Raw genomic sequence first — 72,089 nt, 5'->3', positions numbered from 1 at the left:
TTTGCTGTGAAAAAGCACAGGTTCTAAGAAGCATTTACTTAGCACAGCTACTAAACACTTTAAAATAAATTGTTAGGAAAGAAAACACACACAGCAGTTTTAATCAAATTGTCAAGAACAAAATACAACAATGTATCAAGCCCACTAGCTTTCCCCCTCCCTTCAGACCAGCATAAGTCTAAATTTCTTATGTAGCATGCTCAAAACACAAATAATAGCCACGTAACCCTCATGTTTTGAAAACTTTGTTATTTCTGTTTGCCCTGAGATGAAATGCATAATTACCAGTTCATTATAAAATGACAGGTAACCAGCTTTAGAAAGGTGCCATCAGGTTATTATGGTTAAATGAAAGACACACACACACACACACACACACACACACACAGTCTTCTCTATTGTATTTAATTAGGGCAATTCCAAATTACTAGCTATGTTTCCCCCCTTAAACAGCAAAAGCTATTTTAATAATACAAGGAAACAAAGGGAGGGGGAAATATTCCATCAACATTTCTCTAAAAAATGCAACACCACCCAGGTGTGATTTAGGATTAGGAAATTAAGACCTGAAATTTCTGTAACTAGCGGGGGTTACCAGGGAAATCATCAACTGCAAAATTAGGGGATCAGAGAGGTTGATTCCCTTTCTAAAACACACACACAATTTAACGATGGATTCAATTCCATTTGATGACACCTCATGCCTCATGTCTCCGTAAGCAGGTGGGTGGCTGGGGCAGAGTGACAAAACAAAGCCAAGAAAGCAGTTTTAGCTGTAAAGAACATAATAAGTTATCTGATACTGAATCAAAACATTAGTTTATCTACCTCAATATTGTCTGCACTGACCGGCAGTGGCTTTCCAGGGTTTTAGACAAGGAGACTCACATAGATGAGATGCCAGGAATTGAACCCGAGACCTTCTGCATGCAAAGGAGGTGGTCTATCACTGAGCTATGGCCCACCCCCTGTGGCAAACCGTGATTGGTGCATTCTGAGATTCACAAGCCAATGCCAAACCGTGATTTCATATTGTGGTTTGTTGGCCACAAACAAACCACAGATAGTTGTCCAGGGCAGGTTCTGATGTGTAAACAAACCATGGTATAGATTTACATCTAAATGTGACCAATATAAGACAGCTTCAACTGTTCACACTAGACCATGCCCTCCGTGAGGTCCCTGAAAGATCCTACAGCAACACAGTTACATCAGTTGATTAAACTTTTATTTCTGGAGATGGCTCCACGCTGTCTCCACACTTCCCTCCCCATTTTCTTCTCTTGGTGCAGGGTGCCAGCCAGACCCGCCTCCCTCTCGCAGTTAATGCATTCATTAGTTATAATTGCTTCTGCCAAGTCCCCACCAATCTTAGCCGTCTCCTTACTTAATGGTTTTGATTGGGCGTTCAACACTTTTATCTGGACTAATTTACTATTCATAGTACAGTGATGGAGTATTCATTTTGCTACCCAGATTACAGCTGTAAATGGATTTATACATCATCAAAGACAGCACCACAACCAGATCATTTAGCATACAAATACCTTCCAGTTATCTGGAAGCTACTATCCCTTTAAAAGAAGAAGAAGAAGAAGAAGAAGAAGAAGAAGAAGAAGAAGAAGAAGAAGAAGAAGAAGAAGAAGAAGAAGAAGAAGAAGAAGAAGAAGAAGAAGAAGAAGGAGGAGGAGGAGGAGGAGGAGGAGGAGGAGGAGGAGGAGGAGGAGGAGGAGGAGGAGGAGGAGGAGGAGGAGGAGGAGGAGGAGGAGGAGGGGCATAGCTGCCAAGTTTTCCCTTTTCTCACGAGGAAGCCTATTCAGCATAAGGGAAAATCCATTAAAAAAGGGATAACTTGGCAGCTATGAGGAGGAGGAGGAGGAGGAGGAGGAGGAAGAGGAGGAGGAGGAGAAGAAGAAGGAGGAGGAGGAGGAGGAGGAGGAGGAGGAGGAGGAGGAGGAGGACCACCCAGTATTCCTCCAGCTGTGGAATGGCTGTTGAAATATACTCAGAGAGAATCCTCAGTTTCATGGAGTTTATTTCAGTTCATAATAAAAACAGTCAATTGGGTGTGTCTGTCAGTAAGCTTGTATGTCTCTGGCCCCTCCCAGATCCTAGGCTATACATGCTTTGTGCACACCCCAGGTCACACCTAATTGGCTGGTTCAAACCTCCCTTCTGGGCTGGATTGGACGGCTCCAATGGCCAATCAGATTACCACATTCTAAAGTCCCACCTGCCTATGATTCTGGGATTAAAGCTCCAGGCATAACATTAAGTACTAAGTGTTTTATCCATTTATGTATTTTATCCATTTCTATGGCACCCTTCAACAAATACTATCTTTGCTGTGAATTGCCATTAAATGCTGGATTATCCCCCCAAAAAAATTGTCAACTATTTAGGGGTGTGTGTGTGTGTGTGTGTGTGTGTGTGTATTATTGTAAGCATTTATTGCCACCCTTCACTTGAAGGTCCTAGAATTAGCAATACAACAGCAGAGCATATTGGGGCTTAAAGCATCTGCGCCCTCAAAATGCTGCTGCTGGTGTGCTCCCCATGAGAGGTTGTGGTGAAGCTGGGGGAACTTCCAAGGCCCCTGCTACTTTGTTCCCCATGATCCACTGTCAACCTAAAACAATAATTATAGAACATTAGTTAAAGCAATGTTTTGCTTTAAGAGTGGCAGTTTTAAGGCAAACTGTTTGAAGGGATGATAAGGCAAATTCTTCAGGGGAGCAAACTCTTACCTGGCAGAATGTTTGGTCTTATTCGTTATTTTAACTGTGCAATGTTAAATTAATTAGAGAGAAGAAATGCCATGCTGCATTTCATCTGCCTTCATCTGCACCCATTGCCACGAAACATGTCTTCTCTCGCATCTGTCTCTACAGCCACAGCAGGAGTTGTAACTCTCCAATGGTTCAACTTCATCCCCCAAAGGCACACTCCTCCACTGTCTCCCGAGACAGAAAGTTGCCAATAAGTATTTTATTCTGTTTCACTTATTTTATATGTTGCAATGGCTTTGGCTACACAAATGAGTAACGCTTGCAATAACTATTTGCAACAATAGTATATTCACTGCTTGCAGCTTAAATGTCCTAAACATTCAAAGCCACAGTTTGCCCAAGGCAGAACAACAGCGTTGTTGCAAAGACTGAGGAGCAACAGTTGAAGAGCACTACTGAGCTCATGTCCTGCACGCTGGCTTCCCACACACATCTGATTGGCTGCTGTGTATGAAACAGGATTCTGGACAAGGCAGGCCTTTGGTCTGATCCAGCAGAGCTCAGAAATATTGGCACAATTTTTTGGCAATATTTTTGCACATCCTTATTTAAAATATTACTATCTAGCTACTTCTGCCCCATAGAAAACCCCCACCGATATTTAAACCAAATGTGGGTCTTTTAAGAACCAAGTTTTAAAAACCAAGTTCAGGGAAATTAAGTTTCCACAACAACCTTTTCCAGTTTCAGAAAGGATTTTGCTAATATCTCACCTACTTCTTTTGGGCTTCAGAGTGAGCAAACTGATTGGCTTAGTATGGTGCGGTTAGTTCCAATCACGTTCAGCCAAGGTACTGTGCTGATTAAATCATCTTAATGTTTGTGGTGGCTACAGGGCAGAAATCCTGGCATGGTTTGTCTGGCTTTGTGAATGCTACAGCAGATATTTTAGATCAATACACTTTCTCTCTCTCTCTCTCTCTCTCTCTCTCTCTCTCTCTCTCTCTCTCTCTCTCTCTCTCTCTCTCTCACACACACACACACACACACACACACACACACACACCCCAATCCTGACAAGGGATACCCACAACTTCTGTTCCACTCTTCAATAGTTCTCACTGTCAGAAAGTTCTTCCATTTGTTTAGCTGGAACCACCTGTCTTGTAACTTGAATTCATTGGTCTGGCTCCTACCCTCTGGAGAAGGAGAAAACAAGCTTATTCCTTCTTCCAGCCCTTCAGATATTTGAAGATGGTTGCCGTATTTCCTCTCAGTTTCCTCTTTTCCAGGCTAAACATACCCAACTCCCTCAATTGTTCCTCATAAGGCTTGGTTTCCAATAAACAAATGCTTTGATGGAGTGCTCTGGGGCATATGGGGAAATGTAAAAATGGTGGCTCATAGTTTTCTTTTGCAGGAGGTACAGGGCAGTATCAGCACTGGTGGGTTTCTTGGAGCCCCTTCCTGAGGATGCCAAATGCTGATTCTGGGCCTGGGATAACAATGCTTTATGAGGAACGGCTTAGGGAGCTGGGTATGTTTAGCCTGGAGAAAAGAATGTTAAGGGGTGATATGATAGCCATGTTCAAATATATAAAATGATGTCATATAGAGGAGGGAGAAAGGTTGTTTTCTGCTGCTCCAGAGAAACGGACACAGAGCAATGGATTCAACCTACAAGAAAGAAGATTCCACCTAAACATTAGGAAGAACTTCCTGACAGTAAGAGCTGTTTGGCAGTGGAATTTGCTGCCAAGGAGTGTGGTGGAGTCTCCTTCTTTGGAGGTCTTTAAGCGGAGGCTTGACAGCCATCTGTCAGGAATGTTTTGATGGTGTTTCCTGCTTGGCAGGGGGTTGAACTGGATGGCCCTTGTGGTCTCTTCCAACTCTGTGCTACTATGATTCTATGACTAATGGGATTCCTTATACAGACATGCTCTTTTCCCTCTTGCTCAGGGCCCTGCAAATTCTTTAAAAAGAAACGGAAACTGGCAGCTGATAAGAAAAGAAAAAATAAACAGCAACATGACGAGCATCGGTTAGCTGTGTATCTCCGCTGGTACTTGTCTAGAATTCCCAGCTGCACGATACCTGATGTAGGACGCAATTTGACTTTCACTTGTGTTTACTACTCAACATATGCCTGGTGGCATTCAGACTTATGAGCTCATGCTTGAGCTGTATAAAAAGAGTCCTACAGATGAATGGAATGTTTTCCCCCTCCTTCCGCTACACAAACAATAATCATGCCTTTTGAATCTTTTGTCTTGCAGTTTATATTCAGCTCCTTTGTGAACCTCTCTAGCATGAGCCCTCACAATCCTTCAGCCCAGAGTTTGTGGCAGGCAATTGCTACGAATTTCAGAAGAGTTATTCACAAGCAAGGCCAAGATAGCCAAAGAACCACACAAGAGCACATTTGTCTATGGGAGAATGAGACCCCTGCAGCCTTCTTGCCTGATGCCCCTTCCCGGTGACAGGCCCGGATCCCTTTGGGTGGCTCAACCTGGGGCAATCCAGGGCTTTCTCATTCAAAACCTGGATCCATCCCTAAATTAGCCAGATTTGGTTCAGGATTTGACCAACCTAGTGCAGAGCAGTTTTATTTATTGCTGCAAGGGTGGGACTATCGGTCCATTTCTAGTCGAAGTCAATTTCACATGTACTCACCCATATGTCCAGTCTGGCCCAATTCCACACTAATTTGAATTGTACGAAATTTCACATTCAAGTACACATTTTATCATAAAGTACACATTTAAATATGCACTTTATCTTATCATACAGTGCATATTTCTAAATGTATCTGAAAATGCACTTTCTCTCTTTTCCCCTTTCTTACACTTTTAGGTTCTTACATTTCATTTATTTTCCTTTTTTTCTGAGCTGAGAACTGTATTGCAAAATTTGAAGATGTGCAAAATTCAAAGGATAATTGCATTCCAATCCACACATTCCAACCGAGAGGTGTGAATTAGGTTGGCTCACTTAAAAATGTGGACCAAAAGAAATTCTCCTTCACCTCTAGTTAGTGTAGGTGTTTTATCTCTTTTCATATGCTTTTCATATATTTCATATATTTTCATATATTCATAAATATATGAAAAGCATATGAAAAGAGATAAAACACCTACACTAACTAGAGGTGAAGGAGAATTTCTTTTTATATTTTATAATATTTATATATTTATATTTATATCTAAATCTAAATAAAAGGGCTATGGCAATATGTTCCAAGATCAAAGTCTTTTCCTTAAAAGTTTTCACTATTTTCTTCACTCATAACTTCCTCCTAATTTTGCCCCCTACCTTTTGCTCCCAGACCCAACATTTTGAGCTAAATGCTGTGTGTGTTCAATAGCAGTTGCAAAAGGCACCCATGGGGGGGATTGTGGGTGGTAAGAGAGGCAGGGCCGTCTTAAGCATGCCTGGCGCCCTGGCGCGAAGAATCCCTCCGGCGCCCCCGCCCTGTTTCCTGGCACGGCGGGCGGACGGGCAGGCGCAGCACACAGCGCGGCTGCCGCCTGGAGGGCCAGCGCCCTGCGCCATCCAGCCTGGCCACCCCCTGTTGCGATGCCCCTGTGCACGGCGGAGGTGGCCTCAGGCCCACGCGCCTCTGGAGAGCGGCCTGAACAGCATCCAGTGCGCCTGGGGCAGCCTCCGCCGTGCCTCTCAGTGGGCGCAGCGGCGCCCCTGGTGGACTGGCGCCACTGGACCCAGGCCTAGAGACGGCCCTAAAGAGAGGGCTCCACACCAACAAACACCCACCTGGCTGCTTTGGCACAAAGAGCAGCTTTTCTTCCAGGACAAATAGGAAGTTCAGATGTGGCAACATTTGACGGGAAGGAAGCATAAGGAGAAAGTTAAATGCCTCTCCATTCACCCTGCAATCCTAATCCAGAAATGGAGGGGGGAGCTGCTCTTTAAACCACACACACATACAGGCACACCCAGAAATCGAAGGCACATTTAATGCTATTTGTAATTCAATTGCTAATCACAAAAGAATCAGGCAAAGCAATAGAGAAAAGGTCTTTCTCTGGTGATAAACTTGTTGTTCTTGTTTAGTCATTTAGTCGTGTCTGATTCCTCATGACCCCATGGACCTGAGCACGCCAGGCACTCCTGTCTTCCACTGCCTCCCACAGTTTGGTCAAACTCATGTTCGTAGCTTCGAGAACACTGTCCAGCCATCTCGTCCTCTGTCGTTCCCTTCTCCTAGTGCCCTCAACCTTTCCCAACATCAGCGTCTTTTCCAGGGAGTCTTCTCTTCTCATGAGGTGGCCAAAGTATTGGAGCATCAGCTTCACGATCTGTCCTTCCAGTGAGCACTCAGGGCTGATTTTCTTCAGAATGGATAGGTTTGATCTTCTTGCAGTCCTGGGGACTCTCAAGAGTCTCCTCCAGCACCATATTTCAAAAGCATCAATTCTTCGGCGATCAGCCTTCTTGATGGTCCAGCTCTCACTTCCATACATCACTACTGGGAAAACCATAGCTTTAACTATACGGACCTTTGTCTACAAGGTGATGTCTCTGCTTTTTAAGATGCTTGTCTGGGTTTGTCATTGCTTTTCTCCCAAGAAGCAGGCGTCTTTTAATTTCGTGACTGCTGTCACCATCTGCAGTGATCATGGAACCCAAGAAAGTAAAATCTCTCACTGCCTCCATTTCTTCCCCTTCTATTTGCCAGGAGGTGATGGGACCATTGCTTTTGTAAATATGCATTAAACATTTCCTATTCTTTTTATATTTAAAATTCTTTTTTATTATCTTGATTTCGAAGTTTTCCAGTTAATTTAGACATTTCAGCATACTCCATTAACTTAATTTGCCCGTCTTCTTTGGTGGGAACTCTAGTCCAATACTCTAACCATTACACCACTCTAACCATTACACCACACTGGCTCTCTCTAGAAGAAGACCTCTGAAAATGAAAACTTTGCAGCCTCCTTATCTTTGAGGCTGTCCTTGTGAGTGTATTCCAATAAAGGCCACAGGTTTTGCTTGAAGCCTGTGTCCTTTTGGAAGTCTGTGCCCTCCTGCCAAATGAATAGCTTTAATTACTTCCCCATCTCTACCCACCTATTTCCCCTTTTACTCAAATATCAAGATGTTTTAACACCACTATTCTGTTGGTCTTGAGAAAAAAAATCCTGCTAGATGGATTCTTGTTTTGTTTTGAGATCCATACCTCTGCCTTGGAGTGGTAGAATTTCCCTGGGAAATTGCCTGATCAAATTTCAGCTCGGATAAGGGTGAATCTTGGGAAGAGTGAATCTTGCACTTGGCAGCTGTATCAAACTGGAGGAAAACAAGATCTGGGTGGGGGGTGGGGAATACCCAGTAGTGTGAGAGAATAAAATAACCTGATGCATTTTCAGCATCCAGGGGTTTTTTTCGAGGGTATATAGTTTTTGCAAGACATAAAGGACTGGTGTTCATTCCTGCCTGGTCTCTCCTGCCTGCTCCATATCTACAGATGAAGCAAAAGCGGCTGAGTTCCCTGCAAAACTCAGAATGTTTCTTGAAAGCTCACTGACTCACCAGCTGCTGTGTGTGTTAAAATGAGCTGTGCAAAAGCAAGGAAGAATACAGCTAAATTAAATTTCAACCAAGCTGCAGAATCACACACAAGTCCAGTTGTCAATGGAGTCCTGGAAAATGAGCTGTTTTACCTCTGGGGCATAATTATTATTGGGAAGATGTATTTCTATTCTATTTTAACTGAACAAATGTTCTGCTCTGTGTGTTTTCCCAGTTTTAATTGAGGGGAAATAACTTACTATCTGAAAGTAATGGTCATTACCAAAAGTCAACAGTCAAACATCCCTTTCTTCCATTAATGATCCTTAGTAGGCTCTGAGCAAGCAGTGCGTTATATGGTCATTACTATACATCATTCCAAAAAGAAAAAGAAAAAGAAAAGTCCATGGAGTGCCGAGTCCAAACTGTCACTTTTCCAGTAATATTTAGGGTGGAAGGAGACTCAGCAGCTCGCTTTCTGGGGGCTGGAAATCTGACATTCCAAAGTGGTAGTGACAGGTGCTAATGAGCTCAATTTTGTTCACCACACTCCCATCTATTTGGACAATTCAAGAACCTCATTTTCAACAGACTTCCTTTAACAGTGTGTTTGCTGTAGATATGCTACATCAAACAGTTAACTTGCACTGCCTACAATAGCAAAGCTGGAAGCAGGGAAGCAGCAGGAATTCAGGCTAGTTTACAATGCATTGAGGACCTACATAATCCATACTTCCTGAGTCAAAAGGCCGCCCTTCAACATTTGCACTTCTCTGAATTTTGAAGTGCAGGCTTCCAGCCAAATAAAGCGTGCAAGAACACATATATCTGGTGCAAGCGTACATAAAAATGCAGATGTTGGCAAATATAACCTTTAAAATGCATTATATTAGGGGAAAGTCACTTGCAAAAATGTGTGCTACTGTGTTTCTCCGAAAATAAGCCATACCCTGAAAAATAAGCCACCGTGTTGTTGTTTTTTGAGGAAAAATAAATATAAGGTGGTGTCTTATTTTTGGAGAAACACGGTAGGTGAAAGGCACATTAAACCGCTGACAAATCTTTGTAAGGACTTTAAAACAAAACAAAACACTACATCAGTTAATGCAGAAACATAAGGGAATGAATTTAAGATTGGAATATGTCATCCATCCTTAGCTGAAGGGATGCTAGTTCACAGTACAGCGTTATTCCAGCCAAGGCATTGTTGTCGGGAAATGGCTCTCGCCATTGGAGCTGCAAAAATAGGACTGTGAACAGGGCCGGATTTAGGTTTGATGAGGCCCTAAGCTACTGAAGGTAATGGGGCCCTTTATATATAGAAATGAGCAAACCGGAGATATTTTAGGGAGCAGGTTGCAGGCGGGGCCCATTATTTACATCATAGGAGCCTATGCAACACAAAACACTGTTGCTGTATGTAGGTTTTATTTTATTTGTTTTTTATCTTATATTTTGGAAATGTACATCCAGTTGTTGTTTTTCTTGAATTTTTTTGGGGGCCCCCCAAGAGAGTGGGCCCTAAGCTATAGCTTGTTTAGCTTATACATTAATCTGGCACTGACTGTGAACATGAGATGACCTCTTTGGCTCAGGCCAGTCGCTTACTGAACCTAACACCACTCCATCATTGTGGTGTACTGGGAGGAGGCTATGAGATCGCTGCACTACAAACTCACCGGTGAAGCCTCTTCCGCTCCCAGAATGCCAGTGATGGTGGTGATGGGAGGTCAGGCAAGCAGCAGCACATCACCCTGCCAATCACTACTGGCTCAGGTATAAGATGTGCATTGTAGGGGGTTGGACTAGATGACTCTTGGTGCCCCTTCCAATTTTACAATTCTATGATCTCATGTAGGTATTAGCTGCCATTGTCTTGTTGATGCAGCCTCGCTATTTGTGCAGCCAAATGTGTATGCAAGAAGCAGCCATGCGCCCATACAGATAAAAGAATCTACATTCGTAAGCATCAATTACTAATCATCGATGACCTTAAGAGGATGAGCACTACTTGATTAAGTAACTGATGAGAAAATAATACAAGAAACTTAACAGCAGCAATGCAACGTGACCTTTAAAGAGTAGCTAACGCCTGCTGAAAAATTCTTCTTTTTTTGAAAACAATATGTAATTTGGATACATTTCCACTCATACTTTATACCCTTTCTCTGTAGGTTTTTGTCTTCCTTCCCAGACGCTTGTGATCACTAGGAAGTATGACATTAGAAAATTCATTTTGGGTGCCTGAAAATCTCCCTTTGGGTTAGATGTAGCACTGGTAGAATCAGACCTGCTGGGACTCAGTTGGAATATGTTTCCTCTATTTTTTCACACCCTTCCCACCATGGAGGGAAAACTGGCAAAGGGAGTTATGATTTGGGTAGGAGGAGGAGGAAATCTTCACAAAATTACATGCCGCTGTTTGGGCTCCGCACTACGTGAAACCTACAGAGCACAATCTCTTGTGCTCTGTGAACATATTACAGTTTCATCTGACTTTTTCTATATATCAAAGGCTTATGTCTGCTGGCATTTCACAGCTGCTTTTCTACACATGTCAATAAATGTAAGTTGGGAGCTATAATGCTCAACGTAACACTAAGCAAAACATCTTCTCAGGCCCAGCAGCTGTAAACTTCAGTTTATGGAGAACGGGGGGAAAGCAATCTATTTCTGCACTGGGTCATTTTGACATGTGCTCACTGTTGGATTTTTTGAATAGTCAAGTTACTTTAGAGCCGGTCTAATGTAAATACTGTCTGTTTAAGAGAAACAGGTGCAGGTGATTTCTGTTAATTGCCCACAGGCGTGGGCTCTGCTCCTTGTATATAAGGCTCTGCCAGAAAGCATTCTGTATCTCTTAGTTAGATCTTTCAGTTTGATTCATCTCTAAGTAGATCACTCTCTCAGTTGTTCTCAGTTTAAGAGATTCCTCAGTTGAATCTTAGTATGAGAGTTGCTTAGTTATAATGCAAGTTTGCTGTTAATTCTCAGGTAGTTTAATGGGAGTTTTGTGGGAGGTTTGGAAAGTGGGTAGATAACATTGCTAAGAGAGAAAGCATTTATCTTTAGTTTAAAGTCTCTTTAGATTCAGTTTGTTTTTCAGTTAAAGAAACCCAACCGTTTGTATTTTCATCTGCATACTTTACAAGTGTGCAGCTAGTAAGGGGTTTCATATAAGGGATATAATTCCCTATGCTCTTGGTGGTGTTTTCTTAGCCAGGTCAACTTCTTACTGTGTATAGTCTGCGTGAAGCGTACTTTAAAGGGCTGCTGTAAAACTGGGATATATTATTTAGGTTAAGCAGGTTTCAATATCCAGTTTTCTCCAATATTATTCTTATCATATATATATTATTTCTCAAGACTCACACATAAATCTGCCTTGTTCTGTTTCCCCATTAATCTGAATAAAAAAAAAAAACCCACGTACATGGATGTTCAGAATTAAATATGGGGGTTATCCTATACTGTCTGCTAACAGAAGGAAACCATCAGCAGAACGGGGAAGGAGATCAATTACAAGCAATTCTCACTCCCTCTTGCAGCTCCCACAAATGATCTGGAGGGTCCCCCAAATGTATGGTGCAGTTTTCGGGGCTTGGGGGACAGAAGAAGGCACTTGGCATATGCGATGTTTTCCTCTCTCCCTTGTTTCACTGATGCATTCCTTCCTTCAGGGAATGGTTTGCACTGCGTACCACCCAAGGTGTTTTTTGTTTGTTTATTAATTCTCTGAAAAAAGTATGTCATTGCCATGGAACATAGGGGAAGAGCCAAAGTCAATGGTGACAGGAGCGAGCCTGCAATAAATCACACCAAGAAAGTTGGAGTTAACTCCTCATTAGCAAAAAAAGATCTGCACAGGAGTGTCAGGACTAATCACAGCAATTCATCTTCCCCCATGAAAGTCTGGCCTCCATGAAGCAGTTGCTGAGACCGAAAGTCCCTGCCTCCCCATAGCTGCCAGGTCTCCTCTTCTCCAGTACTTTTCCCAAACAATCTCACACTGTGCCTGGGTGAAGCTAACTCCCCTCCACCCTCTTCTTGCCTCTATTGGTTCTGGGAGACCAAGCGGGAGGGGAAACACCTGTACCTCTTCAGCAGCGAGACTCATCTCTGTCTCTTGGCCTCCCTCCTGTCCTGCTTCAGCTTCTGACTCGGATTCTGGACTTCTCTCTGCCACAGACTCCCCCAGCTCACTAAGCCCTGTTACCCCTTCAGCTTGCCACACCTCCTCTTCCTAGTCTTCTACCTCTGACCACTCATCACCATCCCACCACCAATCCCCTGGCTCTGAGCCTTCTTCCCTTGGGGGTGTTCTGCAGCTGGTTCCTCCCACCATTCCTCTGCGTCCAACCAGTCCATGGCAAGTGTGTAGCAAAGCTACAGATGAGACATTACTCAACCGGCACAGCATCTGCTTTTCATGGAGGAGATACCAGTTTCATTCCCCGACATCTCCAGGTAGGGCTATGAGAAAACTCTGCATATAACCTTGGAAAGCTACTGCCAGTCAGTGTAGACAATACTGAGCTATAGGGACTTAGTATTAGGCAGCTTCCTATGTTCCTAGATAGGCCAATTCCTATCAGTACCAACAAAGACTGAATTCTTTGTTGGACCCCTACATTCAGTTGTGTTGTTAGTGCTCTTTTTAACAGCAGAGCGCCACTTATGGATGCTACAAATCTAAAACTCCTAGGAAAGATCTCCCCACACTAGGCTGTTCTGAAGACCTTAAGAGAAAACAGAGTCATTAACTTCCCATTTGTGTTCATTTCTTGAAGGAATTCCAAGGATGCGAGTTATGTATGCAGAATTGCTCCTTCGCAGGATGCTATTTTTTTCCCAGAGCTTCCCATTAAGAATGAACTGCTCTTTAACAGTTAATTGACTCCCCCAAGTTAATTACCTCATCTAAAGGGTTTTAATCACATTTTAAACATGATAGATACTGTGCTTCTGAACTTCCCTACATGTCCTGAATACTGATATCTGGCCACTGAATAGCTGGCAAATGTTGAGAAAACTTTTGCAGCACAAAAGTAAGGAGGGGCATTTCCTATGACGGCACACATACAAGTTGCAGGCAGTTTTGCTGATGTTTTCCACATACACAGCTTAGCTTGTTTCTCCTTTCCTCTCCAAAGTATTACTCATTCACAAAAGACAATTCCCCTCCCAATCTCCACTCCCATTTCTCTGAACTGGCACCCGACAGTCAATACTTGTCCATCAGCCTTGCGGAAAACCACCCAAAGCATCAGAAATAATTTAAGAGCTTCCAAAAGTGCAACAGCGGTTGTTTCTGTTTCATCTTCACCCACACATATTCACAGAAAGCCAACTCTCTGAAGACTTGAGCCCATATCAAAAAGCATCTAATAACTCACACTTTTGTCAGGTAAACTATTTGTCTAAGAAGATGAGTTTCGTGAGAGCATTAAGCTTGCCTTTCCAGGGCTGAACTCTGCCTCTTAGGTCTGCTCCCAGGGAGGCCAAATTTGTTGCTGTTTCTTTTCAGGATGTGTGCACGTGGACCAAAGGACCCGACAAGCGCTGTATTTCTGGGACTGTTACTCACTTCTCAGGAAAAGAAAAACCCTTATGTGGCCAGCACAAAGAGAATAGTTTATATTTCTGAGTGTCGAAGCGAAAGAAAAGAATAAACCAAAATAAAGACAAGCCTTCGTGAAGTTTCACTAACTTACGCATTATGACAAACTGTCACATAGCAGATTTCAGGAGGCAAAATATTTAGATATTCACTTTGTGTAATACTTTTAAGTAAAGAAAGAAAGGAAGCAAAGAAAAGAGGGGAATCTTGATAAACTAAGAATGTGCTTGTTCTTTGAAGAATAAAAGAACCTGCATCGAAAGAAGACGTACGCAATAAAAGTTCTTTGAATGTCTCTCCTGGATTTAGGTACTGTACACAAATTAAGTAAGTTGTGGCAAACAGGACTCTAACAGATTGCGTTGGACAACAGGTATAGGTGGGGAAAATGCTCACCAACCTAGAGGTCGCAGGCAACATAAATGCTGTCCCGTGATTTCAGTACACATTGTCATCTGAGACTGAGCTTGAATTGCTCAATTCTAGGTTGGAGCAAACCCCATTTGCTCAAATAAAGAATTAATATTGAGTCAGGACTTTTTATTTCTCTTCTAAACACTCTCTTAATTTTAGATTTGTTTCTTTCAATTCCCATTCCAATTGCCCTTTTCTGTTGTCTGTTTTAGTATACCTGAAGGAGCATCTCCACCCCCATAGTTCAGCCTGGAAACTGAGGTCCACCTCTGAGGGCCTTCTGGTGGTTCCCTCACTGCGAGAAGTGAGGTTACAGGGAACCAGGCAGAGGGCCTTCTCGGTAGTGGCACCAGCCCTGTGGAATGCCCTCCCGTCAAATGTAAAGGAAATAAACAACAATCTGACTTTTAGAAGACATCTGAAGGCAGCCCTGTTTAGGGAAATTTTTAATGTTTGATTTTTTAAATCACTTTTTAATCATTATCATCATTATTATTCTGTTGGGAGCCATCCATGATGGCTGGGGAAACCTAGCCAGATAGGTATCATCATCATCATCATCATCATCATCATCATCATCATCATCATCATTATCTTAAACCTGAGGCTAGAGATGAGAATATTCAGAGACTGGATGATGTCCTGCTGGCTCATGATGTCTTTAATGTCTAAATTCACATTTGTATCCACAACTGTATTCTCTTATGTTTTATGCAATATCTATTTCATGTTGGAAATATTAATTAGGAACATTAATTAGGAACATAGAAAGCTGCCTCATGCTGAGTCAGACTATTAGTTCGTCTACCTCAGTATTGTCCACAGCCACTGTTCAGACTTTTAAACAGGGAATCTTCCTCTGGAGACAATGGGAATTCAATCTGGGAACTTCTGTTGGTGCAAGGAGAAATGGGTATAAAAAGGAGAAACCCCGGATGCCAAGATCCAAGTTCGGGGCAACTACTCTTTGGCAAGAGAACCTCAGCAGAGATTTAAAGTAACAAAATATGCAGCAGAGTAAAGCATTGAAATATAGGCTGTTAGACATTTAAAATATGCCCTTGTGAGTTCCAAAACCTCCCTTACTTACAAAGTGAAGGCCGGGTTCATATGCTTTTCTGTACATTGTTCAGAATAGTTGCACAGGCAGTACAATTTTGTTTAGTTGCAAAGTGGTGAAAGTTCCTAAATTATTTCTATAGGAACACAAGAGAGACTTCCAAGAAGCAATATATAGGATTGCACTGTTTAAAAAATGTCCCCAAATAAGAATAGAGTAAATTTAAGTTTACACCTGCCTGTCCCATGAAACAATGGAAGAGTAAAGTCAATGTTAGAGAGTTACAGCACTGTATTGGCTGTAGAAACCTATACGAGTGAGACATTTTGCAGCTGAGGCAGATGAAGGAATCCGGTTTTGCTGCTGCAAATGCACCATAGTGTTCTTCTCTCTCTGCTCCTCCCAGCAGTCATCAATCCTCTGGTCAATGCTGTGTATTCATGACCTGATTGTCTGTCTCCAGGCACTGCAGTCTTCTGCAACATGGCGAGGTTAATGCTGCAAGCCTTCACTGAAGACATTCTTGTTGGTCCGCCAACAGGCCTGGTACCTCAGGCCAGCTCCCCATAAAGCACATTATTGGGGATTCTGCCATCTCCCATTCTATGTACGTGGCCAAGCCAGTGTAGACGTCACATAGACAGAAGTGCAAACATGCTGGGAATGTGGCCGCATCCTTGTCCGAGACTGTGTCCTGCTATGTGATGCCCTGAACCTTTTTGATGCAGTGCAAATGGAAGCCACACCGCTTTTGCGTCTGCCCTTCCCCACTTTTGCCAGTGGTGTATGGCCCTCAGAAGGTTCCCTGTCCCATAATATGGCTCTCAGGGTGAAAATGTTCCCCCACCCCAGGCATGTTTCCATGTCATCGTCTCTGAAAAGCCTTCTGGGTTTCCTAAACTGCACAACAACCTTGTAGAATGATTGAGAAGAGTATTGAAAATGTGCTAGTGGAAGAAGAAACAAATATGAAAGTGTTCTTTTACCTGTGTTTAATCATAACATACTATTTTATTTTATTTTATTTTATTTTAAAAAAAGAATGCAAATGTCAATCATTTCCCACTATAAAACTATGGCATAAAATAAACACAGTTTGGATATTGCTTAATAAAAGAATAACAAATGATTCCTGACATAATCACCTCTAAGCTTCCCCTGACCTCATATCTTTTAATTATACATAGGAGCCTGCAGAATGCCTGTTCTCCAAGGATCTCCTCATTACCTATAATTCCTATTTTATAACTTTTTTGTTTGATCTGCTCCTCAATTCATTCCAGAGATATTCAACAGCATAAGTTATCATTCTCCTCGACCATCTGACTGCAACTTTGAATATATAATGTATCCCCCCATGTATATTATTTATGAAAGATTGATTATTCTTTCATCTCCATACTCTTTTTTTTTACGCCATGAAGATTGCAGGTTTAACACTTTCCATCTCATTTAATAGGTCATGCGCAGCTTCATGGGCAGCAAAACTAGGGATTGGAAGGACTTGTCAAAACAAAACCAGTTCCGCTATTTTTTCAAGGTACTTTAGTACTCATTTACACCGAATATTCACATGCTGGTTTCAGGCCAGCCAACAACTGTGATTATGTGAAATCTACACACAGGCAAACACCATAGACACTCCTGTGACATACCCACATTTCAAAGGATTGCTGCAGTCTGTTTGCCCATGTAGCTTTCACAAAATGAATAGTTGTTGATTGCGCCAAACAAGGTTATTTTTAGATCCTCTTAGTTGTTCTTGAATGCCTCACTGTTTGTTGCTTTAAATATGTTTTTATTTTTAATGCATACCTGCCAAGTCTCTCACGGAGAAATCCGGGATCGGCAGCCGCGCAACACCGGAAGTTGCGTAGACACAACTTCCTGTGTCGCTTTGCCCATCTATGGGCACCAGAAAATGGCCAGTACTGGTGCCGAAAGTCACGTCTACGCATGTCTGGAAGTGCGTAGACACATGTTTCAGTGTCGGCGCAAGCCATTTTTGGTGCCCATAGATGGGCAAAGTGACACTGAAAGTTGTGTCTACGCACTTCCAGACATGCGTAGACGTGACTTCCAGCATCAGCCATTTTCTGGTGCCCATAGATGGGCAAAGCGGCACCAGAAAAATGGCCGCCGACAGGAACCAAAATAAGGGAAATTAACGGGAGAGGAGCTGGAACGGGAGACCTACGGGAAATGGTAAGGAAAAACGGGGGTTTCCCAGGAAATACGGGGTACTTGGCAGCTATTTTTAATGGCATTGACTCCTTGGGGAGAAAAGATGGGACAGAATATTATTATTATTATTATTATTATTATTATTATTATTATTACATTACTCTGAATTTTTCAGTGCAGTTCTTCAACCAAGTCATGCATACAAAAGTGTTCATGCTAGGTCATGTATGCATGAAGTTGCATATAGCAGTGGAAACAATATTTTAAAATGCATTATATTACAGGAAATTGATTGCAGAAGTGATATGCTGGCTTAAGGGTATTTCACACCCCAGGTGAACTCTAAGTCACTGCCTCCCTGCCTTCACTCATAACACAACAATAGAAGAAATCCCCTTTCTTCAGTTTTCAATCTATTGCTTCAGGCTCTACCCTTTGGAGCTGGAGAAAACAAGCTTGTTCCATCTTCAGTACAGCAGGCCTTCAGATCATATAGAGCGGAAGATGGTTACATATCTCCTCTCAGTCTTTTCTTCTCCAGGCTAAACATAACCAACTCCCTCAACCATTCCCCATCAGGCTTGATTTCCAGACCCTGGATCATTCTCAGCACCCTCCTCTCACAAGTTCAAGCTTGGAGTAGGACAGGAGAATTGAGAGCAAAAAGGCTTTGCTGAAAGCTTGAAGCATCTCCGCAGTGCATATCAGGAGAAATCCATGCTAAAAAAGGTATAAATTATTTTAAAAAGAAAATAATTTACGAACGGATGTGGAAATATGGAGAGCCGAAGACTGGGGGGGGGGGGAAATGGAAACTAACAGAAAATTGAATTCACAAATTTGCTCATTCCAAGCACCTAGGAGTTGAATTTTGTCTTAACTGAAGCTTCTGAACCAGATGCGAGTGTTGCCCCACATACAGTGCATGGAAAGGGACACGTCAGCCCCTCCTGGCTTTTGTTTTCCTGATCAGAAGACTTGTTTCAACTGCCTCCCAGCTTCTTGCCATTCCAGACTCTAGGCAGTGATTTCTGCTCAAAGACCAGAGTGGTGTGTTTGAACGCCATAATCATATACTTATTGGTGTGTGCTTGTGAGCATGTTTTGAGTGTGCAGCAAAAAAGCCTAGCCTAGTGACAAACTGTGTGTGTTTTATGAACATTGCCCAATGGATTGTGTTGCCTGGAACCAGATGGAATGGTGATGGGGAGATCACAATGAATGAGGACCAGACTCATGAAATTCCATGCATTACCCCCCAAAGAAATTTGTAAGAGCAGCCTGAAGTTTTCTGTCATTATTTTTGTGGGAGTTAATTCTCCAATTGTTTTGTTTGTCTGATTGTTTTAAAACATCATCATTTATTATTTGTAACCCACCCATTTGGCTGAGTATCCCCAGCCACTCTGGGTGGCTCCCAATCGAATATTAAAACAATACAGCATTAAATATTAAAAACTTCCCTAAACAGGGCTGCCTTCAGATGTCTTTTAAAAATAGGATAGCTGTGTATTTCCTTGACATCTGTTGGAAGGGCGTTCCACAGGGCGGGTGCCACTACCGAGAAGGCCCTCTGTCTGGTTCCCTGTAACCTCACTTCTCACAATGAGGGAACTGCCAGAAGGCCCTCGGTACTGGATCTCAGTGTCTTGGCTGAATGATGGGGGTGGAGACGCTCCTTCAGGTATACAGGACCAAGACCATCATAAATGAGCCGTCATAAATGAGCAACTTGCACCGAAATGGGTGGGTGATGCCAGAGGTCACCCAACACAAGACCAGTAGCAGTCAGTGGGGTAGAACTGGGTGGCACAGCATTGCTTACCAATGACAAGCTTAACTGAGAGGGTGAGGAGGGAGAGGTAAAGGTAAAGGACCCCTGGATGGTTAAGTCTGGTCAAAGGCAACTATGGGGTTGTGGCACTCATCTCGCTTTCAGGGAGCTGATATTTGTCCACAGACAGCTTTCCGGCTCATGGGGCCAAGCATGACTAAACCGCTTCTGGTGCAATGGAACACCATGACGGAAATCAGAGTGCATGGAAATGCCGTTTACCTTCCTGCTGGAGTGGTACCTATTTATCTACTTGCACTGGTGTGCTTTCGAACTGCTAGGTTGGCAGGAGCCGGGGCAGAGCAGCAGGAGCTCACCCCGTTATGAGGATTCGAACCGCCAACCTTCCGATCAGCAAGCCCAAGAGGCTCAGTGGTTTAAGCCCATAGTGCCAAGCAGTGGAAAGGCTTCTAAAGTATGTATGCAGAAGTTAGGAGTGGTGGATTGCCTCTGCTGCTGCATCTGCACTGCAAGGACCTTTCTGCTCCTCTCCCTCTCAGTTACCAGCAACAACCTCTGCACTGAAAAGCCACTACTGCACAAGACAAAGTTGGAGCCTACTGGAATCCACAAATTGGTATCAAGAGCCATCTGAACTGGATTCCTAGGCCATCTCGATCCCAAAATCCCTTTGCCTTCCCTAATATACTGAGAGCGATGTGGGCTATAAGCTATGACTGCTGTGGTGCAATTAAAGTGCTCTGCATGTTGAGTCCTACGCATTTTTACCCTTTGGTGTTGATGACTTAGCAGATCATGGCAAGAAAGCAAGGGAAGTTTTAAAGAAGAATTTTAAGTAGATGCATATTATTAATAAAGCATAAATCATATCACATAGTTTTCACAAATGCCTTTTTTTCTTGGCATATCAAGAACAGCAAGAAATAAAAAGAAAGTATAGAAAGCCTCAGGAAGGACGTTCCCCCCCTAGGAAAATATATGCTAATGAAATCCTACCCATAATCATAAGGTAAAGTTTGTTGCCTTAACAAGATACATTTGCCCATAATTCCCCCAGGTTTTGCTCTTTTATTTCCTTGTGTTCCAAAACTGTAATGAAAAGAGGAGAAATGGGGAGAAAAGCAAGAGAAGAGTTTTTCAACTGCCTGTCTACTAGAAGTCCTATTGAATGGTTGCCATCCAAAGAGAGATCAAGAACTTGGGAGCACAAGGCTTATTGCAGTAATAAACAATCTTTTGGACCCAAAGTGTATGATTGGCTGATTGTTCTTACTATTAAAAAGCTGCAGGTCCAACCCTACCATTAGACAGAGTGAAGCAGCTACCTCAGGCAGCAAGATGCTAAAGGGAGAAGAATGATGCCAAGGCACTAGAGGATAGCTGTGTGTATCACACCTGCTTGCCCCCCAGAAGCTAGCCTGCTGTTCAAGTGCAGTTGAGGACAGCCCATTGCTAGAGCAGAAATAAGATTCAACAGCTAGTCTGGACAGATTCTGCACAAGGCAAGCTGTAATCTCGTCCTTTACTACAGGCAACAAAATGTCCTGGGCCAGCCCTGAAAAGGAAGCCCCTAGTAGTACAATCAACAAAGGAAAAGGGATGACAGTTTGCACTGTTTTCAAATGAAACAGGATAATACCAAGCAACAATGCCAATACCTCAGAGCTCAGGTGCCTGTTCCAAGCCAAAGCTAATTCTGAGCATGGGAAATTTGTCAAACATTGCATGCATCATTGAAGCATAAGTCCATTCCTTCAGCTTCTCTTAGGCATAAGAGAGAAAGGATGCCTGACATAGTGGTCTCAAGCTGCCAATGGGCCCTTCTCTGAGTGGGCCCATCATCTCACACCTGTCATCATTTCCAATACCTTTGCTTCTCCTTCTAGCCCAAGTTTGTACTACTGCCCAGGGAGTAAGTCACTCAGGTCCTAGTTGTGGGTTTCTCATAAGCATCCGGTTGGCTATTGTGAGAACAGGTTGCTAGACTAGATGGGATTTTCACCTGATTCAGGAGAGCTGTTCTAAGGTTCTTGCATACGTGTTCTACTTCCACTGTCAGAGACCCTATGACTCTGAAAATCAATTCATAATAATAATAATAATAATAATAATAATAATAATAATAATAATTCTGAGGGGTAATACTACTATTTGTTGTTGTTGTTGTTTAGTCGTTTAGTCGTGTCCGACTCTTGACCCCATGGATCAGAGCACGCCAGGCATTCCTGTCTTGCACTGCCTCCCGCAGTTTGGTCAAACTCATGTTCGTAGCTTCGAGAACACTGTCCAACCATCTCATCCTCTGTCGTCCCCTTCTCCTAGTGCCCTCAATCTTTCCCAACATCAGGGTCTTTTCCAGGGAGTCTTCTCTTCTCATGAGGTGGCCAAAGTATTGGAGCCTCAGCTTCAGGATCTGTCCTTCCAGTGAGCACTCAGGGCTGATTTCCTGAAGAATGGATAGGTACTACTATTACTACTACTACTACTAATAATAATAATAATAATAATAATAATTTATTACTTATACCCCACCCCTCTGGTCAGGCCTCCCCAGCCACTCTGGGTGGCTCCCAACAGAATATTAACAAAAAAGCGATAAACATCAAACATTAAAAATTTCCCTAAACAGGGCTGCCTTCAGATGTCTTCTAAAAGTCAGCTAGTTGTTTATTTCCTTGACATCTGATGGGAGGGCGTTCCACAGAACAGGCGCCACTACCAAGACGGCCCTCTGCCTGGTTCCCTGCAACCTCACTTCTCGCAGTGAAGGGAACCATCAGAAGGCCCTCGGAGCTGGACCTCAGTATCCGGGCTGAATGATGGGGGTGGAGACGCTCCTTTAGGTATACTGGGCCAAGGCCGTTTAGGGGCTTTAAAGGTCAGCACCAACACTTTGAATGTAGGTCTTTCAGATCCTTTCAGGGAAGAACCTTTCATGCCCTGCTTGTCAGCTTCCCACATGCATCTGTCTGGCCACTGTGAGAACAGGATGCAGGACCAGATGGGCCTGTGGAACACCTGATCAGCTGCTGTCCTTTGTTGATTCTCAAACACTTGCAGAAGGCAGCAGCATCAGAGTGGAGGAGCCATGGCTCGATGGCTGTTGGGGGTTAGTAGAGGGCACCCAGTTGGGGTGTGGGTCTCAGGAGGCAACTGATGGTGCCGACCCCTAATGCCTGTTACCACCGCAGGACAAAATGTGCACAGCCCCTGCTTCTGCTGCATCTGGTTAGTCTTTAACAACAGTGACAGCAAAAATAAATGCTGTTACCTTTTAAGTTCAGGGTTTACTTTGGCTCTCCATCCTCCTCTCTCCTAAAGAGCATTCTTGTTCTTCTCTTGTGAGCCCTTTTGTATATAAACCCAATCTCTTCGATGCAAGTTCAGTATAAGCCATTCTCTAACCAAATAGTTCTGATTTGCACAAGGTGTGTGTGTGGCCGGGGGGGGGGGGGCAGCTAGGAAGAGAGAAAGGCTTTTATATTGGAATTACAAAGACATTGTTGACATTACCCTTTCTCTCCTTTATGCAAAGATTTGCATGGCACCTAGTTATCTTCACAGCAGGAGGGGTGTCTGGGGCAGGTTCTGCTATATGAAGCCAAATATTTTGTAAGATAATTGGTAAATTGTTTAAGGTGCTCCCAAGCATCTGTTCCCAGAGGGGCAATGTACACGCAGGGTCTTTCTCCCCCTCCCCATCAGACTGTGCAAATATCTCACAGTGGCCCCGCTGCCAAGCACATGTTCTAACACAACTATAGAAAAAGATGGAGATTAGAGAAATGCTGCAACAAAGTAAGGTTAGGGTGCTTTAGGGCAAAATTTCTGGGAGCACAAAAGAGGGCAGACGTGAAGAACATCCCCAGAGTTTGGCCAGGAAGGCTGAGCCCCATGGGACTCACATACCCTCCAACTGGGACACATGGAAAACCAAGATGCACATCTTCTGGGGTTAGTCACATGACCCACATGAGATCGCAGCCCCATTTTTTTGAAAGTGAAAAATGCACCTAAGTGTTTAAAACTCGGGCACTTTAGACTTACTTGCATCTTCTTATTTGCATCCTGTTTTGGCATATATCAAATATGAAAAGTCACGAATTGTCACCTGTCAAATGTCCATTGCGTGTCATCTATCAAATACAGTCAAGTATTAGATGCTGCTGCCATTCAGCTCTCAAAGACTACCAACCATTTACTAAAAATATCACAGTTACAGGTAGGTAGCCATGTTGGTCTGATTCGAAGCAAAATAAAAAAATTCTTTCAGTAGCACCTTCTTTAGAAAGCTCATACATGAAAGCTCATACAAAAATAAAAATTTAGTTGGTCTTTAAGGTGCTACTGAAAGAATTTTTTTATTTTGCTAAAAATATCACAATTCCTCTGTGGGTTTTGATACCAAATAGTCGTCATATATTTGGTTTTTAATGTTGCTTTGGAGGCAACCTGATTCAGCTTGCTTTCCAAAGCCACTTTGGGGGGAAAATAAGTTTCATCCTACACACAGGCAGACAGACAGGCAGACAGACAGACAGACAGACAGACAGACAGACACACACACACACACACACACACACACACACACACACACACTTCACTATTGTGGAGAGAATGTTTTTCTTTGGCAGAAGTCAATGAACTTTCATAATAGCACCTCCAGGGTTTATTGCGTTTGAAAAATTACAGGAAAATAGGTCTAGTGATGTTTGTACCAGTTGTCTTCAAAATATGACTTTTTTAAAAAATAAAGAGCCTGTAACTTTTTTGCAGAACTGGATGGAATTTGGATACACATTTTCTGCTTCTGAGGTCACATATCCTGTCAAATTTCAGAAGGATATCTGTAGGTAGCATTTACAGTTTTGGGATAGTTGAAAAATTAATAACTTAATGTCCCCTGGAGTTTTGTAGGCAATTGATCTGAAAATAGTCAACATGAGAGTATGCCCCACCACAGGTAACCTGTCAAATTTCAGACGCATCAGTATATTCAGACAAATCTCCGCTACTTGTCATTAAAATATTTTCTTTTTCAGTGGGGAGAACATAAAGGGTTTCACTTTCCTTTCCCAAAACACTGGAGAGTCTGGATAAAACCATTTCCTGTAGTTGCAATATTCAACTGTCAGCTCTCTCTCTCCTTCCTCTCACCACCTGGTGTTTGTTCTCCTTCACCTCCAACCCTGGTGTGTTTCTTTATATGATAAGTTTGGAGACAATAGTTCCACCTTTAGCAGATCTTTGTCTGAAGTTTTACATATTTACATCACACAATGCTTCTGTCAGGGACTGGACTGAAGGGGACAGGGACAAGATTAAGGAGGAATGGTGGAGATCACCTCCCTCTTCTCCTGAAGCTTCCAGAGAAGAGGAAGGCAGTATTGAGTTACAGCAGTGGCTTGAGAAAGGTCAGAACTCAGAGACAGGTGAACAGAAGAGTTGGGAGGTGTTAGTAACAATTCTCCTTTGTTTTCTCTGCTTCTTGCTGCCACCGGGGGAGGGATAGAATTCCCTGACGCCTGACAGCTTCAGGGGGTCCTGGTGCAACTTTAGAATTTTTGAACATATCTGACTTCTTCTAAAGCACGTCATTGGGGCTCAGAATTAAGGAATTGTGCAAAGCTGCTGCACAACCTCTCCCCAAAACAGTGTCCCAAAGAAAGAACCTTCCACTGTGTGGACAAATTATGAGATAGGATTTGGTACATCCTGAAGAATGGGAAAGAATTAAGTGATCAAGAAATCTTCAAAAGTCATGGTACAATTGGATAGTTCCTAAGGACAGGGGGACAACCTACCATAGATTACCATTATATATTACATAGAATTGGTGTTTCTTTTCCTTAGTTGTTCATGCAGGTTGTTGAAGGAGAATACAATTGGGACCAAAGGATTTGCAATGTAATTTCCCCCCCAGCAGAAATTACCTGAAAATGATATCTACAGTGTCTTCTGTTGCTATGCTTCGCAACAGGTGTTCTTTTTTTAGTGCTAACAATACCATTGTATCAGATACATCATCAGCAGTTTTATTAGGGAGTGATATCCTGAGCTCAGCTGAGATTCCATATCCTCTTAGGAAGTATGTTAGTTATTTATAACCAAGTCTGCATAGACATATCAGTAAATTCCTGCATGACATCTCACAACAAAGCTCTGCAGAGTAGGTACCTGTCAGCCAAGTTGTGCATGGAGAATATCTTCAAGGAATACTGAGCAGAAAAGAGACTTTCTCCTGCTAAAAATGACTTTTAGGAGCATATTTGTTGCTCCTAAAACTTCTGAGCCGATAAAGCCAAAATGAATTTGCCAAAATGAATTTGCTCTCCAAAATTCACCATGATTAATTTTCCCCACAATAGTGAAGTGTGTGTGTGTGTGTGTGTGTGTTGGGGGGTACAGGAACGGGATGAAACTTATTTTTCCCCTTTGAAAACTAAGCTGGATCAGGTTGCCTCCAAAGCACTTCAAATTGAGGTGGGCAGTTTTCCAAAGCACCCAAATGGTGCTTGAACTAAATGTTGTGGTCAATGCACTTACGGTGTTTCTTCTGTCAATATTTTTTTAGGTTGCAATCTTATGGCCCCTGGGAGATAATAAGTCAAAGGGGAATATAAGACAACAAGTGTTAGCCAATGTAAAAGACAGTTTTACCTAATGTCAATAGGTTAGTATTGTTCACTGAATTTGGCTTTACTGTTATAGCCTTGGGGTTTGGTGTTTTTTTTATATATATAGAAAAATAAATGTTGTCTGCCCTCCACTACCCATTTCTGAAAATAATAATTTAAAAGTGTATCTTTCTGAACCTAAATTGTTAGTTCCTTTTTGATTACTACTTTCATTTAGCTACATTTGGCATCCTACTCCAACCCTCCCTTCACCTTGAAAAAGGGCTGAAGAAAGAATGCACACCCTTTTAACTCTTGGGATTGTTGATTAATACATTTTATAAGCACACTATCACCTACTGCAGCTGCTCAGAATGCTGCAAACCAGACTGTAGCATTTATCACACAGTCAATTCATCCATGACAGGATTCCAACTGAACCTGATTGCAGATGTCTCAATTTTAGGTCTTCTACAGCTTGGCTGTATGAGAATCCGCATTAAGTTTCCAAGATAGGAAAACATTTGCCCCTGGAAGATGTTAATCTAGTAAGTGATCTTCTAGGGCTGATTGTTCCTATTTACTGATGAGCCAAACAAAAAAACAAGAGAAAAATGTGCTCCAAACACTTTCCATGTTATTGTGTTGTACATGTATGTCACAGAGCAGAAAGGTTGTATTCTTAGCATGGTTTGCACACAAAGACATTTCGCCCTAGACCTATTTATGTGTAGCCCACACGTGCTGCTGTTGTTAGAACCATAGAATCATAGAGTTGGAAGAGACCACAAGGGCCATCCAGTCCAACCCCCTGCCGAGCAGGAAACACCATCAAACCATTCTTGACATATGCCTGTTGAGGTCCTGCAGCCATCCTTATTGTCTTAAATAACTTATTGTCTTAAATAACTGCTTCTGCCTGGCAGGTCAGGTTCTAGATTTTTGCTCAGCTAGTTGGCCATTGCAACAACACTTCACATTAATCAGGCCATAGATAGTCAAACATGACCGGACATTCACCAATGTAATTGGTGGTGATTCAAACTACAGTGGTACCTCTACTTACAAATTTAATGCGTTCTGAACACACATTTGTAAGTCGAAAAAAATTGTAAGTCGAATCCCATAGGAATGCATTGGGAGAAAAAATTCGTAAGGAGAAGCAACTCTACCTAAAAATTTGTAAGTAGAAAAAATCCTATCTAAACCGCATCCAAGATGGCGGACGGAACTCCATTCGTAAGTAGAAACATTCATAAGCAGAGTTATTCGTAAGTAGAGGTACCACTGTATAAGCGCAATCACGCAGGAACATTACACTATAACTGCAGACATAACAGTCAGAGCCAACCATGTTAGGGGTGCATCTATATTGGACAGTCACTTTTATCTTCCCAGATGTCATTGGAAAAAAAGTGATTGTCCACTCTAGATGCAACCTCAAAAGCGTTGGCTCTGATAGATGTTGATTTGTTAGGAATATTTACTCTGAATATCTGACGGCTGCTATTTTTGCCAACAGCAAGACCATAAAAGGAGTGGTAAGTTTGCATATGCCCAAACCTTTTTTTATTTTTACTGCGTACATCATAGCAACTATGAACAAACAATCTAAAATAGATGGGAAATTTTCAATTTGATATAAGATTCAATCAGATTAAAGAGTACAATCTCACAAGGGTACAATTGGTTGTACTTCCATACAAACCTACCTGTTGACTGAGATCATATTCATAGAATCATAGAACTGTATCGTTGGGAATGTCCCTATGGGTCATCTAAGCCAATGCCCTGCAATGCAGGGATCACAACTAAAGAATTCCTGACAGATGGTCATCCAAACTCTGCTTAAAAACCTCCAAGGAAGGAGTGTTACTGGGATAAGGATCAATTTTTCTATAATTTAATGTCAGATAATAAGGCAGTCCATTAAATTTCGAGATAGTATAAAAGGAGGAAATCTTAACAGCCTAGACATAGGAGAATTTGATTTGGATTTTCTGTATCATGTAGTCCCATATTATGAGCTCCACTGAGACTAATAATAAACCCTCACTCTCCTGCGGTCACACTTCTCCAACATGGATCTCCAGGATATATATCTGGGTTCCAAATTGGCCATTTCCTCAAAACATAAGCCTGTTAAGTTAGCGCTTTCCATTCTTCTAAACCTAGACCAATGATAAATCAGAAGCTCTTGGATTGTAGGTTTTGAAAAGGTTAAGCTTGTTACAAGTCTTAAAAAGGAGGTTAGAGGAAAAAACAGAACCGCCCAACCCCCAAAAAGTTCTGTATGCTTTTTATTGCAGCTCTGTGTGAGTCTCTCTGGAAATACACCCAGCATGAGGTCCACAGTACCAAGTGGGGGCAGGGGGTGAGTCCCATTGAACTGCATGGGACTTCTTTCTTATTAGGCATGCATAAGATTCCACCATTAATCTCAGATTTCGTCCACAGCATAGGGATATTTCCTTGGCCTTATTTGAAATAAAGCCTTTTCTAATTCTGCATGACAGTATTTTTTTTTATTAAAAAAGTAAGAAATCCAAATGTAAAAGCTCCCCTCCTCCCAAGTATATCACGAAAAATGCACACTAACTTTTAACAAGCCTGCTTTGGTCTTTGAAGGGACATTTGACACTGTACTTTTCAAATGAAAATGAACTGTTTGAAATAGATATTCACCTATTCTGTAAAAGTGCTGTCTGCTATAATGAACAGCCCCCAATCAGTGGCAAAAGGCAACCATTTTTATGGTGGTCCATTTTAAAATGGTGGCCCCATATTTAAAATGAAGGTGGCTTTATGGAGGAAACAAAATGGTAGCTGTTTGCATTAAAATATTTATCGTCTCTCTCTCTCTCTCTCTCTCTCTCCATCTATCTATCATCTATCATCTGTATATACTGTACATTCCTTTTATAGAACAAAATGGTACTCAGAGTGTGATCTGAAGGCACCTTAGACCATGACCTTGCTGAATCTATGCAGATCTGGATCTGGTCAGTGCATGGATAAGTGACAACCCAGCAGGGGCAGTCCTTGTGGTCTCAATTTCAGTGGCGCCCTGGGCAATGCCAAAATTCAGTGCCTCCCGCCTCTTACCTTCCATTCTACTTCATAGCCATGGTGCCCCCTGCACACACACTTGAGGCTACACACCCAGTGCGACAGAACCAATTGCACTCCTCTAAATCCGCCTCTGTACTTAGGAACCACAAGTTATATCTTCTTGTTTTCCATGTTGGAAAAAAGGTAGAAAATAAATGAATGTGTGGGTGGGTGGGTGTGTTTTCCATCACAGTATATGAAGCAAGCCCCATTTTATTCCTGAAGTTATGGTGGTGCAACTATTTAATTAAGCTGCAAATACATAACTATGCATGTTCAGAGTACATAGGTTTTCTTTTAAAAAAGGAGGAAATTGAGGTGGGGGAGAGAAATATATGTTAATTGTGTGCTTCACAACTGAAGTATTGCACATAGTCATATGCCCCGCTTTGGATGGTTATTAACAGGGAGAGAGAGAGTGCTTCTTGCTGGAGGTAGGAAAAGACCTTGATCTTGACCTTTCCTATCATAAGGCAAATAACAGCTAGCTACCTTTTGGAAGCTGTCTATAAATAAAGGCTATAGTTGTGTATTTGCACAAGGTTCTGTTTGAGTCGCATGTGCTGTGCCAATGAGGGAAACCAGTACAAACCTCTTGAAATGTAGCCTCGGAGTTGCCGTTCGCTCATCAGACTTGGGAGTCTATCATTTCATTTTTCTAATGAGATCAGTCCTGCGTCTGCAAACCCAAAAGCCAAATAACAGGTTTTCATTTTCATCACATCTAAATTCCAACACCTGACATTAATACAAGGTCAAATAAACATCACGCAAAAATGGAAATACATCCAAATTTGAAGGCTGAAAGGGCACTCATATTTCTGGAATAGTCTGAATGTCAGTTTTTGATAGGAAGGTAATGCAATAATGGCAAATATATACCTACGCCTGTTGAGGTAGTATTCTGTGTTATGTATCAAAGTTAATTTTGTTTCAATCGGTCGTGTTTCTTGTTCGGCTCAGTATCTTCTGGTATTTATAATGTTCCCTTTAAACTGCCAGAAAAGGAAGGTTTGAAAAGGTCAGACTCTGTTTCCTATTTCAGGAAGAATATGGTAAGTTAATAAGTGTTATTTAATAAAAGGCAAGCAATTTTTCAGGTGAATCTGCAGTGCGAGTGGCCATGTATCACATTTATTCTCACTCTGTTCCTTATGCTTGTGCTCTACCTGATATATATCCTATTGCAAAATACTCAGTTGAGTATCCAGGTAACAAATGGGAATATTTTAAAATCTGCATTGTGTTGTGCAACAAGACGGTCATACTAATCTTAGATGCTGCCAGGTTTACGTGGCATTCGTGGCAATCTCTTGAGTTCTCTGTCAGGGCTGCACTGGACATCTTGTTTTTGATAAACACTTCAAAAGCACACTTGACACAGCCAGACTAATGATTGATTTATTCGGTTTTTAAAAGACAATCTAGCTGAGCAATCCAATTCCCCTTTGTGCCGGGATGGCGGGTGCTGGTAGATTTGACAGAAATGTCTATTCACCGGCTCTGCCACCCTCAGCCAGCCTTTTGCCAGTGGCTGCTTGTGGAGTGACACCAACGCCATTCCACCAGGACATTCTTCCAGCTTCCATCCACCAAACATGTAGGTGGGCAGGAGTGGGATTTCTGAAGGAGCAGAGGAGGCAGGGCTGAGTTGACCTGTGATTGGTTAAATCCCAAACTAGTCCTTCTGCCATCATCACGTGAAGGCATCCGGCCTATTGCGCTATGACAGGCTGCCACAGTTACCTGTCTGACATCTTCTGCCATACCCTGCAGGGCTAAAAATGTGTCATTTGTTGTTGTTGTTTAGTCGTGTCCGAATCTTCGTGACCTCATGGACCAGAGCATGCCAGGCACTCCTGTCTTCCACTGCCTCCCGCAGTTTGGTCAAACTCATGTTGGTAGCTTTGAGAACACTGTCCAACCATCTCGTCCTCTGTCGTCCCCTTCTCCTTATGCCCTCCATCTTTCCCAACATCAGGGTCTTTTCCAGGGAGTCTTCTCGTCTCATGAGGTGGCCAAAGTATTGGAGCCTCAGCTTCACGATCTGTCCTTCCAGTGAGCACTCAGGGCTGATTTCCTTCAGAATGGATAGGTTGGATCTTCTAGCAGTCCATGGGACTCTCAAGAGTCTCCTCCAGAACCATAATTCAAAAGCATCAATTCTTTGGCGATCAGCCCGCTTTATGGTCCAGCTCTCATACATCATCCAGCTTCCATACATCACTACTGGGAAAACCATAGCTTTAACTATGCGGACCTAAAATGCCTAATAAAGGTTTTGATAGTAGTAGATAGTAGTAACTATGCGGGCCTTTGTTGGCAGGGTAATGTCTCCCGCCGACATTTATCCAATGAAAATAGGAACATCCTATGTATCTGAGACCCTATCACTCAATAAAGCTCAAGTCGACTGGTGGGCAGTAGGGAGTTTGCAGCACTTTCTAAGCCACTTTCAGCCAAATAGGTCCCAAAGTGGTATACAATATTAAAAGAGAGAAAAAAGCAAAGCACAACCCATCGTTAAAACACCAAAAACTGAAACATAACAGCTAAAAACCAAATAGCAGACCCAAGACAAATGTGATCTTTTAAAAATTACAGTGGTACCTCTGGATACACACACCTCTGGTTGCGTATCCTTCAGGATGTGAACACAGCATACCTGAAAGTATTTTTCCGGGTTTCACCATGCATGCATGTGCAGAAGCGCTCTACTGTGCTGTGTGCATACACAGAAGCAGACCTCTGGTTGCGAATTCCTCATGAATCCTGTGTGGAACTGGAAGTACCACTGTACTAGGCAAGCAAAACAAACCCAGCACTGAAAAGATTACAACATCAATAACAACTGAGATTCTCCAGGGAAGGTATTTGAAAGTCTGGGTACCACCACAGAAAAGGCCTCCTTTGTGCAAATGACAGCACTTAGAAAAGGGCCTCATTGGAAGATACTGATGCAAAATGGGAGGAGGCACTCCTTCAGTTAACAGATAGGGGGATAATGCATCTGCATTTTCCTTTTGTTCCCTTGGCGATGTCTGATTCTCAGAATCATTCTTCCTCTTTGCCCTCACTGCCTTTAGCTTCATTTGTCTACACCACCAATAAAGCAACAGGCTGTGCTGACCACATGACCACCCCCCACCAATACACTGTCTTTGTATCAGATGTAGTGTTGTGACCTAATTTACAAAACCAAGTGAGTCATTACCGCCGACCAAGTCAAAGGGCAGTGAAGGCAACTGAAGCTGGGAACAGAAAGAGCAAGAAAACCAACAACAGTCAGGCAAGCAAAAGGACACTGAACAGCATCCAAACAAGGGGACTATATTTGCAGTGGCTGTAAAAAAAAATGCTGAAAAAGAAAGGAGCCTTTTGACACTCATAAAAATGAACATGAACCTAGGGAGAAAATTTCCGCTCAGCCCTAAACTACAGGCAATCTCCATCTACCCTTTAACCACCCATGCCTGATCTTGAGGGCTGCTAAGTGCCACCCTGAGCTGAAAACATATTACTTTCAATGCCATCCATTTAAAAGGCTGCTCAGAACAATCTAATATTCCTGAATGACCTGGCCACTTTCTGCAAAGTTGACGGCTTGATGTGGTTAATGGGTGCATCAATCCCTTCTGAGGATTCTTACTAGTCTAACTTAAAACTATTTCAGCATCCCTTGAAATTGTCTATTGTTGTGCTCCAACAGGAACCTCCAAATCTATCCAGAATTTTACTTTAGGCAGAATTGATTGTGGTATAAAACTGTGATTCTCCCAGAAGCGAAGTTGCCTCCTTTCCCCTGGGGTATTTCCTGATCTTTATGTTTTCTCAAAAGCCATCAGGAATCTGTCCATTTGCACAAAACCTAAGGATGCATTTATAAAAGCTATGTTGAGCTAGCCTTTTCATATTCTAGTTTGTTTATGTGCTGCATTTATAGATTTCCTTTCTGACAATGGGCTCAAGGCACTTCTCAGTACAAAATAATAGCTTGCCATTAAATACACGCTGTACAAAAAGAGAAGGTGGGAAGATGAAACAAAGGAAGTTCAGGTACCATACAGTGATGAGATGCTGGGGAAGGGACAAGTGAAAGAACCCAGGGCTGCGGCTATGGAAGAAGAAAGACCATCTTGTGGTGTTAATGATCGCAGGCTGAGGTTCTATGTATGTATAAAGAAACTATATATCATAAAGACATCACAATCTCCACTGTACGTCATTCCGAGGAAGCCAGGAACCCCTGGAATCTCACTTGAAGATTGTGGTGGCATGCAACAATGGTGTCTGAAGTAGAATTTGTGTTTCCTGGAGTAGGACCTGTGAACAAGGTGTGCCGAGATGGAGGAAGGAACAAAAACACTACTTGAGAAGTTCTGGTTGATGCAGCAGCTGCTTAACAAAATGGAGCAGCAACCCAAACTTCTGAAAACTTCCTTGAACCTTGTTGAATGTGGAGTTACTTAACCTCAAGTTATATCTGCCCACCTCTTGTCTTGCTATAGAATATTCAGTGTGAGATCTTGGGATACAAGGAGACACATGCCAGACCAGCCATTATTTTGTTTTTTTTTAAATCTAGGGGTTGTCTAGAGGAGGAATTGTGGATTGCAATTCTAAACCTACTTTTATGTGACTGGTGGGATGTGGTTTTCTTAATTTTCTCCATGTAAAACCCCTTTCCAAAGAACGGCCCATTTTATCTTCTAAGCCCAGTTTCATGGTACTTTGAGTTGGTCTCGGGGAGACACAAAAAGAATATTTTAGGCTGATTAGTAAAGGTACCCTTGTAAGGTGGGGAAAATCCCTCTCTTACTTGGTGGTAGGAAAAGGTCTAAAGAGAATGAGTAGGCAAACAGAGGGGAACACTAAATTTGGACTGGATCTTCCCCACATAGCATAGAATTTAGGGTGCAGCATGGAGCCTCTTCAGAAATGCCCACCAACTTGTAATGTCCACCAACTTGGAAGACAAATAAATGGAATATAAAGCTACCGAGGGCCTCACCACTCTTCCAAATTCCCATCACTGGGGAACAACAGTGGGAGAAAGCTACTGTACTCAGTGCTTTTTTTTCCAGGAGGCACTAAAGGGTACAGAGTACCAGTAAGTGTGGCACTTACTGTAACAACTTCATAGTGAGTACCGGCACCTATTTTTTGAGAAAAAAAGCACTGGCTGTACTGATGTGATTGCATGTTTGCACGCCATTTTCCCCAATATAAACCATGTTTCCATCCCCCCCCCAATCAATATATACATTTTCCTGTGCATTTTTGCTTGAAGAACCATCTAGTTTGCTTACAGAAGAGTGGATTTCAAAGGATAGCTGCATTTCAGTTCATGTATTGGTTTGGGAAGTGCAAGTGAGATACGTTTGCATTAAAATGTAAACCAAATGCATTTCTCGCCCACCCCTAGATCTGAGTGAGCCTCGCCTACTGGTTCTCTATTCCTGGACAGGCAATCATCACATAGCAACATTTCTTATGGTGAAACAAAAGTTACATCTGCTGTGGGGTCAACAATACTTGAATTTAAAAGGGGAGCATGGAAAACGATTGACCACCTACATTATAGGCCACTGTAATCAAACCACCTGTGTTAAAATTCCATGACCATGGCTGAACGCCAAGTATTTCATTCATATGTATGTTTCCAAGGAGTTTCTGAAAGCAAAGGAATGCCAACACACTTCAAGAGATGTTGTATGGATCTAATTACCCCATTGAAAGCTGTTCCATGGAGATTAAGGAGGCTTGTGAAAAGGGATCCCACTTATCCTCACACACATGGAAGCCTTTGTATTGCTGCATTTTTCTTGTACCGAACATTCAGTGCTACAAACGTTCCTTGGTTTTGAAGTAGGTTTTCTAGGTTCTGAAGCAGTCTATGCATTTAAAGTGCAACTATATTGTTGTCCTCCTGAAGTGGGATGCTCTCATGCAATCAGTGCAGAGTTTGGTTTCTTTTGGGGTTCAGCAGTACCAACTCTCAGGCCATGCAACATGCAGAAAATTCCATACAAAATAATCAAGGGGTTGGAACAATGTAGTTCAGGAGAATTTGTTCCAAATCGTTCACTGTCCCCAGCAGCTTTCCCATCCTTAGGGAGTTTGAAATGCCTGTTAGGAGAGGTGTGCACATTTGAAACTCTGTGGGCTGGAAAAGTGACTTTGGGGCTCTTTGAAATGGAGCAGCAGCTTTTTTGCAACTTGAACTCAAGTGGTTTATGATCTCCATGAAATGAGCAAATGACAATGCAAACCAAAAAGGAAGAGCATTGCAGAAGGGTAGCCATGGGGTCACGAAGAGTCGGACACGCCTAAACGACTAAACAACAACAACTGCCACTACCACCCCACTACTCAGATTAAAAGTCACATCACCTTTCTCTAAATGCTTTTGAGAAGAGAAATCTCATCACATCGCTTCATAAGCTGACCAAAGACTAAGCCAAATAAAATTTGGAGCATCAGCACTGGGTTGATTTATGAAATGGTCAAGGGACTGTCCTCAAATTTCAGAAGTATGCCAATCTTATTCATATATTTCAGCTCCTTGAGGCAATATTAGGAGGAACTTTCTGAGAGTAAGAGCTGTTCAACAGAGGAACAGACTGCCTTGGAAGGTAGGGGATTCCTCCTTCACTGGAGCTTTTTAAACAGAGGTTGGTTGGGTGACCATCTGTCAGGGATTCTTTAGCTGAGATTCCTGCATTTTTGTTGTTGTTTCTGTTGTTGTTGTTGTTGTTTAGTCATTTAGTCGTGTCCGACTCTTCGTGACCCCTTGGACCAGAGCACGCCAGCCACTCCTGTCTTCCACTTCCTCCTGCAGTTTGGTCAAACTTCAAGAACACTGTCCGACCATCTCATCCTCTGTCGTCCCCTTCTCCTAGTGTCCTCAATCTTTCCCAACATCAGGGTCTTTTCCAAGGAGTCTTCTCTTCTCATGAGGTAAGAAGAGTCTTCTCTTCTCACGAGGCCTGGAGGCGGTTGGAGGATGAATTGAGGTTGAATCCTGACAAGACAGAAGTACTGGTGTGGAGGGCTCCCTGGTCCTGAATGAGGTAACTGTGCCCCTGAAGGACCAGGTGCGCAGCCTGGGAGTCATTTTGGACTCACACCTGTCCATGGAGGCCCAGGTCAATTCTGTGTCCAGGGCAGCTGTTTATCAACTCCATCTGGTACGCAGGCTGAGACCCTACCTGCCTGCGGACTGTCTCGCCAGAGTGGTGCATGCTCAAGTTATCTCCCGCTTGGACTACTGCAATGCACTCTATGTGGGGCTACCTTTGAAGGTGACCTGGAAACTACAACTAATCCAGAATGCGGCAGCTAGATTGGTGACTGGGAGTGGCCACCGAGACCATATAACACTGGTCCTGAAAGACCTACATTGGCTCCCAGTACGTTTCCGAGCACAATTCAAAGTGTTGGTGCTGACCTTTGAAGCCCTAAATGGCCTCGGCCCAGTATACTTGAAGGAACATCTCCACCCCCATCGTTCTGCCCGGACACTGAGGTCCAACGCTGAGGGCCTTCTGACGTTTTCCTCATTGCGAGAAGCAAAGCTACAGGGAACCAGGCAGAGGGTCTTCTCGGTAGTGGCGCCCACCCTGTGGAATGCCCATCCATCAGATGTCAAAGAAATAAACAACTACCTGACATTTAGAAAACATCTGAAGGCAGCCCTGTTTAGGGAAGTTTTTAATGTGTGATAATTTTGATGTGTTTTAATCTTTGTTGGAAGCCACCCAGAGTGGCTGGGGAATCCCAGCCGGATGGCTAGGGTACAAATAATACATTATTATTATTATTATTATTATTATTAGTAGTAGTAGTAGTAGTAGTAGTATTAGGTAGCCAGGTACTAGAGCCTCAGCTTCAGGATCTGTCCTTCCAGTGAGCACTCAGGGCTGATTTCCTTCAGAATGGATCCTCAATCCACATACCAGATGCTGAAAATGACAAGACTCAACTGCATTCTGAAATTTGCCCTTGCTTTTAAAATTCACTGATTAGCCATTTGTTAGGCTCATGGGTACTGTTTTGACTATTGATTCCGAAAAGCATGATTTGCTGAAGCTATATCCCCAATAGTCACAAGCTACTGCTATAGAGACCCAAATTTGTTTCTATGCCTGCTCTAAGCTTGGAGGACAAAGTTCATTCATATGACTGCTGCAGCATCACCTGTGATTGGATTGATAGAAATTACTTGTGGTGGATTAGGAAAGCTGTTCTGTTTTCCCAATAAACAGTGTTACATTATCACATTTCAATAGCTAATTCTACTACCATGCATTTTCTCTTGAAAATTAACATGATTTTCTGGGGGAAAATAATTATGTGTCATTCATAATCCATTAACTAGATAAAAATAAAATTTAAACTGTTAGGCACTTATTTTCTGTGGGGTGGGAGGAAACCCATCTGGAGTTCCTACAGTTCCCTCATGTGGCACATTAGTGTAAAAGCTTTCCTTAACTACACTGAGTGCTGCTTTGGAAGTTGGTAGCAATCAAAGGCATTTTCAGAAAGAACATGGAATAACAGGACCTCAGCTACATAGGGGTGCAGTCCTATGCTTGATCTCTAGCACATGCTTTGGAACTTGGATCCAATTGATTTCAATCATTTCTAAAACTCGGAAGTTGGACATTTGGCATGGTGATCAAGGAAAAGCTGTAACTTGGTAGGGAGGATTGTAACTCAGTAGTTGACTGTCTGTCTCCTTTTTGTGTACAGAAATTTCCACGTTCAATCCTGTAGATGACATGCAATCCTGCACGTTCATATGATCCTGAAGGAGCATCTCCACCCCCTCGTTCAGCCTGGACACTGAGGTCCACCTTCGAGGGCCTTCTGGGGGTTCCCTCACTGCGAGAAGTGAGGTTACAGGGAACCAGGCAGAGGGCCTTCTTTTCTTGGTAATGGCGCCCGCTCTGTGGAACACCCTCACGTTGATGTCAAGGAAATAAACAGCTATCTGACTTTTAGAAGACATCTGAAGGCAACCCTGTTTAGGGAAGTTTTTACTGTATGATGTTTTATCATGCTTTTAATATTCTGTTGGGAGCCACCCAGAGTGGCTGGGGAAACCTAGCCAGATGGGCGGATTATAAGTAATATTGTTGTTGTTGTTGTTGTTGTTGTTGTTGTTGTTGTTACATGCAGAAATTAAGTGCAGAGAATCCATTTATGGACTCATAAAGGGTTACATTCACAGCTGCGTATTTTGCTGGCACATCCGGGCACACAGACCCAGTTACATCAGACTAGGGAATGATCCAAAGGATTCTGATGCAGTTATTGTTGCTAAGATCAACAGCAAATGATCATGAGTGTAGATGATACATTACATACATGGGAAATTGCTCCCTGCTCCTAAGGAGGACACAATCTAGAGCAGTGAGTGGTAAAACAATAGAGGGAGGGAGGGAGACAAACAGCAAGGAAAGAATATGGAGTCAGGGTAGAGGGTGAGAAGGCTTACAGTAGGTATAAGGCAGGACAGCCAGAGAGGAGAATGTTTCAGAAGTCAAGGCAGGAAATAACCAGAATTTTAGCAGAGAGGTTGGTGAGGAACTGCTTAAGCTAGGCTGGTCTGGCTCTGTGAGGTACCCGAGTCACCTGGAAACCAGAGGTTAATGTCTGGAAGAAGCATGAGATATACCTGCAAATACATAAATAAATGAGTCATGTTTGAGTTTGTTGCTCAGCCAATAGGGCACCGAAACAACAAATAATTGAAAGACGATCAAGCAGAATTGGCAGCTCTAAGTTACAATTAAAATCAAATAATAAAATTACTCACAGTCATTTCTGACAGAATAAGCAACTATGCATCCATCCAAATCCAACCATTTAAGGTTGCATCTTGACTGAGCAGTCACCTTTGCATTCATTAAAATCAGATTAGGTCAATTTGCTACAAATATCTGTCACAACAAATATTTCCTGCAGAGTTAGTTACAAATGGAAAGCTGTTTAGTAGGAAAGTCAAAAGGTAATTGATAGGCTAATTCAAAAGAAACAACCACCACTGGGGGCGGGGGCTTCCAGTCCTGCCTGCCTTAATGGAGGCAGCCCCAACGACAGCGGGGGATCGTTGGCGAATGAAAAACAAAGATGACAGAGGGTAAATCATCCTTGCAAATTTCCCTCAAGGGCGGGGGGAATGAGCTTCACTCACAGTTCATCTAGGTACCTGGCTCTCACTCCAGCATGAAATGTGGGAGGCAGGGAGGCTCTGACTGCAAAAGCACTTCACCTAGCGAAAGCCCTATACATCGCCCTTAAGAAGCAGAGGTTCTCCATTTAATTGGCTTTAAAGTACTGGCACATGATGGGAAAGGGTTGCAACAACTTATTGCGGAATGTATAAGCTACATGGATCAAAGTTTTGAATTGACATAAGATTTGTTTGTTTATTCCAAGCTTCTTTTATATATTTATGATTCGGCAACCCTCTCCGGAATACAAGATAAAAAGATATTTACAAGTGAGGAAGGGACATTGAAGTAATATTAACAAGCAAAAATGGAAACTGCATGTGAAGAAAAATGAAGAAAGGAGGGGGAGGGGAAGGCAAACTGGTGCCCTTGGGTTCGTCGCACTCAGTATGACAGTGTTGGAAAGACAGAGAAATTCCCCTCACCTCCGTTTAAAAACAACAGACAAGGAAAAAGAGACTGAGGTTTGTGTGTGCTACTGACGGAACGTAATCTAAGATAAAGTTTAATTGGGCCATAAATCTCTAGCCGGAAGGAAAAGAATTTGAGGGCTGTGATAAGAACTCTGCAGAGATTCTGGAAGTTGGAAAGGAGTATTAAATCTTTAGCACATTCAAAAACTGCCCACCTTTTCCGAGGTTGAGGGGGAAATGGTGAAGATCTGTGACACGTTTTACTAGTGAGACAGAAGCCTATATAATAAAGTCACTGTGTCTCTGCGTCCAGTCCCTGTGTCCCTATGTCTGCGCTACTGTGCATGTGCCCCACGGACACAGGGATTGGACGCAGAGACTTGGAGTGCAAAGACCGGCCCCTCCTCCGCTTCCTCCCGCTGTCCCGAGTGGCAACAGCCTCCTCCACCTCCCTTCTCCTGAGGAGAAGGAAGAGGCCTCTGCCACCGCCTCCCGCAGTGCACCTCAGGCAAGCGCGCCACCCCTCGCTCTCCCGCCTCGCCGCCCCGCGTCACTCTGCCGCAGCAGGGAGGTGGAGGAGGCCGTCACCACTCGGGACAGCGGGAGGAGGCGGAGGAGGGGCCGGTGGGCCTCAGGCACTCATCGGCGGGTGGGGCGAGAGCGGGAGCTGCGGAGGAGTGACACGGGGGGCAGCGAGGCGGGAGAGCGAGGGGATTATCATTATGATGATGGGAAGAAGGGGGAGGAGGAGAAGACAATGAAGAGGACCATCCTGGCACACGCACCCAGTGGCTTTTGTGTTGATTAATCTCTGTTAATTTTGCAAGGAAATTCCCAGAAGTCATAAGCACAGGAACTCAGCAGCTTTCTTCTGTAATTAAATAATAAATTAACATAACTTGGAGGCCATTTTTTTGGGTTATTAAGCGTATCAGTTGTCTCATTCCCACATCATGGAGAAAGCGTGGCTTCTTACAGTCTCTGAATACCTTTATCTATAAATTAATTCTGTTATGCTGATTTAATTTATGGAGATAATGTGATGCCTGCAATAAAAAAAAGGAAATGTAATTACAGTACACTGTTGTTCAAAAATGAGTAAACAAGAGTGATGCATTTCAAGGAGGTCAACATTTTCGCAAAGAAAAGACCTACTGCCTCATTTTAAATCCCTTTTTATGAGCAAAACAGCAATCTGGATAGGACCCAATGTTTGTTGACATCACTGGAAAAGTTTGGGTAGATTAGATTCTTCCTTAATAACCTCGCAGGAATGGTCTCAGACATTCCTCACATCTCCAGAAGAATTCCAAAATCCAGAACTTAGAAACTTTATTTTTAGAAAGAATTAGTCCTAGTTTAAGTTCAAATTGTCCGGAATGGAACAGCAGGCTGTTTTTATATTCTTAAAGTTTTCCTATGGATGACAGAGATTTGAACCTTACAAAGGGGGGCCTGGGTCATCTCAAAACCTAGAAAGGACAATATGGGCACAGGCATTCTTTCAGTTTAGCCCCATACCTTCAGGCTCCCAGAATTGCTTCTGGCAAACAGCCTCCCATTTTGTTACAATACTTAGATTGAGTGATTATGAATAATTACCTGCCAATTTAATTAATGTTAAACATACCGCCTCTGCATTCGTCAGGCTCCTCATGTTCCCCAGAGTCTCCCAAGCATATGATAAAGATTGGTTCCTTAATGGTACAAAATTTACTTCATTCACTTAAATGAATGTATCTTCCACTGAGGCCTATATTTGTCTACAATTATATAAGTTAAATGTTTTAATTATGAATCATGAGGCTTGATAACTTATAGTTAAGTATTATCTTAATTGGCTCTGATTTAGCATACAGCGCTATGTAAATCATTATTTTTTTCAGACGTATGTCTTTGATAGCACAAGGCATGACACCAGAGCAGACTTTAGAACAGCTGTATGCAGGCTGAGGAACCCAATGCAAGGGACAGAAATAGGATGGAAAGGAGAGGCACAGCTGCAGATATAACTAACCATGGAACAGAAGGCATCATAGAATTGTAGGGTTGGAAGGAACCCCAAGGGACAGCTAGCCCGACCCTCGCAATGCAGAAATCCCTGAGAGATGGCCATCCGATCTCTCTTTAAAAAACCCCAATGAAGGAGAGTCCGTCACCTTCCAAGGTAGTCTGTTCCACTGCTCAACACTGTCAGAAGGTTCTTCCCAACTTTTAGCTAAGATCTCCTTTCTTGGAATTTGAATTCATTGCTTTGGGTCCAACCCTTTAGAGCAGCAGAAAACATGCTTGCTCCATCATCCATGTGACAGCTCTTTAGATACTTTAAGATGGCTATCATGGATAGTTACTTCCTGACAGTAAGAGCTGTTCAGCAGTGGAATTTGCTACCGAGGAGTGTGGTGGAGTCTCCTTCTTTGGAGGTCTTTAAGCAGAGGCTTGACAGGCATATGCCAATAATGCTTTGATGGTGTTTCCTGCTCAGCAGGGGGTTGGACTGGGTGGCCCTTGTGGTCTCTTCCAACTCTATGATTCTATGATTATGTGATTACGTGATTACTCAGTCTTCTCCAGGCTAAACATGCCCAACTCCCTCAACCATTCCCCATAAGTCTTGGTTTCCAGACCCCTGATCATCTTGGTTGCCCTCCTCTGCACACTCTCCAGCATGTCTATATCCTTCTTAAACTGTGGCACCCAGAACTGAACACAATACTCCAGATGTGGTCTGACCAAGGCAGAATAGAGTGGAGCTATTACTTGATCTGGACACTAGACTTCTGTTCATGAAGCCAAGAAGAGCATTAGCATGTGTTTGCTGCTGCATCAGAATATTGACTCATGATAAGCTCATGGTCTACTAAGATCCCTAGATGTTTTTCGCATGTACCGATGTCAAGCCAAGTGTCACCCTGCCTTGAGGTTGAGCAAGAGGTAAAGCAAGACCATCCCCTTTCTCTCCTAACCAGCCCCTACCCCCATTTACTAACCCAAGTGATCCCTCTCCTGACTGTGACATGGGACGGAAGGCCAATGAAAGGGAGAGTTAACCCTTTCCTCCACTGCTGTGGTCATGAGGAAAATCCCTCTCCAGACACTGCTCTTTACTGAGAGAGGACAGGAACCCCCCCCCCCAATGGGATGGCCATCCAACTGCTGCTTTAAAAACTCCAAGGAAAGTGAGTCCACCATCTCCTGAAGAAACTTGTTTCAGCATCTAACACCTCTTAATGTCAAAGAGTTATTCCTGGTGTTTAGTCAGAATCTCCTTTCTTGTAACTTGAATCCATTGGTTTGGGTCCTAACCTCTGAAGCAGGAGAAAAGAAGCTTGCTTCATCTTCCATCTGGCAACCCCCAGCAGATGCTATTGCACTTTTAAAATCATGCACATTGCATGTAAAAAATGTATTTAATGTCACATGTAGCAAATTTACTGGATCCCATAGCAGCAGTACAGTCTCTGAATTTTCCTGGATTTTTATTTTATTCCATTAAGCTCCTACTTTCAGTGAAATCTGGTGGTGATCCAATTTCACAGGCTCTTTCCTCACTTCTTATTCTGCAATATAGTTTTGATGTGTGTGTGTGTGTGCGCGCGCGCCATCAATGGACATGGCACTCTACAGACTATGAGATAACAGGTGTCTGCCCCAAGCGGCTCATAATTTATATATTGATGTAAAGGGAGCAAAGAGAAGGGAGGAGAGGACCTCCCCTCCCCATATGAACTGACCTGGAGGCCCTTCTTCATGTGCCTCCTCCTCAGAGGGCAGCAACATGGGAACTGGCCTTTTCTGTGATGGCTCCCCACTTGTGGATTGTGAAATGCTCTCCCCAGCGAGGCTCGCCTGGCACCTTCATTGCATATTTTTAGGCACCAGACCAAAATGGCCTTTGAAACTGCAAGTGGTATTGTTTCTGTTTGTTACGATTGTATGTATTTTTGTGTTTTTATATTGTAAACCGCCCTGTGATTCTTGGATGAAGGGCACTGTTGAAATTTAATGAATAATAATAGTAATAAGAGGAGAGGCAGGAGTGAACAGGGAAGACGGCAGCATGGTTGTCTGCTCTTTGGATGTGCCTCAGTTGGACTGAAAGGTAGGAATTAATTTGACTCCATAATCCAGTTTTAGGCAGCGTAAGGTTGAGTATGCAGAGGCAGGGAAGGTGCAACCATTTATTCTCTCCATAAACAAACCAGGTTTTTCTCCCCAAACTGAATCTTAGCCTTTTGTGAAGAGGCCGATCAAATGTATATTTGATTTCTAAATTCAAATGTAAGCAACATGCAGCTCTTTCTGCTAACAGCAGGTTTGGTCTGACAATTGGCTTTGCTTGCACGGGAGCCGGTGGGATCATATCAGAAAGTCAACAAGAGGCAGCATCTATCTGATGAAAGAAAAGGTGCCATCAAAGTCTATCATGCTATGAGAAATGAGCAAATAATGTCAAATGAATAATTCATATGCTATATTTAACCTCTTTTCTTCCCCCTGCTTGTAAAATATTGGAGAGCTGATCTCATCGCTTCTTGGGGCTTATTTGTAAAGGAACGTGAGCTAGCTGGAAGTGTTTCTCAGTCTACTGGCACTCGTGAGAAAGTTGCAGGGCCCTTCAGGACATCTATTTGTTTGTTGCAGTGATAGGCAAGATAGTGCCCTCCTGAAGTTTATTCCTTACTTATTTATAATAATAAAAATTATATACCATGATGTCATAAAATAGGAGACTCTTGAGAGTCCCATGGACTGCAAGAAGATCAAACCTATCCATTCTGAAGGAAATCAGCCCTGAGTGCTCACTGGAAGGAAAGATCCTGAAACTGAGGCTCCAGTACTTTGGCCACCTCATGAGAAGAGAAGACTCCCTGGAAAAGACCCTGATGTTGGGAAAGATTGAGGGCACTAGGAGAAGGGGACGGCAGAGGACGAGATGGTTGGACAGTGTTCTCGAAGCTACGAACATGAGTTTGACCAAACTGCGGGAGGCAGTGCAAGACAGGAGTGCCTGGCGTGCTCTGGTCCATGGGGTCACGAAGAGTCGGACACGACTAAATATCAGTGGTTTACAACAATATCTATCATCTATCTATCTATCTATCATCTATCATCTATCAACATTAACATTCAAAATCAGATACCATCAACTAACTATTATGGAAAGATGTTTCCTTAATAGCCTGCATGAAGCTGGCTGCACAGAAAGATTTTCTGCCAGCATTTAAAGGTTGAAACAGAAGGTGCCTGCTGAATCTCTACTGGCAGAGCTTTCGATGGCACTGGGTTGCTGACACTGAAGGCTCAGTTTCTTGCTGCTGTCAGATGGGCCTCACCAACTCGTGGAACAACCAACAGTGCTCCTGCAGATGATCAAGCTGAGATATAAATTTAGGCAGTGCCCAAGGTACCTCGACCTCAGCAGGTGTTCAGGGCTTTGTAAACTAATACAAAGACCTTGAACATGGCTTGGTAGCAGGTGGGCAGCCAGTGCTGATGTTCTAACAATGATGTCACAAGTTGTCAGCCATGTTGCCCAATCAGCAGTCTGGACTACAAGTTGTTGGACCACAGCTCCCATCAGCACCAACCAGCATGGTCAATATTCAGGGATGATGGGAGTTGTAGTCCAACAGTCCCATGTTGACTGTCTCTGGCTTACTGAATTGAGCCTCCCCCTTTCTTTGACAGCATACATGGTGTTACTCATTTTCTCCACATGACACCCCTACGAGTTAAATGAGTCTAAGGAAGATGAGACTTACGCAGAGCCACCAAGGGAGTGAGTTGTATGGCCAAGCTGGATTTCATCGAAGGTCTTCCTGGGCCAAATCCAACAAATGAGTCACTAAACCAGGGATGGGGAACCTCCATCCTGGGGTCCAAATTCAGCACTCCAGGCCTCTCTGACTGGGCAATGGCATTCTCCCTAGACCACACGCATCTCCCCAGGTGCATCTTCTTTCCCCAGCCTGTCTTTAGATCTCAGTTCCTTTCATTCAACAGCAGCATGTAATGGGCACAGTGAGGGCTTGCAGGAACCAGACCCTGGCCGTGTTTGCCTTAGGGGAATCAGGTGCAAGCCAGCAACCATGGTTAGATTATGTGTGCTGCAGCTGGAGGACTATATAAGACCTGCATTTCACCCTTGGTCTTTGCCACAGCAACACGGTCTGATGCTAAGCTGTAGCCCATTTTTTGTATTCCGAACAAAATAAAAAATAAATAAAAAATTCCTTCCAGTAGCACCTTAGAGACCAACTAAGTTTGTCATTGGTATGAGCTTTCGTGTGCAAGCACACTTCTCATCCTGACCTCCTCTTTGTCCCTGACCTCCACTGGACTTGTTCCTGACTAAGGACCCACCACTTGGACTGCCTCTGATAGCACTCCTACCACCTCAGTCCCAGTGTGCCGGCCCCAGACTCTTGCCGTTCACACCCCGGATCGTGACACAACGTGTGCTTTTGTTTGCAGAAGATTTCAGATAAAAGATACAAAGTTTGGGAAGAGTGTGCATAATAAATGGGGGAAATGTATGAAAAAGGATGTCCCTGGTACTCCACCCACCTTTACAGTCAAGCCAAGAGGCTGATAATTAAGCCGTTAGTAATATTATTCATTCATTGAGACAGGAAGTGTTAAGCAAGACGTTGGGTTGATGAACCTTAATCACCCGCTGTTCTCTTCCTGAGCCAAATTAATTTGTATTCTGTTGTTATCACATTAGCACACTGATGCACATTTTGGGAGTGTGCAGAAACAAGTATTGGGAATCATGCCAATGGTTTTATGGTTTCGAAAGAAAACTGGTAAAGAGAGAGGTGCTACCCCCCCCCCCAAAAAAAGCCTGAGTAGAATTAGACTAATATAAAATGCTGGGATGGGTAATGTTTAGGATCTGATATTCAGGACCATAATCCTCTATTCATAGTGGTCTGAACTTACCTGCAATGATGTCCATATGTTTAGGGTGGCCTTATGCATGCATGCTCATCTCTTGATGGTTGTGACATTGCATGACAGCATGCATGAATGGGAATCCTTGCAGCGGTGAGACATTCCCCTGGGGAGCCAACTAAATCCCCAAGTGCTATCAGTTGCCTACTAAAAAAGAATATTCACTGTTACATGTTGAAGTAAAGGGGTTTCTCTTTCCTGTCCTCCCTTCTGCAGCCCCCCCTCCCCCGTGAATGCACACACACACCTGCTCCAGAGAGTCCCCACTTGTGAATCGCCTGACGTCATTATGAAATCAGGTGAGAACTTCAAAGGGGCTTGTTGTTAGCAAGCCTTTTTAAAGGTGTTGATACAAACTGTATCTGCGGAAGGACTTTTTCTTCTTCAACAGACCAGCAAACAAAGTTGGCAGTGCAGGAGAATTGTACCTCTGCAAATGAATAACTTCAGAGGAGCTGATTGGTTGATGGGTGCTGACAGTGAGCCTTTGTTTGCCGAGGAACAACGAGAGCACACTGGATGCCCCCAGTGGTTCTTTGCAGCTGTGTATTTACCTGCCACATACCTGATGCCACATATGATCAAGCTGGTGTGGCATAAACAGTATTGCAGGCCAAATCAGGACCCTGGTGGGCCAAAGGTTGCCCACTCCTCCTCTGAGATGCAGATTCAAAATCTAGCCCCTTAATGGATTATGATGGCCATTTGGCCTCTTGAGATGAGGACCTGACACATAGTTAGGCATGGCCAGTGTGATGTCTTTGGTTGCTTCCCCACGTAGGATTTCTGATAAGAAGACAAGGACCCAGCTCCCTCTCTTCCACCCCACCCACCAATCAATATTTTCCATGAGGGTGTTTTCTCACAAGCTAAGTAGTTCTGTTTTATAGGTCTTTTATAGAGCAATTACTGCTGCGAAGGGCTTTCGTTGTGCAATTAAGACAAATGTTCTGCCACATTCGTTAATTACCGGGACTCTGGGAAGACCAAACAAAACGGAACACTCCATCTTTAAAAATAATTGAAGAATCACTTAAGCTAGAGCACCCATGAGTTGGGAAATGCAAACTGTTAGCAAAGAAAATAAATGGCTGCTATTTTCCAACTAATCGGAAGTGTTGCATCCAGAGCAGATCACAGGAACGGGGTGAGGGGGAGGCTGGGCCATCTGCTCTTTGGGTTGCTAGGATCAAAGTCAAGAGGGTTCAAACCACCACTTGGCTTTCTTCCAAAGTATGCAGAAAGGTATCTACGTCCAAACCTGACCAGCAGTTCTCCTCTCAAATCCAGCATGCTGCTTTAAGTGCAGCATAATATCAACTAAAGCACAAATTGGTGATACAGCTTTCTATCATAGTAAACCTTATTTATCTAATCTGTCATGTTTAGTACTCACTGTCCAAGGAGCTAAGGATGACCTGCCAGGCAGAGATACAGCCATACCCTCCAACATTTCTCCAATGAAAATAGGGGCATCCTACCATACTCTCCAACATTTCTGTGGTGAAAATAGGGATGTCCTAACATGGGCATAGCCCGGGGGGGGGGGGAGCAGCTAGATCCATAAAATGATTTCCCAAAGAAATCTCAACAACTTTGGCTGCCGCCCCACAACAAAAATCCTGGCTATGCCCATACATCCTAAGGAAAAGCGGGACATTCTGGAATCAAATTGGAAAGCGGGGTGGCTTCTGTAAATCCAGGACTGTCCGTGGAAAAATAGGGACACTTGAAGGGTCTTGAGCACATGTCATGAGCATAGTATTATTATTATTATATTTATACCTCGCCCATCTGGCTGGGCTTATACAGAGACCAAGCATGCATTACCACAAATAGCAAGGAAGCAGCTACAAAGGCTGAAACAACTTCACCACTTGATGCAAGGCCTGTAAGAATGTGTCAACAAAGGAAGCTTCAAGCACTATCTTTCCAGGGTTGGGATTGCTGCAGTATGGCTCTTTCCCTTGCCACATCATGACATTAACAACAAAAGTCTCAGGCTGTGCTTTGACTCCTCCCAATGACAGCAGTCTGGGGTGGGAAAGTGTTGAGGTGGCATCTTCTGCTTCCTCTTGATTTTTCTTTGTGAGTTGCATGATAAAGATACAGGCTGCAGCAGCTCCCACACCATGAATGATGTAACATAAGTGGACCTTATTTGCGAAAGCTTTAAAGTCCCCCTCATCGTATAGTTAAGAGAACATTTGGATGACTACAATATGCTGCAGATGAGTTGAGAGTCTTACACTCTGGTCTGTATCAGCAATTCTCATCGACTCAAGCCAGCATAACCCTATAGAGGAAGTTATGGACCTGTGTAGCCTAAAAAGCATCTGGAGGGCACCAGATTGGGGAAGGCTTGTTTAGCCGGTTCGTTGGGTCCCACCTACACGCCAGTGCCATTCAGTTTCCCAGCTCCAACAGCAGCCACCTTAAGGCACCGCAAAAGAAGTAAAGAACAACAACAGAGGATCCGAAGGAATTTATGAGCAAATTATGCATGCAAATGTGTGGGAAAGCTGCAACAGCTTAATGCAGAAAATTAACCTCTTTGTGATTCAATTTGCCCATAGGTAGAACGGTGATAATTGAGTCTCCCTACCTAACAGAAGTGCTATACAGATTGATTAGTTTGGGTTTATGTAGCCCAGCTAACATACATCACAGGCATTCAGTAATGGTAGGCTGCCGTAGCTCCATGGAGGCCATTTCACAATCCAGAAGATCTGGCTGCTCTGAGTGGTTTTATAAGTACAACGTGTTTTAATTACTTGATTATTGTGATTGCTCGTTTGCTGCTAATGTTTATCGGTTGGTTGGCTTCAAGTGCTGGGCAGCAGATTAGAAAGGATGCAGTGGGTGGGTAATCCCTTGTATTCCTCCTCCTCCTCCTCCTCCCTATGATTTTGCAGTTTTCCCACTGTCCTTTATTTCTCATTAGCTGCATTAGATAATTGTAATCCCCCATTATGGAAATGAGGTGATGAGCTAGGTGACATCCTTCCCAAACTGTATGTTCTCTGGAGGGTTTCCCTCCTCCTTTTAAATAAGATGACAACATCTTAAGACCATCACCAGCCAATTAGAACTGGAAATATGAACCATCGGTGGCCAAAGCCACCTTATAATAAGGGAATTAGCGCTAAAACCCGTGGTGTGTTCAGAAAATCCGTTTTCAAGCTTTAGGGATAATTCTTCTCTGATGACTCCCAGTTTGCAAAGCTTATTTGCCAGATAACAGTGAGAAAATTTCTCTCCCTGCTGCATAATGGAGTGCCAGTGTATTCAGCACTTCCAAAAAGATCATTTCGACGCAGAAATCATCTGTCAAATGCCATAATATCTATCTTACAGGGCTGAACAAATTTACCAATCTTCTACTCGGATATAATAATGGTGATGAATGCCTTGACAGGATGGCATGTGTTCTATACAGCAGCAAGTGATGCTACCATGGAGAGAAATTTCACATCATAAACTGAAGTCAGCAGTCACACAAGCGACCCTTCAGAATGGAATCCAGGGTACTGAACGAAATGTTATGAAGCCAAGACGGCGTTCTAAATCCTACATTTGCCTTAGCACGGATGGAGAGGGGATTTGCCAAGGAAAGCCAAGGGGTAGTAAAGGGGGAGCTTTGCTCTCACTGACAATTTGGCATGGGTGAGAAATTTGATTCAGCTTGCACTTACCTAATTCACAGTTCCCAAAACAATACATGAATCCAAACACAGCCATCATTTGACATTGCTATGGATTTTGCAGTCAAGTTCTCCAGCTAAATAATTTGTCCAATAGTGCATATACTAAAGTTGTTGTGTTTTTTTTTTTTGGGGGGGAGGCATATATTAGTGAAAATGGCATGCAAAAATGTTTATACTATGCATATGATGCAATGACAAGGATCCAGATCTCTTTTGTAATGGACTGGTTGGATGCAGAGGAGCGGTGGGAGGAACCAGCTGGAGAACCGCCAAGGGAAGAAGGCTCAGAGCCAGGGGAGGGGTGGTGGTACAATGATGAGTGGTCAGAGGGAGAAGAGGGAGAAGCCTGGGAAGAAGAGGTGTCAGAAGCTGAAGATATAACAGGGCTTAGTGAGTTGGGTTCATAAAATCAAGGCCCAGTGTTTTATCTAAGTTTGGATACAATTGGAATACCACCTTGAATCAAAATGGCTTTGACTAGCAAATACCTGAAAGGCATCAAGCCACAGCTTTGGACTAGTGACAGTACAGAGTCTCCATCCACACACCAGGTGTTGCAGTATTTGACTCACCTGCGTTTTATGGGTCGTGCTGTGAAGTCGATCCGGATTCAGTCTTCTGCTATTTCATTTTTCTGTAAAAAAAAAAAAAATTCTGCAGACCGGACCTGGACAGAATTAAAAGCATGTGAAGAGCTTGGCTGGGAAGATGACACCCCCCCCCAAAAAATCCATGCTGTGCAAACTGAGGCCCTAAACTCGCAGGCCCCGGGGGTGCTGACTGCGAACGAGGCAGTCCAGACTGGAAGGCACACTGCATCATGGCACCCATACTCCTAGGATGACCCCTAGGACTAGCTGGGACTGGGATCCTGGAAGGCAGGAATTGGGAGAACAATGCACCAGAAGAATCAAAAGCCTTGCTCCCTTGCTCACATCCGAAAGAGCATGAGCCTCAAAACAGTAGAAGACATGGAAGGGCTGGGCTGAGAAAAAGCTGCCTTCTAAACTCCTGAGCCAAAGACTCCAGTTCAGTATGAAACCTTGACACGACTGCAGGATCTGATCCGATATCTGCCATAATTGCACCCAAGTGATCCAGCATATGCCGGGGAACCGCTGGGGGAGGTGCTGAAGGCAGTGACTGAGATGGGCCTCTAACCACCCTTTTGGAAGGGAGAGCAGGACTGGGATTCCTCTTAATAGGCATCCTAAAACCTTCTTATTAACAAGGGGAATTACAGAAAATACAAACAGAATGTAAAAGGGGGCACCCCGCAATCAAAATGATGCTCCTGCCAAATTTAGCTGGGTGAAGACCTCCCCTACTCAAAAAGAAGGTACAACATGGCGATCACATTAAAATGGGGGGGGGGGTTTCCTCGGCCCCAGGAAATTCCCCACCAGCCCCTTAAGCAGAACAGTAGCAAAAAAACAATTCACTCAGAGAGGGAACTCTCCGCGATGCCCCAATAGCGATTCGCTGCCTAATAAAATTTCCAAGCCCCAAAGCTTTTGCGCAGCCAGGACCGAGAAGGAAAAGCCGCTGCGCAAAAGCCCACCAGCAATTAAGCAGGCAGTGGCAAGCTCCACAGACTGGGAGCGCTGAAGGGGCCGAAGCCCCTCTGGGGGAAAGGGAAAGGCAAAGAAAGGAAGGGAATTAACCAAGGAGGGAAGAAAAACTACTGGGAGAATCAGGGGGGAGGGGAATAAAGGGGAAAGATCATCAGGACGATCCATCGAAGGTAAATCACTCTCTCTCTCGGTTGCACAGAGGACACGCTGTTGCTGTTCCGAATGCATGCACCGAAAAAGGAAGCTCTGGGTCACGTGCATGGGCATATATAGGTCCCTTGATCCATTTGGAGTGCGCCCCATTGGCCAGATTGAACCCAACATCGAGAGACCTTCCAATCGGGTGTTGTTGCTGACCAATCTTACCCACCCACAAGACAGGGTGTTTATCTCCAGGTCTCACCGCAACACGTGCTCTATTGGAGGGAGGACCCGATTTCTCAAGAGTGTGTGGGTGAGGTTTGTCTCTTCTTCTTCTTCTTCTTCTTCTTCTTCTTCTTCTTCTTCTTCTTCTTCTTCTTCTTCTTCTTCTTCTTCTTCTTCTTCTTCTTCTTCTTTCTTACCTCCAAATAGAAAAGCGGTGACTGAGTGGTATGTATTCCTGCTTGTGCATTGTTTTTTTTTAAAAAAAAATCTTTGCAGCTTCACTCTGGTCTTTCCACTGATAGGCCTTACAGGCTCTCTCACTGGATAAGGATTCTGAAGTGCTCCAGGTTTATTGCTATTTGCTCAGTTTTTTTGTTAAAGCCAAACTACTTAGGATTTTTTAATTATTAAAAAAGCTCTTAAATGAAGCTTTTACATTTCTTTTTTAAAAAATCACTGTTGTGCTTTAACAACAACAACAAACTCTGAGCAGTTCAGTGCTCCACAGACAATATTTTGGACAGCTTCACTTCTTGCAAAGACCATGGAGAAACATAAGAAAACACAGAGCTGAAAGTTACAGAAAAAGGCCAGATAGAACAAAGTAACTTATCAGGGAGGGGAACTGACTCAGGAGCAAGGATAAACTTCCCAATTCATCTCATTATTTTGCCCACACACAGAGGCAATGCACAACGCTGGGATTTGCATTGGGATAAAATCCCTCCTTGACACCAATAGGGGATTTCCTTCCAAAGCAAATACTGTATTGGGTTCAGAAAGTGCATTTTCCCTAGTACCGTAACAGGTTAAATTGCCCTTCCGTTGGTGATCCCAATGATTATCATCCCTTCAGCCAACTTTGCATTTAAAAGAACCTGCATGTGGCCAAGATAAGAATCCATTATCCTTACACTAGATCGACTCAGACCAACATGACTCCTACCTGTAACTAGATCAGGGACAGAGAACCATTTTTGGCATGCCCTCATGAGCAGCTTTCCCAGGACCGCATGCCAGCGATACTAAATCAGCATCACTACTAAGTTAGTAACCCTAACCATCGTTGCAGCACTATGTATTCCTGTATCCTCTGGCAACATGCCCATCTTTGCCTTAAACTTAAAGCAATAATAAAAGCATATCTGATCTTCTTCAGCAAGTGAAATCTTAATTTCTGAACTAGGCATCAAACTCACCATGGGATTACTTTGACACTGAATCAAACTCCCCATACAAGACACTTTGATCCTTTACTTACAATGCTTTGACTTTACTGCCTTGTGGAAGTTTCCCTTTAAAGGAGCTTGTTGATCTGCTTGAGTTGCTCAAAGGTCCATATGGTTAAAACTATGGTTTTCACAGTAGTGACGTATGGAAGTGAGAGCTGGACCGTAAAGAAGGCTGATCCCCAAATAATTGATGCTTTTCAATTATGGTGCTGGAGGAGACTCTTGAGAGTCCCATGAGAGCTCAAACCTATCCATTCTTAAGGAAATCAGCCCTGAGTGCTCACTGGAAGGACAGGTCGTGAAGCTGAGGCTCCAATACTTTGGCCACCTCATGAGAATAGAAGACTCCTTGGAAAAGTCCCTGATGCTGGGAAAGATGGAGGGCACAAGGAGAAGGGGGCGACAGAGGACCATGGCTGTCAACTTTTCCCTTTTCTCACGAGGAAGCCTATCCAGCATAAGGGAATTTCCCTTTAAAAAGGGGAGAACTTGACAGCTATGCAGAGGACGAGATGGTTGGACAGTGTTCTCGAAACTACCAAACTGCGGGAGGCAGTGGAAGACAGGAGTGCCTGGCGTGCTCTGGTCCATAGTCGGACACGACTAAACAACAACAAGCTGTGAATATATGGCTCTGTGCTTTTGGAAACAAGAGTGCATTGCATCCCTAGCTGGGCTGTCCTTTGGCTCCCTCTGCTGCTGATTCAAGCCCCAGCACCTCAAGGATCATCCTCATCCTCTTGGGGTGCCTGCAAAGACAGGCCACCCTGATGTGTGCAGCAAGCATTTTTCTTATGCATCTTTGAAGGAGCAGACAGCTACATTTGGGTGGGGGGGATTCACAGAGATGAGACTAAAGCAATTTGGGAATACACGCTTCATGCAAAAACCGGGCGGGGGTGGGTGGGGGGAATGTTCACTGGCAACACTGCTGATCTGGATTAAAATGTAGGATGTGTGGCAAATGGTCCCAAGGGTTCAAGTGCTAAATATTTCTGTTGCTTTTATGCAGCCATCTGAAGTGAAGAGCAGGCAGAGTCTGATACTGTACATCAGATGCTTTGCTAAACATAACAGAGAAATGTGCAGCTTACGGATCAGTCTACCCCTAGCCAAGCTGTTGTTAAAGGAGGAACATCCCTCAGTAGAGCATGAGACTCTTAATCTCAGGGTTGTGGGTTCAAGCCCCATGTTGGGCAAAAGATTCCTCCATTGCAGGGGTCGGAATAGACTACTCTTGGGGTCCCTTCCGACTCTACAATTCTATGATTCCCTTCCTCTTTTATTTCCCCTCAGTACCTTTAAGATGGGAGTGGGAAAACTTTGCCCCTTCAGATGTTGCTGGACTACAACTCCTAGCAGCCCTAGCAAGTGTGGCCAATGGCCAGGGAAGATGGAAGTTGCAGTTCAGTAACTTTTGGAGGATTCAAGATTTAAGTTTTGTATTCATTTTTCTTTTCTTTCTTTTCTATTTTTTTTAGAAACACAGGCAGTAATTTGCTTTACCAAATTACTAAGATTACTCAGTAATTTCATACAAATGATTTTAGAATAATTTTGTACAAATGAATGAACAAGATTTAAGCATAGCTGCCAAGTTTTCCCTTTTCTCGCGAGGAAGCCTATTCAGCATAAGGGAAAATCCCTGTAAAAAAGGGATAACTTGGCAGCTATGGATTTAAGCACTGCAACTGTGAAGATCTATCCTGCCTCATCTGTAGTCCGATACCCAGTGCTTTTTTTTCTGGGGGGGACGCAGGGGGATGCATCACCCCTAAACATTTTCTGAATCTTAGTTTGGCCTTATTGAGGGGCAGTATTTCAATATGAATAGTAAAATAAGAGTACCCCTAAACAATTTTAAGGGGGGGGGGGACACTGCCAATACCATTCCAGAAAAGATTTTCTACGTCAGACACTAATTGTAGGTCTCTCTTTTTACCCTAGAAGCAACGAAAATCTGGGCAACAGTTATGAAGGAGATAGCAGTCAATTGCTTTGGAGATGCTCTTGTTTAACCATAATATCCCTCAATAATTAATGTTTTTAATCTATATTAAAATTTTACTCTCCCAATATGTAAGTTCTGTATTCTGTAAGTTACATGTGACATGTAGTATTTCAAAGATGTTGGTTTTTTATGTATGATTCTAGACAGCAACGATACAGAACAGTTGGGCTTTGCATTGTATTTATTTATCTCATATGCAAATGGCCTACGGCCCAAACATTAATGAACTGACTGACTGGGGATATTGGAACCTAGAACAGGACTGTCAACACTTTCAACTAGCCAAGGAACATTTGGACTTTACAAATGTGTTTAATGGCTAGGAGGCAAGAGAGTGTGTTAACCTGTGGGGAGACAATATGAGACAACCAATGAAAAGGCCTTGATTCTGATCATTTAGAATCATAGAATCATAGAGTTGGAAGAGACCACAAGGGCCATCCAGTCCAACCCCCTGCCAAGCAGGAAACACCATCAAAGCATTCTTGACATATGCCTGTCAAGCCTCTGCTTAAAGACCTCCAAAGAAGGAGACTCCACCACACTCCTTGGTAGCAAATTCCACTGCCGAACAGCTCTTACTGTCAGGAAGTTATTCTTTCTTGAAGTTTGAATCCATTTAACTTCCTCAAAGGAGGCTACTCATAGATTGTGTAACTTTGAAGGAGCACCAGGGAACGAGATGTTGGCATCGAGGCTTTAGAGTTCCTTATAACTGAGGAAAAAGAAAGGGGTGAGGCGGAGGGGTCCTGGCTGGAATGCCAAATGAGCCAATGCCCAACAGGGAGAAGGTGCTAGGGACATACCTTCCAACATTTCTTCGATGAAAATAGGAATGTCCTATTCCATAATAATAATAATAATAATAATAATAATAATTCTATCCCGCCCATCTGACTGTGTTGCCCCAGCCACTCTGGGCGACTTCCAACATATTGTATATAAAAACATAATAAAAACAATCAATCAATTTTATTGTGTAATGACCATTGGCTATAAACAATAAAAATGATTGATTGATTGATTGATTGAATAAAGCATTAAATATTTAAATACTTCCTTTTACAGGACTGCCTTATCTCATCGGGTTGGGGGTTGCATAACTCCATACCCTTCAACATTTCTTCAAAGAAAATAGGGATGTCCTAAGGAAAAGCAGGACATTCCGAGATCAAATCAGAAACCAGGATAGCTTCTGTAAATTCAGGAAAGTCCCAGGAGAATAGGGACACTTAGAGGGTTTGTAGGAAGGGACTTGAAGGGCAGGATGTTCATAGGGTGAAGCCTCAGACTATACCCAACTAGTGCCCCAACTACAAATCAAAAACATATAAATACATAATATTGGAAAGTGATATGAATTTGGGGTGTGTGTGTGTTTCCCATTACTCCATGCGGCTTATAGGAAATTGTGCAGGTTATGCTGTACACATGGCCAGTTTTCTGTTTTCGTTGCAAGCAGATGCGTATGAGAGTAAGAGAAATCTGAGGGAAATCTCTCTCCAAGGTATACCTCTCATGTACTTTTTAAAAAGCAGGCCACAACTGTGCTATACATTTGAGGCAGTATCGTACTACCTTAAACAGGCATGGCTTCCCCCAAAGACTCTTGGGAACTGCTGTTTGTTAAGCGTTCTGAGAGTTGCTAGGAGACCCTATTCCCCTCCCTGAACAACAATTCCCAGAGTGGTTTAACTATCAATCCCTCTTCCCAAGGAACTCTGGGAATTGTAGCTGTCTAAAGGGAATAGGGGTCTCCTAAGGACTCTCATCACCCTTTACAAACTACAGGACCCTGGATTCTGTGGGGGAAGCCATGACTGTTCAAAGTGCTACAATACTGCTTTAAATGTGTAACACCTACGGGCCCTCGAGATTCATGCATTCAAAATTTGCATGCCACAGTCCTCCAGGCTCTATACCACTTCAGGTACAGGTAAGCAAGGTAGACTTGCTTATCTGAATGCTTTCCTGACATTAAAAATAAAAAAGTTTCCTTGCAGTGTGGAAAGCTAATTCAACAGGGAGAATACAGTCATACCTTGGTTTTGGAACAGCTTAATTCCTGAACATTTTGGCTTCCGAACGCCGCAAACCCGGAAGTAACTATTCCAGTTTCTGAATGTTCTTTTGGAAGCCGAATGTCCGACGCGGCTTACGCAGCTTCCGATTGGCTGCAGGAAGCTCCTTGCAGCCAATCGGAAGCCGTGCTTTGGTTTCTGAATGCCCCCTTAATGGTAACATGAATTCCTCAAAAGGTATTTTTTAAAAAATACAAAACTACAATCTCCCTCTAATTACGAAAACTCCTTCTGGGTTTTTGTTTTTTGCTTTTAAATCCATTTCAAACTTAACTTGTTAATTCACAACTACCCAGAGCTTCTCCTGAGATGGATTTCATCTCAGAACACCATTTCATGCTTCATTATCCTACACTGATAGGGACTTTAGGGGATCCATTACTCACTCATAGTTTATTGTTGTTGTTGTTGTTCGTTACTGAAATGCCAAAAAAAGGAAAAGAAATAAGAAAAATATAGTGTGTAAGGTTATTTCCCATTTCCAGAATAATTCTTGCCAGTGATTAAAACAAGCTAGATGCCACAATGATAAACCAGACTGCTTAGTATTGGGGAATGTCTGATTTCCAATTTAGACAGTGGGACTATTTTGCGCTTGTCCCACACAAGGTATAATAATAATAATAATAATAATAATAATAATAATAATAATAATAATAATAATTTATACAATGCCTACTATCTGGCTGGGTTTCCCCAGCCACTCTGGGCGGCTCCCAACAGAATATTAAAAACACGATAAAACATCAAACATTTAAAACTTCCCTAAACAGGGCTGCCTTCAGATGTCTTCTAAAAGTCAGATAGTTGTTTATTTCCTTGACATCAGACGGGAGTGTGTTCCACAGGGCGGGTGCTCCTACAGAGAAGGCCATCTGTCTGCTTCCCTGGAACCTCACTTCTCTCAGTGAGGGAACCGCCAGAGGCCCTCGGAGCTGGACCTCGGTGTCTGGGCTGAACAATGGGGGGTGGAGACGCTCCTTTAGGTATCCTGGGCCAAAGCCGTTTAGGTTTTAAAGGTCAGAACTAACAGTTTGAATTGCAGAGATAGATGGATCACCCCATGCCCATTTCCACATCAGTTCTGCATTCTGTCAGTCATAGGCCTATTCTATCCTCTTTTTATGGATTTTTTAAAAATATAATGAAGAATTGGCATATAAACGCTACAATTTTTATGCATTCTTCCCTTAAAATATGCATTTTTGTATTATTTTCAATGCATTTTCCATAAAATGCACATTTTATATGCATCCCCCCCCCATAAAATTTAACACCTTGGTGCATATCATTTCTGAACTGAATCTGAATTACAAAATTTAAAGAAACGCCTAATCATGTTGTTACATTCTGATCTGTTTAGAAATCTAGGATTTCTGAATTAAGTCAGTTCACTTTAAAATGTTGTCCAAACAGTTCTTTCCTCCATTCCTACTTTCCAGCTATTGTCAATCACACTGGACCAAAACTTAGATTCCATGAGTATGTGTTCATAGTTGGTCTGGCTGTTCTGCAGTGTCAGACTGTAAAAGCTTAAATAAATCCCTGATCCCACATAACCTATGGTTGTGTCTGTGGAGAGTGTGCACTTATACACACTAACCGTGCAATATTATACATGCCCCCTCAAAGAGCTACAATTCCCAGTGTTCCTTAGAAAGACGGATGGATTGTTAAGCTACTCTGGAAATTGTAGCTCCATGAGGGGGGTGGGGACCCTAACAACTCTCAGCACCCTTAACAAACTTCAGTTCCTATGACTCTTTCCCCTTCATGGATCAATGCCTTGTCGTGGCGAAGGGGCTTGAATAACTCAGAGAAGCTATGAGCTATGCCATGCAGGGCCACCCAAGATGGACAGGTCATAGTGGAGAGTTTTGACTAAACGTGATCCACCTGGAGAAGGAACTGGCAAGCCACTCCAGTATCCCTGCCAAGAAAACTCCATGGACAAAGACAACAGGCATATAAAAGTTATGACGCTGGAAGATGAGCCCCTCAGGTCGGAAGGCGTCCAACATGCTACTGAGGAAGAGCGGAGGACAAGTACAAGTAGATTCAGAGCTGATGAAGCGGCTGGGCCAAAGCCGAAAGGACACTCAGTTGCGGATATGCCTGGAAGCGAAAGGAAAGTCCGATGCTGTAAAGAAAAATATTGCATAGGAACCTGGAATGTAAGAACCATGAGTGGAGGTAAGCTGGATGTGGTCAAAAATGAGATGACAAGAATAAATATAGACATCCTGGGCATCAGTGAACTAAAATGGAAGGGAATGGGCGAATTCAGTTCGGATGACTATCATATCTACTACTGTGGGCAAGAATCCTGTAGCAGAAATGGAGTGGCCCTCATAGTCAACAAAAGAGTGGCAAAAGCTGTAATGGGATGCAATCTCAAAAATGACAGAATGATCTCGATACGAATCCAAGGCAGACCTTTTAACATCACAGTAATCCAAGTTTATGCACCAACTACCGGTGCTGAAGAAAATGAAATTGACCAATTCTATGAAGACCTACAACACCTTCTAGAAATGACACCAAAGAAGGATGTTCTTCTCATTACAGGGGACTGGAATGCTAAAGTAGGGAATCAAGAGATAAAAGGGACAACTGGCAAGTTTGGCCTTGGAGTTCAAAATGAAGCAGGGCAAAGGCTAATAGAGTTCTGTCAAGAGAACAAGCTGGTCATCACAAACACTCTATTCCAACAACACAAGAGACGACTCTACACATGGATATTACCAAATGGACAGCATCGAAATCAGATTGATTATATTCTCTGCAGCCAAAGATGGAGAAGCACTATACAGTCAGCAAAAACAAGACCTGGAGCTGACTGTAACTCAGATCATCAGCTTCTTATAGCAAAATTCCAGCTTAAACTGAAGAAAGTAGGAAAAACCACTGGGCCAGTAAGATACAATCTGAATCAAATCCCTTATGAATACACAGTGGAAGTGAGGAACAGGTTTAAGGATTTAGATTTGGTGGACAGAGTGCCTGAAGAACTATGGATGGAGGCTCGTAACATTATACAGGAGGCAGCAATGAAAACCATCCCAAGGAAAAGGAAATGCAAGAAAGCAAAATGGCTGTCCAACGAGGCCTTACAAATAGCGGAGGAGAGGAGGCAAGCAAAATGCAAGGGAGATAGGGAAAGATACAGGAAACTGAATGCAGATTTCCAAAAAACAGCAAGGAGAGACAAGAGGGTCTTCTTAAATGAGCAATGCAAAGAAATAGAGGAAAACAATAGAATGGGGAAAACCAGAGATCTGTTCAAGAAAATTGGATATATGAAAGGAACATTTCGTACAAAGATTACCATAATCAAGGACAAAAGTGGTAAGGACCTAACAGAAGCAGAAGACATCAAGAAGAGGTGGCAAGAATACACAGAGGAATTATACCAGAAAGATATGGAGGTCTCGTACACCTCAGGTAGTGTGGTTGCTGGCCTTGAGCCAGACATCTTGGAGAGTGAAGTCAAATGGGCCTTAGAAAGCATTGCTAATAACAAGGCCAGTGGAAGTGATGATATTCCAGCTGAACTGTTTAAAATTTTAAAAGATGATGCTGTTAAGGTGCTACACCCAATATGCCAGCAAGTTTGGAAAACTCAGCAATGGCCAGAGGATTGGAGAAGATCAGTCTACATCCCGATTCCAAAGAAGGGCAGTGCCAAAGAATGCTCCAACTACCGCACAATTGCGCTCATTTCACACGCTAGCAAGGTTATGCTTAAAATTCTACAAGGCAGGCTTAGGCAGTATGTGGACCGAGAACTCCCAGAAGTGCAAGCTGGATTTCGAAGGGGCAGAGGAACCAGAGACCAAATAGCAAACATGCGCTGGATTATGGAGAAAGCTAGAGAGTTCCAGAAAAACGTCTACTTCTGCTTCATTGACTATGCAAAAGCCTTTGACTGTGTCGACCACAGCAAACTATGGCAAGTTCTTAAAGAAATGGGAGTGCCTGATCACCTCATCTGTCTCCTGAGAAATCTCTATGTGGGACAAGAAGCTACAGTTAGAACTGGATATGGAACAACTGATTGGTTCAAAATTGGGAAAGGAGTACGACAAGGTTGTATATTGTCTCCCTGCTTATTTAACTTATATGCAGAATTCATCATGCGAAAGGCTGGACTAGATGAATCCCAAGCCGGAATTAAGATTGCTGGAAGAAATATCAACAACCTCAGATATGCAGATGACACAACCTTGATGGCAGAAAGCGAGGAGGAATTAAAGAACCTTTTAATGAGGGTGAAAGAGGAGAGCGCAAAATATGGTCTGAAGCTCAACATCAAAAAAACCAAGATCATGGCCACTGGTCCCATCACCTCCTGGCAAATAGAAGGGGAAGAAATGGAGGCAGTGAGAGATTTTACTTTCTTGGGCTCCTTGATCACTGCAGATGGTGACAGCAGTCACGAAATTAAAAGACTCCTGCTTCTTGGGAGAAAAGCAATGACAAACCTAGACAGCATCTTAAAAAGCAGAGACATCACCTTGCCGACAAAGGTCCGTATAGTTAAAGCTATGGTTTTCCCAGTAGTGATGTATGGAAGTGAGAGCTGGACCATAAAGAAGGCTGATCGCCGAAGAATTGATGCTTTTGAATTATGGTGCTGGAGGAGACTCTTGAGAGTCCCATGGACTGCAAGAAGATCAAACCTATCCATTCTTAAGGAAATCAGCCCTGAGTGCTCCCTGGAAGGACAGATCGTGAAGCTGAGGCTCCAATACTTTGGCCACCTCATGAGAAGAGAAGAATCCTTGGAAAAGACCCTGATGTTGGGAAAGATTGAGGGCACTAGGAGAAGGGGACGACAGAGGACAAGATGGTTGGACAGTGTTCTCGAAGCTACGAACATGAGTTTGACCAAACTGCGGGAGGCAGTGCGAGACAGGAGTGCCTGGCGTGCTATGGTCCATGGGGTCACGAAGAGTCGGACACGACTAAACGACTAAACAACATGACTCTTTACTGGAAGCCATGATAGTTGAAAGTGGTATGATACTGCTTTAAATATATAGTGCAGATGGGGGCCTCAGGCATGCTACTGTTATTTCAACCACAGCCCACGTGAATTTAAAGTATGAGGTTACTGATGCTTCCCACCTTAAATGATTGTTCTAAGGAATAATGAGATAATGTATGCTAATGACTTGAAATTAGGGATGGGAATGAACATTCTTTGCAGTGATGTTCAACTGTTCAAATGAGCAAAGAGGCGGCCTCCCACATCAAACCCACTCACGCTCCACTGTGTCATTCATCATCTGCTATCCTTTCCCTCGCCAGAAAGGGGTAAGAAAAAGGGAGGAAGTGTTGAAGAGCTCTGATGAGGAGAAGGAAAACAGAAGAGGCCTATTCTCTGAGCAATTTTTCCTTGGGTGGAATCTAGACACATATTTTAAAAAAACATTGTGAAAATGCTTTTTTAAAAAAACGTTTTGAAAAATATATTGAATTTGCCATAAGCTCACCATCGCCATCTAGTGTCACATTTGGATAATGCACTTTACAACACACTTAAAATGTTTTAAAGGTAAAGGGACCCCTGACAATTAAGTCCAGTCGTGAATGACTCTGGGGTTGTGGCACTCATCTCGCCTTACAAGCCAAGGGAGCCGGCGTTTGTCTGCTTCCTCAGACAGTTTTTCTGGGTCATGTGGCCAGCATGACTAAGCCGTTTCTGGCGAAACCAGAGCAGCGCATGGAAACGCCGTTTACCTTCCTGCATGCATTCGAACTACTAGGTTGGCAGGAGCTGGGACTGAGCAATGGGAGTTCACCCCGTCATGGGGATTCGAGCCACCGACCTTCTGATCAGCAAGCCCTAGGCTGAGTGGTTTAGACCACAGTGCCACCCCCATCACCTCAAGAGTATCCACGCTCAAATTGTAGGTTTTGTAAAGGGGAAATATTGAAGACTGGTCAGATCCATATTGATGAAAGAGATATGCAAAAATACGGGTAAGGGCCATAGAGTGGCACAACATCTCGTGGTGCCTACAGAAGATCATAGTTTCAACCCCTGGAATCTCCAGGCAGGGATGAAATCTGAAATGGTACAAATCTGAAATGTGGTTTTCAGCACTCTGTCATGAAATGCATTTCCTTTCTGTTAGGATAGAAGAAAAGTAGTGATGGACCATTTCTGAGCTCAGCACCATTGAAATTAGGATTCAGGAAAACAGCTCAAACATCTCACACATCACTGTATCATAAAATTTGCCACAGAGCGATATTTGCCCTCCAATTAATTTGCAGGAGCGGAGATCTGACAGATGGTAATTTCTGACTGTTGTAGCATTGCCATAACTTTTGCAGGGCTGAATTTGCCCTGGTGTCAAATGCATCCACAATCTGTTACCAATTCAAAGGGGAATATAAGGCCCCGCCCCTGACTTTGAAGCTTCCACCTCCTGTCCTTGAACCATGATGCAGGGAAAGCCAGCATCCATGGTTTTCATGTTTAAATGTTCTGAGTGCATCTATATTTGATGATCTCCTTCTACCGGTCCACAGTAGAAAGTGTCCTTTCATACTGCATCATGGTGTGGTATGCTGGCTTGACATCAACGGATAGCAAGTGCCTACAGAGGGTGGTGAATACAGCACAAGATATTATGGGCTGTCCCGTGAATCCGCTGGATGACATTGCGGAAGACCGTTGCCTCAGGAGAGTGAGGAAAATTCTCAGGGATGATTCACACCCTGGCCAGCACTTTTTCAATTGCTCTACATAGTTTCTAGGCCAAATTAATACAAACAGCAGCTGAGTTGGTAGAATCATAGAATTGTAGAGCTGAAAACGACAATGAGGGGCATCTAGTCCAACCCCTGGAAATGCAGGAATCTTTTACCCAATATGGGGCTTTTACCCATGACCCTGAGATTAAGAGTCATGCTCTGTTGACTGGGCTATCTCTTCACTGTAAAACCGTTGCTGACCAGAACCACTTCAGAATGCAGTAACTGTACTGTTACTGATCTCTTTGGCTCTCAGGGGGGTCACATAACTCCACACCCTCCAACATTTCTCCGATGAAAATAGGGATGTCCTAAGGGAAAGTGGGCCATTCAGGGATCAAATCAGAAATGAAGACGGCTTCTGTAAATCTGGGACTGTCCCGGGACACTTGGAGGGGGTGCATGCTCCCCATTTGCAATTCCCAGCAATTGGCATTCAAAGGCATATAGTCTCCAAACCTGGTCCCGCCTGGAAACCAATGTCCCCACTGTGGAAGGATGTGTATGGATCCAGAATTGGCCTCCACAGTCACTTACAGACTCATTGTTAAAACCGTGTTTATGGAAGACACTCTTACTTGGCTACAAGTGAAGAAGAAGAAGAAGAAGAAGAAGAAGAAGAAGAAGAAGAAGAAGAAGAAGAAGAAGAAGAAGAAGAAGAAGAAGAAGAAGAAGAAGAAGAAGGTCATTCCATGAACAGCTGGCAACATCTGCCATATTCATTATTGAAGGGCCTGACTGAACAAGCCAGCCCAAACAGATCCATCCATTTGCAAACATGAAGATCATCTTTGCTGCCTGTGTTGTTTGCAGTAGGCGAATCCCCATTTTGTTTACAATGGAAAATAACACATATATCATGGAAGGAATAGCAGTTAATTTGGAACCATTTCATGCTAAGGTACACCAGTGCAATTTATGGGAAAGGTCTCTTTTTGTCAGATGGCCCTGTTGAAAACTAAATCTTGGCTAACTGACTCTTGTGACAGAGCCTGCTCTTGTAGAATGAAGTTGGAGTACCGTAATGTTAACCAGGGCTTGATTATCTTAACTCTGGGCTGCTCCTAACAGGCCTGTTGTGAAAGAGATGTAATGATCTCTCACAGCAGCATCCTTTTATCCCTTTTGGCCAGAGATGATGATCTATTGATACAGAACCCTTGCTGACATCAATGGGAATCTCCTTACTCCCTGATCTCTGAGCAATCTACGTCCCCAAAGAGCTCTGCCAGGGATAATGTTTTTTAAAAGCATTAAAGCAATGTTATTTTAAACGGCTTCAAGCACGAGCCAAATAAAAGATCCCAAGTTTCATGTAGATCAACAACGAGGAAGCCCTGGACCTAATCTGGGTCAACTACTCTCTCCGTGAGCCCAGGGAGTCTACTTCGGTCTAGTCAAGCACCTGTGCCTTACTCCTGACATCTTGGAGTGGGGCACATAAAGACACGGCTCATCTGAAAGGGGGGGTTGCAGGCCCCGCCAGCCAGCTGATTGGCAACATCTGCAAAGCACGCCAGGCACTTCTGTCTTCCACTGCCTCCCGCAGTTTGATCAAACTCATGTTAATAGCTTCGACCTTGTCCAACCATCTCATCCTCTGTCGTCACCTTCTCCTTGTGCCCTCAGTCTTTATCTTCTTGCAGTCCATGGGACTCTCAAGAGTCTCCTCCAGCACCATAATTCAAAAGCATCAATTCTTTGGCAATCAGCCTTCTTTTACATCACTACTGGGAAAACCATAGCTTTAACTATACGGACCTTTGTCAGCAAGGTGATGTCTCTGCTTTTTAAGATGCTGTCTAGGTTTGTCATCGCTTTTCTCCCAAGAAGCAGGCGTCTTTTAATTTCGTGACTGCTTTCACCATCTGCAATGATCGTAAAACGTATTAAAGAGCCAAATTCTATGCAGTACTATATTACAGTATAACATACGCATTTTGCACAGCTACCCTGTTTCCCCGAAAATAAGACATAACCATAAAATAAGCCGTGGCAGGATTTCTAAACATTGGTGCAATATAAGCCATACCCCGAAAATAAGACATAGTGATAGGCGCAGTTCTGGAGGGTGCCGAGGAAGAGGCGAGGCTGGACACGTAATTAAAAAATAAGACATCCCCTGAAAATAAGCCATAGTGTGTCTTCTTGAGGAAAAATAAATATAAGGCAGTGTCTTATTTTCAGGAAAACACGATATATGTGCTATTATGTAAACTGTTTATGTGCTGATTACATCATAATCAAAATTGTTAGCATTTTTGGTGTTTTAATAGTTGTTTTGTAAATCACTTTGGGACTTCCATTAGTTAGGGAAAGTGATAAACAAATTTAATAAAGTAAAGTTATCATATATCATATCATATTATTATTTCTGGTTAATGTACTGCAATGCATATAATCATGCACATAAGAGAATCACTTGTATCTTTTAGCAGAACCGATTTAAAAAATGGCTCACTTCTCCTCAAGATTGAAGAGTGAGACGGTAATTAGAAAAAAACCCATGCAGATATGTTTGACATTGACATTTTCAGAAAATGCCACACCTATGAACTGCGGTCAAAGCTACATGGATATAACTTGGCATATCACACACATCTCAGGTATCAAAGGCCAGGATAAAGAGGTGGGTTTTCATTATTCGCCTAAAGCTGTATAGTGAGTTTGCCAGATGCATCCCAGTGGGGAAGGGATTCCACAATTTAGGGGCTGCTAAGGAGAAGACCCTTACTCTGGCTGCCACCCTCAAACTTCTGAGGGTGAAGGAAGTACCAAGAGGGGCCCCTGTTGACCTTAATACATGGAAGAATCTTTAGAGAAGAACTTGTGAGCCAAGTTATTTAGGGCTTTGAACATCAGTGAGAGCACATTGACATCTATTCTACATTATTAACATTTTAAGAAGGACAAAAGGAAATGTCAGATCAGCCTTCCTGCATTTGTTTTGAAATAGGTCAGTTCAGACTAGGTTAACTGCGGAGGGTGGTGTTCAAGTACAGTTGTACCTTGGTTCTCGAACAGAATCCGTTTCGGAAGTCCATTCAACTTCCAAAAACGTTTGAAAACCAAGACACGGCTTCCGATTGGCTGCAGGAGCTTCCTGCACTCAATCGGAAGCCACAGAAGCCGTATTGGATGTTCGGCTTCCAAAAAAAGTTCGCAAACCGTAACATCCACTTCCGGGTTTCCGGTGTTCAGGAGCCAAAACGTTCGAGTCACAAGGCGTTTGAGAACCAAGGCATGACTGTAAGTTGTACTCAAGTTCAGACCCAACGAAATTAATGGACCCAATGTATTCAAGTTTATTCAATTCAGTGGCTCTACTCTGAGTAAAACCTCACTGAATTTGGAATTGTTTCAGATTCCAGAGGGGTCCACTTCTTTTGCAGAATGGTTCTGAGAGGAGAAGATTCCAGAAACTTCAGAATCTGAAAATAAGACCCAATTCCACCCCACCCGCATTTCCAATTTGTGTATGTTTGCTTCCAAACCTTCAAGCATCATCATGAAAATACACTCTTGAATGATGCCATCACTGTGAAGTCCAAAGTGGTGTGTGTGTGTGTGTGTGTGTGTGTGTGTGTGTGTGTGTGTGCATGTGTGTATATATATATGGAGATATATATATATATATATATATCCAAATAAAAAATGGAAGCAACTTTTCTTTTTCACCGTTTCCCCCTTATCAGAAATTCACCGAGGCTTATCTCACTGAATATATTCCGTGATCTCAGCTATTCATTAAAAGTAATAGAACAGAGAAATAACTTTGCTACACAGCCGCTCCAACATTTTTTGTTTAGATTCTTCAATAAATCATATTGTCAGGGGTTACTTTATTTTACTATTGTGTCACTGTAAAAGGAATGAACTGTATTTTGGAGAGGGGGGGGGAGAAACATTCACACTTAAGCTGTGCTCTGCTACGTTTAATACCACGACAATTCAAGCTGTAATTTACTCCTCGGAACAGGTCATTAAGTGCGCCGAGCGGTTTCACATCTCCTCTTTGATCCATTGCCTTTTATAAAATACAGAAACATTCTAAATAGTCCCCAAGGGCTGAAATTTCATTGGTGAGGGGAGAGCAGGGTATGGTGTTTAACTATGAGTCATAATACATAAATTGCCCATCCATCGAGAAAGCTCCCACATCACTCATTGCATCTTGTTTACATTAGTTTGGCCATATGGTGGGCTAATCATTGGCCACGGCGGACTGATTGAGAAATAATAAGGTTAATCACATTATCATAGGTAAGAGAGGAGATAGCTATGCCCCAGGAGCACCAAAGGATTACCGCCAGGGTTGCTGTAAGATTATACGATCGCTTTGTAGCAGCTCATAAGGGATTGTCATAGACAGTTACCTCATTCCGGTACAATTTGGTGTGTTAAAGCCGTATGTCAGAACTTGTTGGATGGAACGAGATGAGTGGCTGCGTATTGTTAAAAGAGAATTATATGAAAATGATGTGCCGATGGTATGTCACACCTGCAGAAATGACAAAAATGTATAGAACAGGCTCTAACAACTGTTGGAAGTGTAAAGAACAGGAAGGCACATTTTATCACATGTGGTGGAATTGTAACATAATGTAAAAATTTCTGGGGAATGATTCATAATATAATGAATTGAATGTTTAAGATAACTTTTATTAAAAGACCAGAAGCCTTTCTGCTAGGCATAATAGGTCAAGACTTGCCAAAAGATCAGAAGAAACTGCCACAACAGCGGCTAGGGTGCTACTAGCCCCAAAATGGAAAGACGAAAAGATACCAACTAAAGAAAAATGGCAAGAAAAACTGATGGACTATGTGGAAATGGCGAAGTTAACGGGGAAACTTAGAGATCAAGACAATAGAGACTTCAAAAAAGACTGGGAACCGTTCATGTTGCATTTACAGAAACACTGTAAAGAAGTGAACTCACTAGCAGGGTTTCAGTAAACACAACTAACAAAACGAACATAGAGATTAAGATGTAAATTTTGGAAAATAAGAAAGTGTAACAGGCAATTTGAAAACAATTATGGTATAAAAAGGATAAGAATGCAATAATGTTTGAACTAAATAATGCAATATTAAGATATAATCAAACAGGCGGAAGAAGTTAATATGTAAAGAACCAGAAGAGGAAGTTGGGGGGGGGATAGGGGAATTGTATTTTTTCTTTTTCATTGAAGATGTTGTTATTGTGTGGAATATAAAAATGTAAAACTTAATAAAAATTATTTTTAAAAAAAAGCTGAATGCAACAGCAAGTCAAAAAGAAAGAATGAGATTTAAATAAGGCGTTCAAGATAATAAACATCTTTCTGTGCATGTCCGTTCTCAATGTTCCACCATCTTACTCTCATCAAACTCTTCAGAACATTATAGTGTCAGACATTCTGTGGGAAGAACTGGGTTCAAATATCCATTGAGTCTTGAAGCTTATGGGGTGACTGTCAAGTTACCTCCTATCTGTAGGCTAGTTTGACAAAATGCTAAGAGAGTAAGATGGTGGAACATTGAGAACGGACATGCACAGAAAGATGTTTATTATCTTGAATGCCTTATTTAAATGGCGTGAGAATGAAAAGTACTTTTTCCCTGAGTCCTTACCAATTTTCTCTTTCTGGTGGGTGTCAGCTGCCTGGGGCCTTAATTCATCCTTAGTATTAACTACCAGACCTGAAAAGGCATCAGACAGTAATTGTGCTCCAGAGGCATTGAAGAGGCAGTGTCAAGTGTTATTTGAAATCAAATTTAAAAGAACTGCATGACGATTAGACTGAACAGTGAAGAGACAATGACCCTATTCAGGTGTTCAGTTCTTCCATCTAATTATAATTGTGTAAGGGAATGTTAAGGGATTGTGTGATGGAACCTCCTTCCTTGGAGGTTTTTAAGCAGAGGTTGGGTGGCCATCTGCCATGGATGCTTTAGTTGAGATTGCTGCATTGCAGGGGGTTGGACTGGATGACCCTTGGTGTCCCTTCCAACACTAGGATTCTAGGATTCTGGCTGCTTCTGCCGGCTCCTCTACATCCTTAGGCCCAACCCAGTGTTCCAGTTTGTATTGGAAGTCAAAGATCTGCATGGAGGAGCTTTGCTGGACTCATGTAGACCCCCAGAACCTACCCCCTTTTCAGCCTCCTTCCCAGCTCAGTGGCTTCTAGCCATGATGGCTATGCTCTGCCTTCACAGTCAGAGACAGTTAGCTTCTGAAAACCAGTTGCTGGAAACCACAGGAGGAGAGAGGGGTCTTGAGCTCAAGTTCTGCTTGTGGGAACAGAGTGCTGGATTAGATGGTGTTGAAGTAAGGGTAGCGAAATCGCAGCTAAGAAGCTCAAATCATAGGTATGACTGACGCTCTTCTTTGGAAATTAAACCAATGTCCAGACTTTAACATTCAAAAACTTTACTTGCAGAAACTTATAGTTATAGATGAGTTAAAACATAATATTTACTGCCACATGTTTTTCCAAGCATGGGCTTATAGTCTCTTCTTCTAACTTCCAAACAACTGTATTTTCCTCTCTTTCCAGAACTCAGCCTTCTGTATCTCAGTTCCACTTTTACCTTTGCATCTTTGCCCTCTTTCTTTCAAGCAGAGAAGCAGCACTCGATTCAACTTAGCAGTGTTCACGGTGGATTCTAAAAACTCTAGTCATCTTGCTTCACATAAAACGGAGTCTCTCCTTCACTTACCATGTGACCAACATTAGCCAATCACACAAGAACTACTAGAGAGCTCTCTAGAATTCAGTTACCAACCAATCAATTTTAAACTCATAGTAATGCACACAAGCATTTACAATTTCAGTGAATTAAATTGCTATACTTAACAGATGGGCCATTGGCTTGATCCATCAGGGCTATTTTTATGTTCTTATCTCCTCCACTGTGCTGCAGAATTTTGGTCCTCTCCTTTGGAAGGTGTCGCCTTCTAATCCCAGTTCCAATTCAGTTCCCTCGCTGGTTTATAGCAAGGAACTGGGGAAGCTTTTGAAGATAAAGGACAGCATTTATTCAGGGATAAACTTCCAGAGGTGTGTGCATGTCAGCAGTGGGTGGGGCCAGAGGCAACAGCTGTAACTCATTCCACTACATTCTAGACACGCAAAATTCAGAGGTGTTCAAGAATGCAATGGTGAAGCAATAAAACTCTGCATATGCTCAGAGGCACTCTTATCTGAAAACAGATATAATTTCCTAGTAAACCCAAGCTCCTATATATATATAATTAACTAAGCTTCACCCTTTACTTTAATAGAATGAGACAGGCACCCATGTAACTCCTGAGTTTAGAGAAGCATCACAAAGCCGCTTCTTCCTTCGCCTCTCCCACCCTCTGCATAAAAAGCTCGCTCTCAGAAAGAAGAATGTTAGCATATGATTTGAGAAAGCCAATAACTGACTGAACCAAGTTCAGCATAATGTGATCATTTATACTTTTGGCTCGTTCGCCGGGATTGAAGTTATTTTACTCCCACAGGGGCAACACTCTATTTTAAGTGCCCATTAACTAATCCTAAACAGCGGCAGGGAAAACCAGAGGAAGCGTATGTGTCAGCCCCATGAATACCAAGCAAAATCATGACGCTTGCTGCTGAATACCAAATGAATGCCACTCTGAAAAGGGACACTTGACATGATGGGGAGGGGAGAGGGGAGAGTCGCTGA

The sequence above is a fragment of the Zootoca vivipara genome, chromosome 7 (assembly GCF_963506605.1).
Source record: "Zootoca vivipara chromosome 7, rZooViv1.1, whole genome shotgun sequence".
Lineage (NCBI taxonomy): Eukaryota > Metazoa > Chordata > Lepidosauria > Squamata > Lacertidae > Zootoca > Zootoca vivipara.
The sequence above is the reverse complement of the archived record's forward strand: the minus strand, read 5'-3'. Positions refer to the sequence as shown.